Here is a 72,089-nt window from a genome sequence, read left to right on the forward strand (position 1 = left end):
GGATGTGAAATTGATGAAGAAGGAGTTGCTTGCTAGTTACCCCAGGCCAGTAGTGCCTGTTATTGGGAGGGGGAGAGGAAGAGGGAATCCAGAGGAGTCAGAGTCCTTCTCGCACATCAGCAGTTCTCTCCTCTGCATCCCCCATGATGTTTGAATAACTTGCATCCTGCCAGTGCCACTACAGCACTCTGGGTGACAGTCTCTTCCATTCCCCCACAGAAATAACTGTCTGCAATACAATCTCCGAGGTCCCAGCTTCCTGGGCCGCCACCCATTCCCTACCGAATTGCTGCGGCATCACCAGGCTTGTGATCATCTTCATCCCTCCTGCCTACCACCTGCTCTGCCCTTTCATTGTTTATTCAGCATCTTGGCTAGCAGCAGCAGCATTCTGTCAATGTGTTAGCTAAACAAAAGCCCTTCTCAAGACTTTGGTGCCAATAAATCGGGTGTTGCATTCAGAGGTGCCACAGATTGAAGTTTAGAAGAGAAGAGGCTCCCTCCAAAGCCGAGGGTGTGTGAGTAAGCGTGCCGGGCTTAACAGCTTTTCCTTCTCCCCAGTGGCGATTGCAACAGGATTGCAACAGCCCAGCCTAGCTGAGCCATTGCACGTAGTACGGATGTGTCTGCAGTGCTAACTTTGAGAGAAGACACGAGGCAGGGATTCTCACAATGGTTTCCTGAGCTCTGATAGCAGCCTGGTTTTCACTGCAAGAATTCCTTCCCCTGCTCATTGTACTCTTAAGGCTTTGTGGAGTTTGCTCAAGTTCGAGAAAGAGGACAACCTACCTGAGTGGTTTATCACAAGCAGCCCTGGCTTGAAAGTGTGCTTGTCACTTCCTTATTTAGTTTGCATTTCCTGCCTCTGCTGTGCATGGTAAAATTCAACATAATAATTTTAAAATATTTCTCCCAATATTGGTTCCACAATAATAACACAAGACTGTCGCTGAGTCACAAGAGTGATTCAAAGGCACCTGAATCCCAATGTATGTCCGCTCAGAAATAAATCCCATGCTGTTCAGTGAGGCTTACTCCCAGGTAAGTGTGTATAAGGCATCAAATACACTCAGTTGCCTGAGACATCTTTCCCAGCCCCAGTAGCTAAGGGCCATGACAGAAAGCAATCTCCAACAAAGTATTGTTTACTGGATGGAACTTGGTTATTGGCATCTCTCCCCCCCCCCATTACAGTGGTACCTCAGGTTACATACGCTTCAGGTTAGACTCCTCTAGCCCAGAAATAGTGCTTCAGGTTAAGAACTTTGCTTCAGGATGAGAACAGAAATCGGGCTCCGGCAGCACGGTGGCAGCAGGAGGCCCCATTAGCTAAAGTGGTGCTTCAGGTTAAGAACAGTTTCATGTTAAGTACGGACCTCCGGAACGAATTAAGTACTTAACCTGAGGTACCACTGTAGTTGTTCAACTTCCCTTTTCTGATAGCTACTTGGTAAATTTTATCTCAGTTACAGAGGTTGGAAGCTGCCTTATACTGAATTGCTGGGGCAGCCCTAGACATTTTGCTGCCTGAAGCAAAATGTCCGGCTTAACTTCCTCCTAAAGTCAATAATGACAGAGACAGACACAACTCGCCAGGGAGGGCATGCCACAAATGGGGAACCACCACTGAAAAGGCACTGTCAAGAGTCAATGACAACCAAAAATAGAAACCACTTATTTTTGACAACACAGGAAGTGTTTCAGGCAGCAGTTGTGGGGAAGTGAAATTGAAGATGCTGGGGTGTCAGGGTTTCTAGAAGGATGCTCTGAGTGCAATGAGCTTCCCAATATAATTGCTGCAAATTCATTTTAATGTGACTACATATTCATGAGTAAAACTCTAATGTGATGGCATCATAACTGGCATGTCTACATTCACTCATCTTTTTGGATTGATCTCATTTCCTTGCTGCTTACCGGAAGCAGAAGCACAACTCGGACCTACTGTCTTTTTTCAGCCTAACCCACCTCAAGGACCATGTTTGGTATGAGTGAACACTGTCCTCTGGGTAGACAGCTTGTGGCAATGGCCCAGTTAATATGTCCCAAGTGGAGCAGTCATATACCACCCCGCCCCCTGCCTCTGGCCCTGTGTGGAGCAGTTCCACAGTCACAGAACATATCAGCCAATAGAACCATGCCACAAGTTAATATCCACATCATAAGGAATACCCTAATGTTAGAAGAAGAAAGGAGGAAGGCATTGGTGAAACTCAACATGAGTTCCATCATGATACTCATTTGCATTAAGTCAATAGGTGAGGGACACGTTCTGGGTCACCGCCTCAAAGGGTGTGCACTTAAGATAACACAGTCAGATTCCAAGATATCTACATGGTCTATTGGTTGCGTAGCATGAAGATAAGATGCACATTTGTGCTACATATATGGTAGTGCTTTCCGTTTGAGAAATGGTTTTGTGTATTGACCTTTGACCACCATTACCAGTGTGTCATGCCTTCAGCTCTGTTTGCTTTTGAAAACTTCATTTATACTGCCCTGACCTATTTTAAATAAATGGGCTCTTGGAAAGGCTTAAAAGAAATAGCAAGGCAAAGTTCCATGCATTTTACCAGAATGTAGAGCATGACCTCTCCCCACCACTGTAATCCAGAACAAAACTCCTGAGGTTGCACAAGGTCAACCAAAACCCAGCAAAAGGAAATGCTTATTAGACAAATGCATGGTTTCATCTGTGGAACTGCTCTAGGATGTATTCTGCCCACTTAACATATATGGTTATAATCCATGACTGCCAAAAATGCAGTCTTCATTTCCAGAGATAGGCTATCTTTGACTGTTGCTTCCTAGAATTCCTCCATCTCATCCTCATTGTTGATAGAAAGCTAACATTGAGCAAGAACCGGTCTGACTCAACACAGCAGTCCTTGTCTTCTTGAACAGCTTCCTTCCTCCTATAGGGTCATAATGGTAGTTTGAGGATCCACACTGAAGTTCATTCTTACAATCCAGCCAATTAAATGAGGCGGTTGTCCTAACGAAAGGCATAGTTTGAACTAATGAATTTTTCCACTACATTATTTTATCATCCCAATCTACATACACAGGACACACACACACTCCAAAGCCTTAGTTTTCTCTAAAGCTAGAATCCCAAAAGTTGGCTCAAAAACCTTTCCAAGCGAGTGAGAGGAAGCTGGGGGGCGGGAATGAGGCTGTTTGTGAAATGGCAGATTCTCTGTCACTTCCAGGTATGAAACAGCAGCAGACAAATCTGGCAAGACAGAAATCAGTCACCCACAGATTGGATTTCTCCCAAGAGCTGCCTGTTGCTTCCTGCTGGTTGTATGAGGAGGAAACGAATGAATATTGTGTTGGAGATGTTATTGTAGTGCCAAGAGATGCTTAGGAAATCTTGGTATGAAGCAGAAAATGTCAGTATTATTGGCAGAGGCCAACAAAACATTTCTTTGCATGTTCTTCCTTTTCATGGTACCATCATAGTGGAATGTAACACCTCAAAGGTGCAAGCTTTCCTAGGAGTGAAGTTAGTTAGAAATGTAAGGCGGTCAAGATTATAGTTTTTTATTCTCCTTTCGCACCTTGGAGTGGGGGGGGGGGACTGTTTGGACTCAACATGTAGCATCTGTTCCAAATTAGTTAGTAAAGATTCAGTTTCAACTTACCTTTTTGTCTTTTTTTATTTTTTAATTAAACCTGGTGAGAATTGGAGGTGACAATTTAGTTTTAGCAAATTAAAAATGCTGACCACAATCGGCAACTGCTGATGCCAACTGCTCAAGGGACATGATCAGGTGCACTGCCTCTCTCACGCCTCACAATTATATCCTGAACAGTAGTGAGGGCTACTTGGCAGGCTAGGCAAACACACAAAGCAATATATCCACTGGAATTTTGCACACTGCTTCCAGTGAAAGAGCAGTGATGAGGTGACACTAGAGGTCTCCATTCTGGGAGCACCGCCTGACCCCACCATCACACATGCTAGCATATCTCCATAATCATTGGGACCCCATGTTTCTGAAACATCTTCTCTAGTATTATACTATAAAACACAGACCTCTGGCGGGTGAGGGACTATCCTTTGCAATCTCACAAATTAAGTGCTGCTCGTTGCAATTCGACATTTCACAAATCAAAAGAGATGCAGGCAACATTCTGGAGAAAACAATAAATGACACAAACAATATAATAAGCCATTATATGCTCTGCTCAGACCACAATCCAAACAATATCTGATTATTATTTATAGAACTGTGTTAAAAATCTGGTCTCTTTGGGATAATAGATGAGTTGGGTCACTTCAATGTATAAAATAGTTTGCAATATTCAGCATTTATAATTTGTTTCCTTTCCATTCTTTATTTCTGGAAGTCAAAGGGAAATTGGTCAAATAACTAACTGATATTAAGAACAGTTTGTCTCTTTGCTGCTTCAGATTCTTAAATCTGCAGCCTTTAAGGTTTTTTGTTTGTTTGTTATCACTGTAATCATTGTAATCTAAAATACTAAGAGGTGTTGTTTCATTTCTTCACTTCAGGATTAGTATGCACACAGAGGGACTAACCTGTTGTGCATTTTCTAAACTAGAACCACTTTTGCATTTAGAGAACAATAAATTAACTATACAATAGCCTGGTCCCAGAATCACTGAAGGGCTCTCTCGTCCAATCTAAGCCTGCCCAGTCACACTGATTGTTGCTCCATGTTTTCCTGACCACACAGGAAACAGCCTTCTCAGAATTTGGAATTCTTTCCCCTGGGAAGCCTGTTTGTCTTCTTCCTGCTGTTCTCTTGTAAAGGATGTTTGAAAATCATTCTTCCAAATGACACTTGGAAGCATGGTACTGTACTGGCTGCCACTGTATTTGCAGTGTCTGCTGCTCCTCGTTGCTTTAAATAATTTTACTGCTTTTTATGCTTTTTAGGTTTGTGTTAGCATTTGTTTTGGCTTTGTACCAGGTGGAATAGAAATGCTAATTATTAACAGCAACTACTACAATACAAAACACTGAAAAATATGGATGATTGTGTGGTAATGAACTCTGATCCATAATACCAAGGTAGAGTTGTGGCCTGCTTCTCCAAGGCTTGGTTCCAAATTAAAAAAAAGTAACCTTGATTAGTGCGTTTTGCTTGGTTTCTTGCAGCTGTGATACTGAAGTTAATCTCCGTTACTGGGTAGCATACCCTCCAGCATGTTGGGTCCCAAAACTGGGGTGCATGTCTTCCTGTCTGAGCTCCCACACGGGTCATGTGACCCACACAAGACCTCAGAGCCCAAAAGACATGCTTTTTAGGGCAGTGCTCTCACAGCACCCCAAAACACACATTTTTGGGTCGTGTGTGAGATTGCGCCCCCCCAAAAGTGTTTTTTCTGGGGCGAGATCTTGGCGCAAAATTGCACAAGATCATGGTGCCCAAAATGGCTGCCATGCTCTCACAGGAAATAATGGGATGTGCCATGGTTTTCCAGGACACTTGTGGGGTTTGGGGTAATAGGCAGGCTGTTTATGTATCAGGCCTGTCTTCCCACAGGCAGAATTGGAGTAGAAAGCTAGAAACGATGGTAGCCCATGGTGCTAAGAGCTGGAGTTAGGATCCATTTGGAACTTGAGGAACAGGTGAGGGAGTAGGGGATTCTGGGCTGAGAAAGGTAGTTTAAGCAGCAGAGCCATCCCGAGTTGCTTGCCTACATCACCAAAAGTATATATTTTTAAAATGCGCAGTACTGGAACATAGGAAACTGTCTTATATTGAGTTGGATCATGTTTTCCTGTTTCTAGTTCACTACTGCCTGCACTGATTAGCAGTAGCTCTCCACGGTTTCAAACAGAAGTATTTTCCAGCCCTATCTAGAGATGCCAGAGATTGAATCAGGGACCTTTTGCCTACAAAGCTCGTGCTGAACCGCTACAAAGCTGTGGCCCTTCCCTGACTGGAATTTGATCTATCCTACACAGGGCTATACACGGCTGCCAGCCAATCAGGAGTCAAAAAGGAACTGAGTCATAAGGACAACCCAGATAAATTTGCGTAGAACTTTGAACACTTGAAATGAGCCATACGAATGCTGAGTATGATGATTTTCCTACTTGCCAGGCTTTCTACAGTAGCTGTTAGTAAGGCCTTCAACTCTAGAAAATTCCAGATGAAAGTCCCACAGGGGCTTATAATCTGGACTGAGGCTATCACAGGCCTGAAGTCTCACCAACTCGTTGTTGAGAAGTGGAAGTCCCGCTCCAAGAGAGCAGAAGGGGATGTCCCACAGTGCACAACACACAGCTACAGTTACCTTGCTGAAGCCCTTTCCACTGACCCTACACCGCCAACAACCTGGCGATTTGACCACAAGGCTCCCATGAGCCGGCTGTGAGTCTTGACCCACCATTTGGGGATCGCTGACACATGCAACGTTCAGAAACGAGAGAGTTTCACTGAAAGCTGTACCCTGGAAATGAACTCCACTAATCAACTGTTCATGATTCCAACAGATGTTTCTGTTTATCAGACAATTGGATCCTCATGTTCAACCCCTGTGTTCTCTCCCCCCCCCTTCCTCTTTTAAGACAAGAAGCAAATGCCACTACACATCTGAAGCTTCAGGAACTTGCCATATGATACGAGGAACAAATTGCTAAGCCAGTCAGTAATGCTAAGGTTTGAAGTGGTGGTCCATTGAAGCTGCAGCAGGAAAAAAAAAGGAGGGCTTGGGGTGGAGGGGGTGTGTGTGTGTGTGCTGTACTACATCTCTGCGGTTTTGTTCATAGTGTGTCTGGGATTTTGAAACATCAAATGGACTCTGAGTAAACTTTCTTTTTCCTCTTTGTTTTAGGATGCAGAGATAATGTTCTGTGATTATTATTATTATTCTAAAAAACGGAAATGAGTCTTGGTTTGGTCAAAACCACAACTACAAAAGGAGGTTATTGTTTCTCATGATCCTCTACAATCTCACATCTCATGAGAAAGTACTCACTTGGGTGACCAGAACACCAAGAAATATTGAAGCAAAACTTTTGCTTTGTTTGTTTGCAGAGACCTCGTAAAAATCGGGGCTTGCTTCTATTTAGGAATGACTAATCAGTGTGCAGGATCAACTTCTGTCACATCACTCCGAAGAGGAGCGAAATGTCTGATGGCTCAAAAGGATGTGGTTTAACCACATGCCACCAAAACCAAAGACGAAGAGCGAAGACTAAACACCTGTTGGGCCCAACACAACAAAGTGATTCAGTTCTGCAGGCACTGGAGACAGAATTTCCTTGGAAATATAATCCTTGGAAATAAGTTAGCTCTTGCACAAACAGCTTTCAGTGACTAATGCCAAAGGTACTCCACTCTCTGCCCCCGCTTTCACTTCTGATCCGTCATCAATTGTTTCCTGAGTTTATCTTGGCGGAGTAGCTCGGTTCAGGAACGTATTACTATTCGCAGTGCACAACTGAACAACTTAAAGGTAGGGTTCCCCACCCCTAGCACTGAGTTGCAATAACTGACAGCATCTTCAGACCATCGGGGCCTGTCCTAATAGGTTTTTGATGCCTAAGGCAGAAAATCTGAATAGAGACCTCAGGCTGTGATTTATTTATTTATCCCAATTTATATGCTGCTTGATTAAAAAGCATGCCACAAGCTCCAAGCAGTTTACATAAAATAATATAAAAATAGTCATCAGAAAAGACCGATAAAACCTTACTGAGAAAAGAAGACATAATAAAATTATCAAAATATAGATACGATCAACAAATATATATATAACAAATATATATATTTCATATCTGGGTAGGCTTGCCTAAACAGAAAGGTTTTTAGCAGTCAATAGACATAGTACAAAAAAGGTACCTGCCTGGTTTTAATAGGCAGTGATGCATACCTTCTCTTGTGTGACAAAAGACAGTATTAAAGTCAATTGTTTAATTGCAAGCTCACTTTTTAGAAGACCTAAGTACAGGAACGGAAGTGAGAGCTGGACCATAAAGAAGGCTGATGGCCGAAGAATTGATGCTTTTGAATTATGGTGCTGGAGGAGACTCTTGAGAGTCCCATGGACAGCAAGAAGATCAAACCTAACCATTCTTAAGGAAATCAGCCCTGAGTGCTCACTGGAAGGACAGATCGTGAAGCTGAGGCTCCAATACTTTGGCCACCTCATGAGAAGAGAAGACTCCCTGGAAAAGACCCTGATGTTGGGAAAGATGGAGGGCACAAGGAGAAGGGGATGACAGAGGACAAGATGGTTGGACAGTGTTCTTGAAGCTACTAGCATGAGTTTGACCAAACTGCGGGAGGCAGTGGAATACAGAGGTGCCTGGCGTACTCTGGTCCATGGGGTCACGAAGAGTCGGACACGACTAAACGACTAAACAACAACAAAGTACAAGAACAAAAAAATAATAATACATGTTTTGTCAAGTGAAAAGCAAAAGAAAACACATATAAATTTTTAAGTGTTGCTTGCCTGGGGTGGCACTTGCCCCCTACCCATCCCTGGCACCGCCATGACTACCCAAAGGCATGTCAACTCTCCAGCAGAGAAGCAGAATACCTGAAGGTCAGCCAGTGACATTGGAAATGCATAGCTCCAAGCCAAGGCCTTCTTGCTAGCACTCAGATGAGGGACAGGGCTCAGGCTCTGAACAGGCCTGCTTCCCCCCCCCCCCCTTCTTCAGGCACATCAAAGCTCAGGCCAGAGTCAAAGCAGCACCTGTCTTCCTTGGGAGTTATCCTAGGTCCTGAAGGACCTGCCCTTGGTTTCTGGAGCCTGTACTAGCTAATTGTTGTTGTGTGACTTCCAGCTCAGTCCCCTGTGGGATGGCAGCCTGGTTGAAACAGGATACAGGATACATGGTGCATGTGAATTCTCCCTTGGTATGCCAGTCACACTAATATAATAGCTTTGCTCCTGATATGCTAAGAAGCTCCTGAATCCTTGTGACAAGGCAAGGCTACGCTCTTTTAGCTGATTTCTCTTTTTTGGGATAAGATATACTACAGGATATTCTAAAGAAACAGTCAGATCAAATGGTTCTTTAAAACCAACAACCGTAGCATTTCCCTAAAGGATAAAAGAGAGGGGGCCATCCAGATGAGATAAGGGGCCACTAACCTGTTTTTCCAGAAGCAAGGCTCATTGTGTTCAGTGGGATCTAGTTCCATGGAAGTGTGCATGATTCTAGCTAAGGTCCCGTACCCCATGAAAAACATTTTCATTTACCCAGTCATTTTTTTTTGACTCAATGATATTCCCAACTACCTGAAATTATTAGCTGTGGGGCAGATGTGATTGTTTTTAGATGTTCTTAATTGTTCTTAAATGTTTTAAATAAGTTTTTATTTTATCTTCAGTTGTATTATTTTACTACTCTGATGCCTTGCCTGGGCTCCTAGGGAGGAAAGGCGGGAGAGACACTTAATTGAAGAAATAAAATAAACGAAAGTTGAAACAATTCACTTTCTTTCTTTTTTAATTTTAAATTTTTATTGGAATTTTATTTACAACATAACACAACTCCCCTACCCTCCAATACACATTAAACATGAACATAACATAACATACAGTGAACATAACATACAACACTACAAACAACCAAATAAAAGACTTCCTTTATCCTGTATATGGCCTCCTTATTTACTTCCTATAAACTGTGTCCTTTATGAATAATTATTAAGATTTTTCTAATTATATCTTAAATATCCACAAAGCCTCCTGCAGACATTAATTGAAACAAGTCCAGGTATGTATTTTAGGGCGCTGTTTTGTGAAGTATTCTCTGCATTCCCCCCATGCTTTTTGAAACTCTTGTCTAGTGTGATCTCTAATTGCCTCTGTTAATCTAGCCAGTTCAATATACTCTTAACATTTTATCTTGCCATTCCTTTTTGAAACAATTCGCTTTCTACTGTCTCTCCGACTGCTGTTTGAAATATTTGGGATGGGAAGTGCTGCTCTTGTTCCTCTACTAGAAAAAGCCCCAAGAGCCGGGTGACTTATACTTGGTGCTGTGGAGATCGAAGGCATCTTTTGTGACTCATGCTGAACTGTCAAGATCATCCAGCAGCAGCCTCTGTTTAGTGGGCCAGGCATCCACTCACTGCTGAACGTGTGCCAGCAGTTGGCATGAGGACTGGGAGCCCTGAGAGGCTGTTTCATTGCTCAGGCCACTGGCACTTCCTCTTGGTGGTTGCCTTCCTGCCGGAAGGCTTGGTTCTTCGGCTGTGTTTTACTTTTTCTTTTGCACATTTGGATCCTGCAAGTTTGATTCAGACTTTTCTGTTTCCTGTTCAATTTATGGCTCTGTTTTTGCTGATGATTAGGCCCCAGAACCAGCTGTTCTGCTGATGAAGATGTCCTCAATTAATTCTAGCCTGTCTGGTTTTCCAGGAAGTCCGTTTGTCTCCCCCAGCCCCCTTCTCTTGTCATCCCTGACTGAAATTTATCAGAGCCGCAGCAGGCAGGAAATTTGCTTCTTTTACAAAAACATACTCCTCTGCTTCTTATTTTTATTGTTTTAATATTTTCCAGTGGTGGGGCTGGGAGACAAAACCTGCTTCCTCTTTAGAAAGCTTGGTTAACCTCTGAAGTGCTTGTTTCATTCATCACGGGTTGCTGCAGCTCCTGGCCACTTGCAATGGAATTCGTTTCCAGAGTAATCTGAAATTTGTGTTAGTGTTCAAACACACACAAACACACACGCACAATGTGATCCTTCAAAGGCTTCCGCTGCCTCCAACTTCACGAAGTTCCCTTTGTTTCGTAGTCAGATTGCTGTACACATCCTTCCAGACTGATGGGCCTAAAACCCAATCTTTCAGTGTTCAGGGAATAAAGTTAGGTTTATCAGTTCCAGATACGTGTCCTGGGAGATAGACAGGGGCAATTAAAACTGGAATAATACAGTGGTACCTCGGGTTAAGAACTTAATTCATTCTGGAGGTCCGTTCTTAACCTGAAACTGTTCTTAACCTGAGGTACCACTTTAGCTAATGGGGCCTCCTGCTGTCGCCACGCCACTGCTGTGCAATTTCTGTTCTCATCCTGAAGTACTATTTCTGGGTTAGTGGAGTCTGTAACCTGAAGCGTCTGTAACCCGAGGTACCACTGTACTTCTGTGACAGACAGAAAATTGAAATTTGCTACAGATGTGCTCTAAGTGGGGAAAAGGCTGTCACTCAGCATGTAGAGTATCTGCTTTGCATGCAGAAGGTCCTGGTTTCACTCCCTGGCATTTCTAGGGAGGGCTGGGAGAGAACTCTGCCGGAAACCCTGGATACCTCCTCTGTATCATTCTCATTTCAGTATACGTGCTGTCAACGCGAGTATGATACCTTCTGCCTGTCAGTATAATACAACTCCCCTCCCATGTTCCTAAGGTACACTGAATGTCAGAAAGTCAGATATTATTTTTGTTGGCATCTTTCTGTCTCGAGAGACAATGGAGTGCACTTCTAGGGGTGAAGTCAAACCACTGTGTTAGCAGTACGGAAGTGACCTGCCTGGGGCACAAGCCTCCTCATGGTCTCACTGATGTGGTCTAAAGGAGAGCAGAACAATACATTTGGCATTTGCTTGGCTGCAGGAATTGCTGGAAGGAGGCATACAAGGCATCATCGAGCCATATTAGGGAGTCCATATTTGTGTAAGGTTTACTCCTTGGCCTTTTCTTCTCCCAAAGATATCCCGCAAGGCAGCAGAGGTTTAGGATCAGAGTTTTCCTTCTCCTAGATAGGCTACCTTCCCAGGTTGATGAGCCCCATCTGCCCCTCACTTCCCTCTAAAGCACATGCAGAAACCACCTTCTTGACCATTAGACCCAGTATTGGAAGCTGGATGCAGGGGAAGTCCCAAACTTACTGAGGACTTGAGATCCATCAGCTACCCTCACCTGGTTAAGCCAGCCAATCGAAGCTGTTCCTGGGGTGTGGCTGCTGTGTGGACAGCTTCTAGGAGCCACAGATTAGAGCTGAGTGTAGGGTGGGGACCAGTTGGGGGAGGGGACCTCATCCATTTGTCCTCTGGCACACTGCCAGTTCCTTCGTTACCCTAATGACCCATACTTAGGAGGCCATTACCAAGAAGCTGTCTTGGCTATTCCAGCAATTGAATCCTTGCTGAATGCAGGAATTACAAAGGACTCAAACCACACACAAACCCGCAAACTCACAACAATATAGAGGGCAAGGTTGGCATCAACATTAGAGGAATGGACATTTAAGGATCACTTATATGCAAATAGATTTTGTTATGTGACTGGCCATGACAATGGTGTACAGGAGCCACTTTTGCTGAGATTCAATCCCATATGACTGGAGCTTATCTGTGTATGACATAGCCAGATGTAGGGGCTGACTTTGGTAATATAGTGCCCTGAGTGAGGACAAAACTGCCCCCCCAATCTTATTTTCACAATAATTCCTTTTGGTACAGTTGCTTTTTATGCACTTTCTCAATAGGTACCTCTATAAATACTGGTGTTATTGTTGTTTTGCACGCCTTGGCTTGGTGCCCTGTGCAGGGTAACTGCCCATGCCCCACTAAATCTGGCACTGCCATACAGACAGGGCAGATTGGAAGGTTCTTTCTACTCAAACCATTGGTGCCAAGGAGAAAGAAAACCCTGTAGGAGCGCAAAACAGAAAAGCAGTTCCCATGTGGCTATAACAAAAATGGCACAGTCCTTTCCCACTTGAACACATCCATAACGCCCACATGTGCCCCAAGTCTGCAGATCTGAATCTAGAACATTTCCCCAGGTGGCTATTTCTCCTGCAAGACATAATGCAAAGCAAAGTGGAAAGTAGAAGCAAATTTCAGTCTTTTCTGCTTCTTTTAAACTGCCTGAACTGAAGCCTGTATTATTTATGATATTTTGTGGCCATCCTTGAACCGTATCCCTTAGTAATAGCAATGGGGAGGTTTGGCTTGCACAATGGAGTCCCCCCCCCCCCATATCTGAGGCTGAAGGGAATGGTTTAATGGCTTCCTTCTATTGTCTTATCTCTTGCTATCTTCTCCGCCACTAATGGTCTTTGTTAGAAATTTTATCGACAGTGTGTTTTTTGTTCCCGGAGAACAATAAAGTGAATACTGCTTAGCCAATCAGTTTGGAAAGTACATATGGAAATCTTTAGGATTGCAAAACAGCTCCAAAGGATATTAGTGTGCTGGTTGCTCCCAGCATAGCAAATATTTGGTTTGCGATAGAAACCAAATATACAGGATTAGGCCAAATAAGATTCCATCTGGGTGGAAATTCACATAGATTTATGCTGGCCTCATCGGATATCAGCCAGATAAGGGAATACTTCTCAAACATAGTCCTGTCCTGATCTGTCCTTTAAAGGAGGAAAAAGTTGCTATTTTCAGCACATAATACAAGGCCTATGTCCACATTATAGATTTAAAGAGTCATGGCTTTCCCCCCAAATAAATCCGGGGAATCGTCGTTTGTTTAGGATGCTGAGAGTTATTAGGAGCCGCCTATTCTTCTCACAGTTACAATTTCCAAGGTTCCCTGGAGACAGGGATTGATGGCTAAACCACACTGGGAACTATAGCTCTGTGAGTGGAACTGGGATCTCCGAACAGCTCTCAGCAGCCTTAGCAAGCTATGGCTATCCCATGATTCTTGGGAGGAAGCTGTGATTGTTTAAAGTGGTGTGATGCAGCTTTCAATGTATGATGGCCTAAGGTTCAAGCTATACTTTATGTTGACAGCCATATATAAAAGTGGATGGGGCGATTTTAGAGCATAAGAAGTGAATTGGTGGGGGTTGCTAAACCTTCCTCTCCTACCTTCCACAACTTAAGGCCTAGGACCCTTGTACCTACGGGACCGTCTCTCCTGGTATGTCCCACAGAGGACCTTACAGTCTGCAAATAACACCCTGAAGATTCCAGGCCCTAGGGAGATTAGACTGGCCTTTACCAGAGCCAGGGCCTTTTCGGCCATGGCCCCGGCCTGGTGGAATGCTCTCTCAAAAGAGACCAAGGCCCTGCGAGATTTGACATCCTTCCGCAGGGCCTGCAAGACGGAACTGTTCTGCCAGGCCTTTGGTCAGGGTTCAGTCTGACTCATTTTCTCTTTGTATAAAAACAAGCATGAAGGAGGTTTCCCAGCTCGCTCACAGGACCTTATAATATCAGTGGAAACAGTTGGTCCTGGCGAGTATTAACCGCTTTCAATTTTAACCTGAGGATTCTCATTTGTCCAGTTTTAACTTTAATTTTAATTCATTTGAATTAATTTTGGGATGCATTTTAATCGATTGATTGCTTATTTTTATGCATATTATATTATTTATATGATGTTAGCCGCTCTTCTGGCCAGGGAGGGTAAGGTACAAATAAATTATATCCTCCTCCTCCTCATCATCACTCAATTTCATGAAATTTCCCTTCTAGTGGATTCTGAGCGTAGAAAAGGTCCAGACATGGAGAAAAGACCTCCCAACACTTAGTCACTGCTGCTTACTGAGGAGGATAGGGAGGGGCAAGGTGGTGGTGGGAGGTCAGTGCAGTGCAAATGCATGCATCAGCAGCACTGGACTGGGACTGCTGGCGCATTTGCACCGCATTGACTTCCCTGACACCTTGCCCCCCTCCCAGTAAACAGCAGCGACTCAGCTGTGAGGAGGTCAGCTGAGTGCTGTCGCCACACCACTCCATCCACTACTGGGTTAACCTCCTTCATCCCCTAGTGCTGTGATTCTGATATGAATTCCCTCCTCCCCATCCCCAAGTCTGCTATTAAAACTAGTTTGGCTCTCATTGCATCATAAGCTCACTTCCACTTAATGTAAGCAATTAGATTTCAAGTGGCATTATTAATGAGGTGCAGACATTGATTTGCACCTACCCCCTATGTGAGTGAGATAAACCACAGGCATTAACAGAAACCAGCTGGTAGCCACATTACTTTGCTATGACTTAATGTGCTTCTGTAATGATATTTTCCTTCTCCATCAACATTTTCCTGGGCCTTCATCTGTATATGTTTATGGGAAAGCAAGAAAAGTGTTGACATAGGATGAAAAGGCAGTTTGGGATCTGCTGTACGTGGAAACATAATAAATATTGTTTCTTAACACTCTCTTTTAAAAATGGTGACAGTTTAGTTTTTTTAATACAACTTACGGCATTAATCCAAGATTGTTGGGGGGGGGGGGAATACCAGAAATCAGAAAATTATCACATTCATTTAATTCACATTCTGACCAGTATAAGCAACCTGTGGCTTAGTAGAAGCTTATACATTTTCATTACGATTTGGAGCAGGAGGGGAAATTTTATCTAGGGGTGATTTTAACATGCAAGTCCCAAGTCATGTTAGTCACCAGTGAACTTCAGGGGTCTTGGCAGGAAGATAAGGACCCCTTATATTTTTTCATTGGTATTCTCCCCCCCCCCCCCAAGCAAATTCACATATGAAAAGAGGCTTTGTAGGTTTCCAAGGTCCTGGCTTCACATTGTTTTCAGGTGGGGAGTGCTCCCCCAACCTTTGAATGACACAGTCCTTTTTTCAATTGGTGTTTCCAACTCTCATAGGGATACAGATATGTAAACCTACCCCCTCAGATGAAAAAGAAAACCAACAAGTTAAAGAGAAGGGGGTTTGGAATTCCTTAATTACATTATGCCACAACTGTTAACAACTACAGTGGTACCTCTGGTTACACACTTAATTCATTCTGGAGGTCCGTTCTTAACCTGAAACTGTTCTTAACCTGAAGTACCACTTTAGCTAATGGGGCCTCCTGCTGCCGCTGCGCCACCGGAGCATGATTTCTGTTCTCATCCTGAAGCAAAGTTCTTAACCTGAGGTAATATTTCTGGGTTAGCAGAGTCTGTAACCTGAAGTGTATGTAACCCGAGGTACCACTGTATTTTGTTGCTGTGCTTTGCTCAAGCATCATGAACACGCTTTGGAATGTTCTCTCACCTTAAGGTCTTCTGGGAGGAAAAACACAGTGTAGGAATGTAAAAGTGGCTTGTTTTCAACCACTCATAGCTGTCTGCTTCTCCTCTTCACTGTGCTTCAGGGCAGACATTGGCTTTGTAGTACAAAGTGTGCCAGCCAGGACTACTGAAAGGACACGTGGTTCCCAGAAACACACATGAATGTCATCTGTCCCCTCAGTTTAGCTGCTGACTACCAGAGTTGCTAGCATCTTGTCTGACACAGACCTGCACCTAGCACCTGCCCCTTCAGTTTGCCAGCCACTGACTTGCACACTTCATTTCTGGTCATCTTCTAGGGGTGGAGGAGAAATGCAATTCAGTACACGTTTAAAGTCGAATCTATAAAATTCGCACTTTCCAAAACAATATACTCACTCAAAACACAGCTAATCTTTGATAGTCGCACTTAATTTTGCACTGTGGCTCTCCAACCGACATTTACAAAAATGCATATATTTTGGGAAGTGTGCAAATAATAATAATAATAATAGAGACAATAGTGAATATGACATACAAACGTGCATTAGGGTAAGGAAAATTGCTTGCCAAAATTTATTTACCCTCTCAGATGAAAAAGAAAAAGACTACCGTATTTTTCGCCCCATAGGACGCACTTTTTCCCCTCCAAAAATGAAGGGGAAATGTGTGTGCGTCCTATGGGGCGAATGCAGGCTTTCGCTGAAGCGTGGAGAGCAAGAGGCATCGGTGCGCACCGACCCCTCTCGCTCTCCAGGCTTCAGGAAGCTGTCCGCAAGCCTTGCGCGCCCGGCAGGAGCTCCCGCTGAGCGCGCAAGGCCTGGGGCGGCAGCCTGTTGCCCGAAGCATAGGGAGCCCTCCGGAGGGCTCCCCGTGCTTCGGGCGAGTGTCTGCAAGCCTTGCACGCCCGGCAGGAGCTCCCACCAGGCGCGCAAGGCTTGGGGCGGCAGCCTGTTGCCCGAAGCACGCGGAGCCCTCCGGAGGGTGCCCCGTGCTTCGGGCAGACGTGTGCAAGACTTGGGGCGGCAGCCGCGGCTGGAGGGGGGAAATAATTTTTTTTTATTCATTCCCCACCCCAAAAAACGAGGTGCGTCCTATGGGCCGGTGCGTCCTATAGGACGAAAAATACGGTAATAGTCAAAACTGCATCTAAAATTGTGTTTATTAGAACTTCACACTAAAATTCTGATTAATTTCCACAAGGATTTGTTAAAAATTAAGAGCAAAGAAGGTGTTTTATTTTCTTATTCAAGATAAGCAAATGTTATGAATTGCTCAATATATTGTTCCATAGTTCTGTGCCCAGGTTGCATTTTATATCCATATGCACTAGAGCCCCAATGCATCCACCACCCCCCAGTCTGAGATTAGGGATATAAAAGGGGGAAAAATAGCAACCATTTCTGGTAAATAGGAGGCATGAAATTGCACGTGGGATTGATACATAGGGGAATGTCCCTGTCTTTCACTCATTTTTTAAAAGAAAAGCCAAGTCCAGGGTGTCTTCAGTTGGCCAGCTGCTTGCAGGCTGGAGAACGGCCTGTTGTTGTCAGGCACGTTTCCATAGATCTTCAGTTTTATTGCTCTGCTGGGGCTACCTGGATGTGGGAAATTGGAATAAATACTAAAAGAGGATGTCTTTAGCTGGTATTTTCAGCCAAATTGATATGAGTCCAAGATTTAATACTTCCTCGCTTTCCACTAACCACATGTTATTACGAATAACATGTTTTCAGGAAATTGGAAACCACTACAAATGCCGTACACTTTGAACTGGAACATCACCTCTTAATGTGGGAATCAAAAGGCACCTAAAGCCTCATTGTGTCCCGTTTTCATCACAAGAGTGAGCTCCGTTTATCAAACAGGAAAACTGAAGTGCGGAAAGGATACATTGTTCTGTGTTAATACTGTTGGTTGTGGAGTGCTGTCACAGGACTCCCACCCAGTGCCTTGGCTACAGCCTAGCTGCAAGGGCGCCTTTATTCCTTTAGAATTTACTACTTGATCATTATATATATATATATATATATATTCTTAATTTGAAAGCACATTCTTATTGGAAAGCCACATCCTTAACTTCAAACATGTAATAATTGTTAGAGAATGACTTAATAGGAAGTACAAGCACTGATGTGATATGAGAAGAAATCTTGAATAGTTGGAGCCCTGGGGTGCAGTTGGTGGGAGCTGCAGGGCATCTATGCTTAAAGGCTGTGGTTTTTAGTGGGCTTTGTAGAAGGTGAAAGACTCTGAGGTTCATTATCAAGGCTTGAAAAAGGCTCGCATATTTACAAATGAGAGCAAAATCCTATGCATGTCTAATCTTATTAATAATAATTAACATTCACAAATAAGTCCCATTATGTTCACAACACTTCCTTTCAGGTAAGTGAGTCTAGGGTGGAAGTTTTAGTGCTCTAAGCAAATGGCTTTCACCCAGTAAATCAGATCATCTACCACCATCCACCCTGAATAGATCAGAGGATCATCAGTGTACACTGTACAAAACAACTCCCAAGTATTTATTCAACAGACCATGGGTATTTATTGACATTATTCATCTTACATAATTATTCCCTGCTTTTTCAGGCAAGCCTTCACAAAGCAGCATACAATAGCATAACAAAAACCAACCAACCCAAACCAACCAACCAATAATAGCAGCATTCTAATATGTCACAAATAAATACATACATATTATTTAAGAACATAAGAAGAGCCTGCAGGATCAAGGCAACGGACCAGCACTTTAGTCACACAGTGGCCTTTTGGAAGGCCAGAGGCAGGATCTGAGAACAACAGTTGTACTCTCCCCACCTGTGAATTCAGCCGCTGGTACTGAGAGTCATTCTGCCTCTGATTGTGGGTGTATCATGTGGCACAGCAAGAAAGCCTCGGAGCACATGAGAATCTATTGTCATCTTCTGAGTATTTATGGTGCCCTATAACAAGGCCGAAACATGCCTGCCATGTTTTGAAATTTATTTTACATGCCAATCCCCAGTAGCTTTGCTTGCAACCTCTGTTGTGAACCAAGCACCTATTTATGTAACACCTGCAGGCATTTTAAACAGCTTTACTGTACATATAGTGAGCTGTTCATTCTCTCCCCCCCCTTAAACAAATTTTGTTTTTGAAGAAGGACCTATAACGTCCCTGAACATAAAAGTATGCTCATAACCTAAGAGTAAGCTTCGATTAGGTTGTTCCAGATGTGGGGAGAGGGAAAAACCTGTTAGAAATCTCCAGATCTTAATATTTAATAAGTATGCTCAGTGGCTAAAGAAAGGAGAATAGAGAGTCATGGCAAGAGTAACTGAAATTAAAGTTGCAACCATATGCACACTTATGCATACCATATGCAAAAGCCTTGGACGAGGCAAGAATGTGAGACAGATTACCTCACTTTGGAGGTATTTGGACTGCTTCTGAAGCAACTTGGGTCTGAAGTAGTCTGAGGTGATTGGATCTCTCTGGAAGCAGCAGCAGCAGCGATGCTCAAGGCTCCCAAAGAAATGGCTTTGAAGCCACCACTACTTGGGACATGGTGTTCCACTGTTCAGTGGGTGGCTAACAGGATTCATCCATCCGCAAGGGCCTGCAAATTTCAGCCAGTTCTGCCAAACAATTAAAAAGATGCAGGTGTTTGTTGATGTCTCATCTTAGTGGGAATAACAAATGAGAATTCAGAAAACAAGATGAGACTCCATTTCATTTCTAAGGTGAAGCATGAAGTCAGCCCTACTGTTCTAGCCTCCCAGGCAACCCACTAATCGAGCCAATGAGACAAGTTCTGAAGTGAACAGACAGATGTTCCACAGCACTGGGTAGTTCTGATGAACTAATTAAATAGAGCTTTATTTCTGCCATGGCTCTGTTCCAGCACCTCTTTTCTGTGCTCAGCCTTAACCTTGTAACCTATGAAACAGATACAGCTATATGTGTTCGACATTTCCTTTACTACAAGTCTCCACACAACACAAAGGTCTAGCAGATGATGAGTCTTGAGCCCTGGCATATATTTCTTCTAGAAATTAAAAACTACTTCTAAGTTAGAATGCATAGGATGCAAAGCTTCAAGCGCCCTTCTTTAGAATTCACTGCAATCTCAGAACCAGCAGGAGACATTTGTTATGTTCTACTTTTACACTATGTTCTTAAGCCTTCCAGGAGCGAATCCTGATGATGGATTAAACCTTTTGCAAAGCAAATACATCTGAGGCCAAACAAGCTGAGCTATCGCTCTCTTGCCAATACTCTCAGATCTCATAGGTAAGGTCTAATTACAGTTTACCTGTCTGGAAGCTGTACAGCAGCAGCAACGCAATCCAAGACATATTTATTACGATTAAGTCCCATGGTCTCCAATAGGGCTTACTCCCTTGTAAGTGACACTACTTCTATAGTGTTCAACAAGAGGGGGGCTGGAAAGCCAACCCAATGCATTAAGAGACCTGGATATAATCTCTAAACAGAAAACATGCTCTATAGTGAAATCTACCATACCACTGGGGAGGTCGGGAAAGATGGAGATATTTATACTGTGATCATATTGGAACATAAGATTAAGTCCATCTGGATAAACCATGTCAAAGGCGCTGTCATATGCCAGAGATGAATTTCAAAGCCTGCCACTCTTGGGGCTGTATGCAGTTTAAGAACTTGGAGGTGGTATTTAGAACCAGATGTTTGGGTCGCTTTAAGTCTGACCTTGAAAAATTCTTTTCTAAATCCCCTGTTCAAAAATATACTTCCCAAGAGTCCCTCATGTCCCAAACTTTCCCCTTCACCTTGTCCATTGTCATTTGATACCATAATGGCAGTACCTCCTTTGACATACATTCTTGACCAAGATCTTGGTGATGGCAATAACCATAATTAGGCTGGGGCTTGTCTTATGCACACCTGCACTTCTCATAGTCCCTATCTCTTGTAACTTATGGATGCAATCAAATTCATGGTAACTTTTGCATATGGTGTGCATAAATGTTACCTGGTGAAGAGTTACAGTGGCACTTTCAATCATCTTATTCATTCATGTGGGAGCGAGGAGAATAAAGACGGGCTGCCGATAGTATATTTCTAAAATTGTAACCTAGGCAGTGTGACTCATGATCCACACCTTGTGTCATTCAATAAACAGTGTCTTTTGAAAATCTTCCCACCATGAATGGGCTGTGAGTGCTCAAAGGAACAAGAAAAAATGTGGTTCTGCCTACAGAGTGAGTGGAAATAGATGGAAAAACCCTCCCCTTTCAGCTTCTTGCCCTTGCAGAGAATTGGATCAAATAATCTGAGGACTGTGAGATTGCTACATCCCTTCTTCAACGATTCAAGGGCCTGATGCAAGGAAAGGTGTATACTTTGAGAGGGTATCTCTTGTTTTCTTGCTGCTTACAGCTGCTATTCACAAGTAGTGTTTCATAGGTTGATTTGTTGTCCTCAGATTAAGTTCTTAAAGGAAGCCTACCTACCAAAGGCCTTGAGCATTCACTGAAGTCAAATTACATTCTGCTTTTGTTCCTTGAAACTTCACTCCCTATTGTGTGGAGGGGTGGGTAGGAAGTGCAAACACACATATACATGCATGCATTTTGTAGTTGCAAAGGAGTAAAACAAAAATGGAACAAACAACCTGTCTCCTAGCAAAGAGTTCTGCATAGATTAGAAGAGAATAATAACCTTTTGTTTTATCGTTTTTTTTAAAAAAATCCAACAATGCGCTTTTGTTTTGCTTAAGAAACGAATATTTTTAATAGTGTTGGAGTGGAGAAGTAATCATTTAAGTAAAGGGATGGACTAAGTAGAAACAGAAGAATATTTTGGAATTTAGCCATCAGACCAAATACCATGCCTGGTAATGACTGGTTGATGAGCTACATTTAGGGAAGGGTGGGGGGGACCCACATGAACTACAAGTAAACAGGGCTTCTAGTTGTCAAGACCTGCAAATTGTGTTTATGCAAGAATAATTGTGCCAAGCCAGCTTGTGATTGCGGGAGGGGGCACGGCAGTCTACACAAATCATGAAATCTACCGTATTTTTTACTCTATAGGATGCACCCGACCATAGGATGCACCTTGTTTTAGAGGGGGAAAACAAGAAAAAAAAATCTCCCCCTCTCTGCGCAGCACCCCTTCAGTGAAGTGGCAGGAGAAACGGAACCCCTTCCATTTCTACTCCCGCTTAGCTGAAGGGGCGCGGCGCAGCTCTCCCTCTCCCACATTGCCTTCACCTTCAGCGAAGGCAACCCGAAGCCTCCGGAGCCCAGCGGGAGTTCCTGCTGCGCTCTGGAGGCTTCAGGCGGCTATCCCTGAAGCCAGGAGAGTCTTGCTCTCCAGGCTTCAGTGAAAGCAACGCGAAGCCTCCGGAGCGCATTGGGAGCGCTCCCACTGCGCTTCAGAGGCTTCACATTGCTATTGCTGAAGCCAAGGAGCCTGCATTCGCTCCATAAGACGCACACGCATTTCCCCTTAATTTTTGGAGGGGAAAATGTGTGTCTTATAGAGCGAAAAATATGGTATGTAGACGCGGGGAGTCAAATTACATTGATCTGACTCAGGCCTACGATATCTGCTTCCTAATAAACAAAAGGTATGATGCTCAAAGGTCCAAAGGAACAGGAGTCAGGATGGATAAGCATAGAATAAGTCCTGTGAGGAAAGGCCCCTCCAGACTGGTGTTTTTTTCTGGGGGTCAATTGTGCAGTAATGCTCAATAGCACATCACCCAACATTTCTATGATGAAAATAGAGTTCAAGCATTGAATTCTAGGCTAACTGGGTGCCATCTTTTCAGTGTTTTTTTCCATTCTGGTTTGTTTGGCAGCAGTTGGAGCAGCTGATTGGAAAACAAGCTGCTTCTCCTGACTTTGCAGCGTCACTTAGCTCTGGAGCTGCTGTATATTTAGAGTGAAACTGAAAGGTGCTGGGCTGGATCCATTTGACAAACAACCTGTCTGCCTGCTCAAGGGTGTGGTGGCTATTTACAGTGTCTGCATAACAATTTGCTAATGCAAGTGGGTCAGGTAACTCAAACCACCCTTGGAGATGACTAGTAAAAGTCTAGCCCTTAAGTAAACACTTCCCTTCCCTGCAGAGCGAGCATCCTTTGTCATGTGGTGTCTCAGTCGCTTCCTGGTATTACTGTTCCAGTCAAACACTTCTCTTTATCTCCCTCCGATTATCGCACTGGCCACTTCATCACCAAGGCTGTTGTTGCTGTAATCTGGAAGGTCAGTAGGTTCTGCTGAACTGGAAACTTACCCTTCTGAAGAAGAAAAAACACTAGTAGTGTTCTTGAAACACTGACCAGTATCACATTTTAACCGGGATTTAGCAAGGCTCGGGATTTATTCTCAATGCCAAAGCCTAGCCCTGGAACAAATAGAGAACCAATAATCCTTCAGTCTGTTCTAACAGCAAACCTATTCTCTTTCGGCAGCCAAAGCAGCGACACCCGCACAAAAGACGGAGGTGTCAGTAGGCTTGGGGAAACTCCAAGGTTTGCAGAAATAGAAAATAGAAAATCTTATGGCAAGCCTCAAAATGACCCAATGAGGACTGAGCATGCTCAGTGCTGGCACTGGAATGCTGAGTGAATATTGAGAGGATATTGATGGAATAATGGTTAGAGTGTTGGACCAGGCCCTGAGAAACCAGGGTTCAAATCCCCACTCACTTGAAGTGAAGCTCACTTGGTGACCTTGGGCCAGTCACCATTTCTCAGCCTTATCTACCCCACAGGGTTGTCATGAGGATGAAATGGCGGGGGGTGGGGGAGAACCAGGGACAGCACTTTGAGCTCTTTGGAAGAAAAGGTGGCATATTAATGTAATAAATAAATATCCTGAAATGGAGCATGGTTTGCTGGCTGGAAGCCTGAACAAGATTGCTTCATACTACAGTGGTACCTCAGGTTAAGTACTTAATTTGTTCCGGAGGTCCGTTCTTAACCTGAAACTGTTCTTAACCTGAAGCACCACTTTAGCTAATGGGGCCTCCAGCTGCTGCCGCGCCACCAGAGCCCGATTTCTGTTCTCATCCTGAAGCAAAGTTCTTAACCTGAAGCACTATTTCTGGGTTAGCGGAGTCTGTAACCTGAAGCGTATGTAACCTGAGGTACCACTGTACAACTTTTTGTGGAAGGTCCCAGTTGTTATTCTGTGTAATACGCAAAGCTCACCCAACAACTCTAGAATTGATGAACAGAGCTGTGCTCTGGTATACAAGAACATTTCACAGCAACATAGGAAGTTGCCTCATATTGAGTCACATCCTTGGTCCATCAAGCTCAGTAGTGTTGACAGTGACTACCAGCAGGGTTTCAGGCAGGAGATATTCCCAGTTCTACATGGAGAAGTCAGGGATTGAACCAGGGACCTTTTTCACACAGAACATGCCCACTACCACTGAGCTTTCCCAAGTCTCCGTTCTTTGAAAGGGAAAATGCTCCACATGTACAATGAAGAAACCAGTTGAGGAGACAATGGCTGTGTACACACCATACATTTAAAGCACACACCCCAAGAATCCTGGGAAGTGTGGCTTGTTGAAGGTGTACTCTGTGAGGGGTAAACTACAGTTCCCAGCATTCTTTGTGAAGGAGGGATGTGCTTTAAGTGTATGATTTGTGCACAGCCAGTGAGGCAGCTCTGACAGACACTTTGCATGGTACATTTTCCTGGACTGAATCTCACATCTGCAAAAAAAAAAAAGGAAAACATTTGAACGGATCCCATGTGAATGTGAGTTGATGACAGGCATGGCACAGAATGTACTCTTTGACCATGGACAGACATCAATTAGCTAGCACTGGCCCTCCAGGAACTGGAAGATTAGAACTACTAGATTAGAGATAACTAGATTCCTGGAGAACTGCTATCCTGAGGTGACCATAAACCAAACCCTCACAGAACAATGGGCATCGGCTGCAGGCAACAGCTTTTGACTGCCTGGCTTCCTTAGCAGAAATTCAGACCACTGAGATGACTTAGCTGAAAGATTCTGCTTGCTTCTACTTGGATAAGTGATTCCTCCTGAACTCAGTTCTCTGAGGAAGGTTGTATAGCTGACTCAAAGCAGGTTGGGAGTGTAGATGCACTGAGATTTCACCACACAAAGCATGTGCAGACCAAGAGTGATGTTTCTCTGCCTTGAAAGCAGATCTTTTGGAATACAGCAAAACTTTGTCCAGACCACTTCCAATTCACTTCAGCACATTAGTTTTCACCCTGCAAATTCTCTCTCTTTTCCACCAGAGATCTCTCAAGTGCACAGAGGGGACTAATCTGTTATCTTTGGGGAATGTTTCCAGCTGCTCCGTTCTGCCCACACCGGCTCTGTTTTGTGTTACCTCAGAAACTGAAACTAACGTGACACCAGTATTGAGAAACCAAAACAGGAAGTTAACACAGATTGCCATATATGGGCCACACAGGGTGTGGAGTAACATGTTCAGACTAAAAATACAGCGATATGTAGCTGCCTTCTATTTTCAGTTTGGCTCAATTCCTACTTTCTACACTTCGATGGCATTAAATATTATCTCTCATTCTTGGCATTCAGCAAGGAAGCATTTTGTTTCCTCTCATTGAAAACTTGCATAACTGTGGCTACGAAGTTAGCAAAATAATGCATTTTACTTCAGTTTAGATTGGTGCAAGCTTTAGACAGACACAGTGGAAAGGCAACACAAGAAATAAAAGCCTGTCTCATTCCTCGTCCCCTTGTTCCTGAAATTTTGCTATCTCTGGCTTGATGCAGGGTTTTGTGAAACCTGAAAGCTTGCATGCAAGTAATCCAGGACTGTGGAACCTGTGGGCCTTGCTGATGGGAGTCCAGCAACATCTTTCATGCTTAATAGAATATAGTATTTTGATACATTTCTTTTTTTCAAAACCAAAACCAAAAAACCAAATCCAGTTATAAAAACCCTGCCAGGGTTAACTGGGAGTTAACTGGCTATCTCATATTAGCTCAAGCTCTGAAAGTCTGTGGATTGTAAACTAAGGCTGGTGCCTTAATAGACATGCACCATGCTGAGCAATGATGCTGTGCAATGTCACAGATTGTGCTTGCTTACAACTTACTCTACAAGCACCCCCACTTTCCCTTGGCCTTTCAGGCCCAAATCCAGATGGGGATTGTCAGGTTGTGGGTGAACATATCAGATGACACAGTGATTCTTCAAACAGCTCTTGTTTATTCACAGGCCAGAACAGAACTGAACTGAAGGGTTTAGCCAGCCTGCTTACATAGAGCTCCACTACAAGGCAACAGTAACAATCTTTCTGTAACTATCCAATCACTGAACGTCACTTTCAATTCTTTATTTGCATATGTGGACCTGAGTGAAAACTATCTACAGTATCCCCCTGCTGGCCCAGGGTGAGAACTTCAGTACATAACAGGGATGATGGAGTGCCTGAGACCAGCAAAATGCCCCATTTTGCCCTGGTCCTGTATTGTCTCACAAACCCTTAAGGATCATCTGCTTCTCCTGGAACTGTAGTTTGTTATGGGAATTGTGGGTCTGTGAGAAGGGAAACAACAATTCCCAGAAATCTTTGCGGGAGGAAACAATATGCTTTAAACATGCATTGAATGTGCTTTAAATACATGGTGTTGATTGTGGGTCAACAGAGCTGGGGGAAACCAGTCCACTGTTGTCCCTGATTATACTTTTTCTTCTTCTCATCAACAGAGAGGCTCCTATATTATAGACTGAGGGGCTACACCCAACCTGACAACAAAGGCAGAATGCCATTAAATCACCTTGTGCTAACAGCCACTGCTGGCTTGTTTTTCCTTTTCTAACTCCAGCATTGGTGTCATTAAAAAAATAAAAATAAAAGGCTGGCCTCTCAGCTTTCACACAAAGGTATGCCATTTTTGCAGAGAGAGTTGCACTATTATGACCTTGCTTCATGTAGGCAGCTGCACACGCCCACAAATTTTATGTCGCCTTAGTGCATGCCCTAGAAGCTTTGCCCAATGCCTGTGGTCCTTGCAGAACTACAGTCGCTGCCAGGCAGCAGCTGAGCTTCTAGGTGAGGGGCAATGATAGAACTTGCTCATACAAGTGCTGCTGGCACTTTCCTCCCATTTAGTGAGCGGTGTTGCATTTCAGAAAGGAGATAGGTGGGGCTGAGCAGGCTCATTTGTCCAAAAAGCACTTGGCAAAACTGGAGTAGCATATCAACAAACTCTGGGTTTTCCTTCCGCCCCTGTCTTGGGAGGTTTTCTGTGTTTGCAGGACCTGGAGTTGTGCGTCTGTGGTCATTAACTAGAATTGCATGAAGAGAATGGAAGGAGAGGGGGATTAGCAGTTGCCTATTCTAGTATTTTTGGAGGTGAGAGGAAGGGTACTGGTAGCTTTCAATGCACTGCCTCCTTCTGCTGTTAATCTTCTCCCCATCTCTTCTCTCTGATCCCTCAAGGCTGTTAACCTGGTTGTGAAAGAGATACGCCACTCATGCTTAGAGCAACTATATTTCTGCAACAGATAGGTAGCCGTGTTGGTCTGCCATAGTCAAAACAAAAAAAATTCCTTCCAGTAGCACCTTAAAGACCAACTAAGTCAGTTCTTGGTATGAGCTTTCGTGTGCATGCACACTTCTTCAGATATCAGGTATCTGAAGAAGTGTGCATGCTCACGAAAGCTCATACCAAGAACTGACTTAGTTGGTCTTTAAGGTGCTACTGGAAGGAATTTTTTTTATATTTCTGCAACTGAGCCATAGGATTCCAAACAAGTTTTAAGCCCAATTGAGCCTTGGCATAAATTTAACCCTGTTTAGTGAAGTGAAATCATTGATGCTAGAGAAAAGACCTGGTAACTTTAACAGAAAAATCAGATGGGATTCTAAGCACTAAGTTACATGGGATGCTCAATGTGTCAGTCAAGCTGCAGGAATCTTTATAAAAAGCTCTAAATAGGAGTCATATGGGGGAGTAATTGGGATGGTGACACACCGAAAATAGCGATAAATCTGCTATCAGGATTTACCCATTTTGGTGTTCAGTGTAGCTATTTACCACACAACTATCCTTTTCTACTCTGTGTTCAAGAACTCTGAAGCAGGATACTTCCATTCAGAGGGTGATCATAGATGGATTGCACCTCCCTCCCACCTCAAATCCTGGTAAAATGCAAGCTCTTTCTTTTGTCCCATTCCACCCATTATAATGACAAGCATTGTTAAAATTTCATTTTGTTGTTACTGAAGGGCATAAAGAGCTAGGATAATGTGGCATTTTTTCACACATTAAATGAAAAGCATTTGTGTTGTTGTGAATGATGTTAATAGAAGATAGAAAGCTGCATTTATTTATTTATGTTCAGCTGGATTAAAATTGTATGAGAACACGTGTCTTTGGTTTGTAAATATAATTTTAATTTCTCAGTACCTAATACACGCGGGTGGCGCTGTGGGTAAAAGCCTCAGCGCCTAGGGCTTGCCGATCGAAAGGTCGGCGGTTCGAATCCCCGCAGCGGGGTGCGCTCCCGTTGCTCGGTCCCAGCGCCTGCCAACCTAGCAGTTCGAAAGCACCCTCGGGTGCAAGTAGATAAATAGGGACCGCTTTCTAGCGGGAAGGTAAACGGCGTTTCCGTGTGCAGCTCTGGCTCGCCAGAGCAGCGATGTCATGCTGGCCACGTGACCCGGAAGTGTCTTCGGACAGCGCTGGCCCCTGGCCTCTTGAGTGAGATGGGCGCACAACCCCAGAGTCTGGCAAGACTGGCCCGTACGGGCAGGGGTACCTTTACCTTTACCTTTAATACACACACACACTTTCCTAGGGTGTAACATATGAATTAGATGGGATTGTATCCAATACAGCATTTGTGCAAGAAGAAAAGAGACGTTTTAAGTCAAATGTACATTCTTAGCCATTTTAAGACTTGTGCTGCAAACCAATTCAAGCAAAAACCCACAATTGAGCATTATGTGTCAAACCATTCTAAAAGGTCACCAAGGGCGAAATGAGGAGTGTGTGTTTGTGTAGAAATAAAACAAACTGAAAGGGGAGGGGGTGATATGTTTGGGGAACCCTTGAAGATACTAATTGGTCTTCTGAGAACGATCTGTGTTGCTGTTTAAGCTAGGTAGGCTAAGAGAACCATCAGGCAGGAATCAATCACAGAATTGTAAGTCAGAAGGGATCTCGAGGGTCATCTAGTCCAACAGGAGGCATGTGAAAACATGTGAAAACAGATTCCATCCAAGCTGCTAAGTGTGGGGAAAAAAGGAAAATTGTTGACAAAGGGCGTGGGGCATGCTGGCCAGCTAAGCTGTTTTTCTGAATTTCAGAGGAAGACAGCAATGCATGTTGATGTTGATGTTAACATCAGGCTCTCCCTTTTGCTTGGGGAAAAAGAGAGAGAGGGAGAGGGAGCTGCGGTGGATGTCCAAGAAAGATACTGCTATCATTATGCCTTTCCAGTTCTATTTAAAGTCCGCGTAGGAGCCAAGAGGAGAAGCTCAGCATAAACACCACCAGATCAGGGTAGTACCAGGTGTCAGCTAGCCCTGCAAAGTCACTGAAATGTCAAGGATTGTTTTTCCTCTCCTCCCTTGCTTTGGTCTGACTGGGAACTGCCAGTGTTTATTTAAAAGATATCCTTCGTATTTGGCAAGGATGCCAGTGGGGCAGACGTTAATGGATTATTATTTGGAGCTGGCAGGCTGCCAAGGAGACAAGGATAGCTTGGGCTTGCTACCCAAAGCCCCTGCCATTAAGCATGAGAAAAAGAGTCCAAGTATTGGAACTGCCGGGCCTTGCGGTTTTCAGAGTTAGGTTGAACACGGCTTTCCAATAAATGCTCTTTGCTCTTATATTAGATCTGACCTACTAAAATTCCATAGGGGAGAATGGAAAGAGGTTGGGGGGGGGGCATTCAGCTACAGCTTCAATGTCCCAAAGCAATAATGCCCTAGTTTGGCTGGTTAGTCCGTTGGGTTTTCGTCAGCTGCAGCGTCATGCCGGTTAACAGTGCAAGGAATGTCTTTTTCCACAGACAGAGAGGACCCGATCAGATAGCAGCTAAATGAAGTGGAGGTTTCCATGCTCGTTTCCGATGGGTCTTTGATGCAACAAGTCTGTAATGCTGAAACCATCTGCTCTGGCTTGTGGAACTTGTCATTCACATGGCATGTCATTCACATGGACATTTTGCATCAGGCAAAGCTAGCAGTTTCACTCGTCTTGTGAAAGCCTTGACATACAGATCCACAGGCCAGGAAAAATCCTTAGGAAAAGAGTTTCCATGGGCAATTGTTGAAATGTTTTTGAGATGCTTTCTGGGCACATCTAAAGCCGTCTGCCAGAACAGGACGACATGTGCAAACCACACAAAGTCAGCTGGTGTTTTGACCTCAGCAGTTAAATATCTGTACTTGAATTAAGCCTGGGACTACTGGATCCGGCCACTTGACTCAAATCAAAACATTGGGAAAACTAGAAATTGAGGCATATATATATCATACGTTTACATGAAACTACAAACAGTTCTGTTAATTGTATGAGTTAAACCATCACAAGGCTGCCTCTGCCAACATATTTTTGAACTACAGCTCCCTGTGGCTGATGGAAGTTGTACTCCAAAATATCTGCTGTCCTCAAAGGCCATAATTCCAAGCCATAATGTCCTGGAGGAGAAAGAACAAGTTTCTGTTCTGGCAGAATGAGTCACTGGGGTCCTCCAAACAGGTTTGGGTTATATAATACCCTATGTCCCATGATTGCTGCTATTTCAACAATGCCTGGTTAGGAAGTGCAGGTCCGTGGCACTCCATTCTTCACAGACAAGTAGCAATGGCCTCAAGGCTTCTTGTTGAGAGGCAGGTGGATCATTCAGCTTCGCAGCATGTTTAGGATTTGCTGGAGCTTCCCTGCCTAAGCTGGTGCAAGGTGAGGAGTTGTCATCAGCTCACAGTGGTCATAGATTGCCCTGTATATAGAATCATAGAATCATAGAATCATAGAGTTGGAAGAGACCACAAGGGCCATCGAGTCCAATCCCCTGCCAAGCAAGAAACACCACCAGAGCACTCCTGACATATGGTTGTCAAGCCTCTGCTTAAAGACCTCCAGAGAAGGAGACTCCACCACACTCCTTGGCAGCAAATTCCACTGTCGAACAGCTCTTACTGTCAGGAAGTTCTTCCTAATGTTTAGGTGGAATCTTCTTTCTTGTAGTTTGAATCCATTGCTCCGTGTCTGCTTCTCTGGAGCAGCAGAAAACAACCTTTCTCCTTCCTCTATGTGACATCCTTTTATATATTTGAACATGGCTATCATATCACCCCTTAACCTCCTCTTCTCTAGGCTAAACATGCCCAGCTCCCTTAGCCGTTCCTCATAAGGCATCGTTTCCAGGCCTTTGACCATTTTGGTTGCCCTCCTCTGGACACGTTCCAGTTTGTCAGTGTCCTTCTTGAACTGTGGTGCCCAGAACTAGACACAGTACTCCAGGTGAAGTCTGACCAGAGCAGAATACAGTGGCACTATTACTTCCCTTGATCTAGATGCTATACTCCTATTGATGCAGCCCAGAATTGCATTGGCTTTTTTAGCTGCCGCGTCACACTGTTGGCTCATGTCAAGTTTGTGGTCAACCAAGACTCCTAGATCCTTTTCACATGTACTGCTCTCAAGCCAGGTGTCACCCATCTTGTATTTGTGCCTCTCATTTTTTTTGCCCAAGTGCAATACTTTACATTTCTCCCTGTTAAAATTCATCTTGTTTGTTTTGGCCCAGTTCTCTAATCTGTCAAGGTCATTTTGAAGTGTGATCCTGTCCTCTGGGGTGTTAGCCACCCCTCCCAGTTTGGTGTCATCTGCAAATTTGATCAGGATGCCCTTGAGTCCATCATCCAAGTCGTTGATAAAGGTAATATGATTTGGTATAAGTCGTTTGGAAACTAAGTTATTCCATAAAAATCATTCCAGGAACAGCCTGTGATTTTGTAGGCCAAATAGACACACTGAGGCATATTTTGATTACCAAACAACAACAACAACTTTAAAAAAAAAACAATTTTGAGGGGCCTTTTAAAAAAATAAATAAGTCTGGGTCTCTCAAGCTTGCTTTTAAATAAAAAACAAAACCCTCTTTCTGTTCTTTATATTGGGACTGCTTATTATTTCTTCCGTGGAGCAGGGGGAGCCATCTGTACATGTCCTGAAGCTATATATTTACACAGACCTCCGTTCTGATGACCCTGAAAACAGGTTGCACATTAGCACACGAAACCCATTGCAGCTTCAAAGAAATTCTGTCACATTCCACCAATGCTCTTAGGCAAAGGAATCCTACTAGCAACTCCAGGAGTTAATTTGCTAATGTCAAAAATGATGGGGCAAATATAAAGTAGTGTCTTGTGTCCTGGATATTTTTAGACCAATATTGTTTACTATTTTGCTTCTGTTCTACAAAGTTCTCTCTTTCATACACACACACACACAGAGCGCAAAAGAAAAAAAACAAAACCCTGCATTCCACAGTTGCAACATCTATGTTCTTTGAGAGTCAACCTTCCTTCTAGTCCATCAGGATGTGTACGCTATAATTAAGGTGCTGAGAAAGACCATTTAGCAAAAGCCAGTAGCTGCAACACAGTAACATTTACTGCTGTGATTGAAAGCCTCGGAAGGTTGGGTGGAATTTTACTATGTAGTAGTTTTATCGGCTCAGCACTGGCAAAGGAGAAGAAGAGAAACGAAACCTTAGACAGAGATTTGTCACTAATGAAACAGATAAAGCAAACAGTTTTACATTTGTTTTCAAGCTGCAGACAAATAACTATTAGCCCTGGCAGATGAGATATTTTGTGCTGGAAGGATTCATTTATTTTACCTGAAGTTCAATTATTTCGTTTTCATTCTTCAGTATTATTGGACCTATAGAATACTACCGTGCCTGGCTGTGGTTTAGTGGGCTCTTCCTCTCTAAGAGATGTGTTTATTTGTTGATTTATTATACTTACATTCCACCTTGTAGCATTGAGAGGCTCTTGAAGTGGCTTACGCAACATTACGAAAAGTAAGAAACACTGTGACTCACTTCTAGTAAAGGGACAGCAATTGCACAGCATGCATATGGAACCAGGATCATTCAGGCAGCATTTTCAGCAAAAGGTTGTGACGGAGCAGTTGGCACTTGGCTTTGCTCATGATGGAATCAAGTCTTCCTTGCTAGTAGCTGCCAGACAACAGCTCCCTCTGAGGCAAGGGACTGGGACTGAGCAGCTGGGTCTTGATGGAAGCAGTCTCCTCTTGCAAATGCCAAACATCAGCTCCCACTGAAGTCAAATTTAACCATGGTCGCCAAATGGCAGCCCATCTGGGGCTCAGTCCAAAAGCCTATTTTGCCAGAGGTCTCGGAAGGTGTGAAATAAAATGGTCATGTGCAGAGTGCCTATTCCGTTCCACTGAGTTATTAGCCAGCTCCCATACACCCCAAATTAGGGGTTCCTTCAAAAGTCACTTGTCAATGGGCTCAGTCAGGCAGTACTGAGCTTACTTCCAGTTTCCAACCCCATGACTTAAGTTTCTTCGGCTAGCTGCCCTTGAGAACTGCAACATTTCTTTAAAAATCAGCCACTCCCCTTGGCCATTCAGAATGTAACTGACGGCCACGTCCCTCAGCAACACGTCTGTTGTTGCAAGACACGTTGTAACCTTGCAGGACATGTTGCTCTCCATAACTTACTCTCATGCTTTTAGTGGGTGTACCAAGCTTGCTCCCTATAGCCCCAATGGAACCAGTGCTTACTTTTTCATTGCCCTTAACAGCCACTCTTCATTAAGCCTTCTCCCAGGCTATTCCCTTCCTCCATTCCCCAAAGGTTTGTTGTTGCCCAACTGGATAGCCTCCCACTCTCAACAGCTGTGCCCTTGCCACAAATGCCAGATTGCTGGGGTTGCTGTCCTTTTGATATAATGAGAGAGAGAGAGAGAGAGAGAGAGAGAGAGAGAGATACGCCCACAATAATGAAGGGCATGTGTTTCTTTTTATGCTGTTGGTGCAGGAGCCAAGAAGCAATTGCTGCTCACCAGATCTTTGGAATAGTCCTCTTTAAGCTGTCATGGAGTTTTGTTCTTGATTTGGCGTTTTGCTCCTTTCCAAGATTTCATAGGCACATGGAGGGGGAAGGGACTTTGTAGGCCATCAAGCCCAACCGCCTGTTGTGGGTAGGCATTTCAGAGCAAGGGCATCCCCAAGAAATGGCTGCCCAACTTCTGCTTGAAGATCACCAGTGAGTTTCATCATCAAATTGATATTATTATTATTATTATTATTATTATTATTATTATTATTATCATTATTATTATCATTATTATTATTATTATTATTATGCCCTATACCCATTGATCTCAGGACAGTTCACAACATAAAATCACAATATAAACACCACAAAATACATAATTAAAACAAAAACAAAGACAACCCAATAATCCTTCCCACTTCCACAACACATTTTAAAAGGGCATTGGATGTCAATCAGCCAAAGGCCTGGTTAGCAACCAATGTTTTCGCACCTAAAGGTATATAATGAAGGTGTCAGCTGAACCTCCCTGGGTTGAGTATTCCATAAATGGGGAACCACCACAGAAAAGGCCCATTCTCATGTTGCCACCCTCCAGACCTCTCGTTGAGGAGGCACACAAAGAAGGGCCTCAGATGATACCCAAAGGGTCAGGGTAGGTTCATATGGAGAGAGGCGATCCTTACCATTAGAAAGTTTCTTCTGATGCTCAGCTGAAATTTATCCCCTTCTAACTTAAGCCCATTAGAGCTGTTTTTTTCACCCTATAGCAGCAGAGAACAAGGTCACATCTACACCACACATCTAAAACGCACAGCTTCCCTCAAAGAATTCTGGGAACTGTAGTTTGTTAAGGGTGCTGGGAATTGTAGCTCTGTAAAGGGTGAACTACAGGTTCCAGACTTCTTTGTGGGAAGCTTTAAAAGTGCTTTAAATGTATGGTGTGGGTATCAGTTTTAGGAAATAAATAAAAATAAATAAAATGTTGCCTTTTGTTCACCTGATGATTTTCTTCTTCAATGAAAAGTCTGATTACCAAATCCAAGAAATGAGGCGGGAGGAGCTAGTTAATGAATTATGAAGATGACTGGCAAGTCTTGGCTACATAGCAAGCTGCCTTCAGCTCCATCCCAAGTCCCCCACCCCCTGCAGCTGCAGAAATAGCAGAGCACATGAAAGGTAATATTTTTTGCTATTAGCGAAGAAAGGGAAAAATGTGATCTTTGCTACAGCCTTGGGAATAATTTTCCAAAGCTACATAGAAAAAGCCAAAGTGAATAGTGCTTTTCTTGGCACTGGTCTGACTGCTTAGCTCACATCAATAATTTTAATGCTTTATTTGTGGTTTGGGTTGTAGCAATTGGTGAAAACCTATGGAGAAAAAAAAGTGACAAAATCTACTAAATACCTCCAAAGTTCATGAGTAGCATTTTTTTTGTGAGGGGGGGGTGATATTCCATGTTTTTGAGAAGCCTTAGAAACTATACAGGCTCATAAAGTGAGGCCATAAAAGCAGTTTTACTTTACATTTTCAAACATTGCTGAAAAACATTTTATGAGGTTTTAATTAGAGCTTTATGGTTTGAGGAGTTACAATGACAGATTGTCCAATGCTTTTGGAGATGTCTAAATATTGCACAATAGCTCCGCCACCGGCTAAGCACAAAATACAGCAATTTTATTTCTGGAGCGCACATGTGCTGTATTATTTCCTCTCCATTACTAAAGATTGCCCTGGTACAATATGTGCAGCTGATTTTTGTGGTCAGCAGATAAGATTATCTCTCCCCAAAAAACCTTGGAGCACCATTAAACTAATGCTTCAGCTGGCACTTGCAAGTACAAACGGTTATCAAAATATAGTGCAAATGCAGCATTTTAATCTAGATGTTGGCAGAGGTTTGGGCACTGATGCAGAAACTGTGGACGGGAGACAGTGAATGTGAATAGCTACAGTGTAGATTTATGAAAGGAACTTCCTAGCAGTAAGAACACCTGGCCAACGGAACAATTTGCCTATGGAAGTTGTGGAATCTCTTTCACTGGCACTTTTAAAGGGGAGTCTGGAGAAACAACTGCCAGGAGTGGATTAGTTTAGCAGAGTGGTTTTCAACCATGGGGCCCTGCATCAGTCACTGGAATTCCTCCTGCCACTCCAAGGCCAGAGACCTGGCTCAGTTTCCTCCTAGTTCTCAAGAAATGGCTCTCTCCCTCTGCAGTGTATGTATCATAACACCCGGCAAAGACAAGTCTCTCTTCACTTGCTATAAGGGACTCTGCAAGGAGTTACAGCTCAAAAAATGCATGCTTCCTCTGAAATGATTCAATGGGGCTTACTCCCAAGGAATAGGACAGTGAACTTAATAATGGCTGTCAGGGTTGTCTTTTTCTGCTGTTGAAGCAATAATTTTGAGAAGGTTACACACTCCTTAACAGAACATCATCATCGTCGTCATTATCATTATCATTATCATTTAATAGCCTTTCACACACCTGTCTCAAAACAATGTACAAAATACAATAAAAACAGCAGTTTAAACAGTTTAAAACAACACAGAAAATAACATCAGATAAATTTAAAAGCAGAAGTAGAGACCCATTCACCCAACTGGGAGAGCTTGTTGGAACAGAAATGTCTTCAGTTGTTTCCAGAAAATGCAGGTAGTGGGTGCCTGTCATATTTTTAGCAGGAATGCTGTGCCACAAAAAAAGTCCAGCTCCTATTATTATTGGTACTAATACTACTAGTAGTTTTAGTAGTATTCTGCTCTTCCTTCACAGGGCATAGGGCAGTGCCTCTGCAACAGCGAGAAGCTAGCTGGTAGGTAGGATATTAAAAGCAGACAGCCAGGTTTTTCTTATGTATCTGAGATTAATTGTTGCAACTGAGATGGAAGAACTATGTGCAAATCTATCCATCTCTGCTAAGAGCATAAGCAGCTGGGAGAGACACTATGTTGGTGATTCATGCATAGCCAATATGATGTCCTCCAGATATTATTGGACTCACATTCCCATCAGACCCAGCCAGCATGGCCAAAAGTCAGGGATGAAAGTAGCTGCAAGTCAACAACATTTGGTGTGTACCACACTGTCTACCCCTGGTTTATTTCATAATTTCTTCATACTGACTACTGCTAATTGCACTTGACTGCAGAGGATATTAGAGGGAGATCCAACACATGAAAGTAAACATACAGCCCCAAATATAACCCAGTTCAAAAGAAAACATAAAAACCATTTATATTAAAGAACTTGATGAACCACCAAAAGCACAAGCTAACTGAAAAGACTTCACCCGATGGCTGAAAGATAGCAAAGATGATGTCCGAACAACATTATTTGTGGTGATAAGGTTCCACAATAGGGTACAACCTCAGAAAATGCTATTTTCTCCAGTAGCCACTCGTTTAACTTTAAAAACAAGACCATTCAGGTAAAGGCCTCTAAATCAGTGTTTCTCAAACTTGGGTCTCCAGCTGTTTTTGGACTACAATTTCCATCATCCATGAGCGCTGGCTTTTCTAGCTAGGGATCATGGGAGTTGTAGTCCAACAGAAGAAGATCCAATTTTGGGAAACACTGCTCTAAATGAAGGTCTCAGCTCAGTGGCAAGTTCCTCTGTACGGTCCTTAAAATTCTTTGGTGCCAGAGGATGTAGGGTTTTATTGGGGGAAACCAACCCTTCAGACTGTCTGGAAATAAAGTGGATGTCAAGGAAGTTATTTACAGTCAGGTGAAACATGCTCATTAAAGCAGGACCAAGTGCACTATCTGGCTGCAAAGTGCTAGAAAGAGTTGGGGTTTCTGAAGACTTTTTGGAGGCAGACCCTTTTATAACACATTACAGTGACCAAGCTGACCTGTTACTAAGGCATGGCTAACTGTAGTGATATCATAATGGCTAGGATCATGTGAGTAATAAAACATAGTTTTATTGGGGCCCTGGATCCAGTTCAGCATCAAAATGAAGAGAAATGCTTCGGCATCATTTTCCCATTTAAGGAGAGTGCAGCTAAGGTGGCCTGGAGGAGAAGGGACAGATCAGAGGATGCAATTTCAATTTTGACAAAAGCAGCACCTGTTATAGGTTCCAGCCTCCCACCCAGGACTATAAATTTAGACAGATGGGGAGCCTCAGGTAAAAAATACCTGGCAGCGTACAGCAACCCCTCCCTGATGGTATAATAAAGAGACTGATCAGGTTATCGCAGTAAGATTAAAAATAACCTTTGGCCATGACTTTTGAGATGAAAAGAAAACATTGGAAGGCAGCCAGATTGATCACATGGCACCTGAAGTGAAATGGTTTGAGAAACTGCCAGTGCGGAGCAAATCAGCTATGGGGGAAATATGAACTATACAAACATGTTTTATTCTTTACTTTGGGCATTCCAAGAGGTTCGTTCACATTGCCTTGTCAGTTTGGGAAACAGCCGCAGAACAAATAGATTCCCTAGCAATAACAAAGAGTTCTGTAGGGAGGGAGCTCTCCATTTTTAAGCCATGGCATGAGCAGACAACAGCCCCACAAAGCTTCCATTCAATGAACAGGAGTGATCTGATTGACAGCAGTGCTTTCCAAAATATTCTTGTCTGGAATTTTGGTGGAAGGTGTTACATAGTTCCAAATATTTGTTGCTCTGTTTCTGTGGTAACAAGCCACAGTGGGGCGGCTTAATGCTGAGGCTACGTGAATACGCAGGGTTTGGAACATTTTGGTGAGGTTTTGAGCTTTTTTAACTTCTCCATTGGGCTCCTCTTCTACCTATCTTTTTAGTCCTCCTTTCCAATCAAGCTGTAGGTATCTTTTAATATTAAAAGGAAAATGCACCACCCATTACAAATGAAAGTTAGTAAGTAGTAGAATGTCTACAGGTGCATTCCAATGCCTGACTCTTTGACTAGGACTTCATTCATGAGAATAAACTGTAGTCTTCTCCTGCTCCTCATCATTGTGAAGGTAGCTTCACCACAAATGATAGATTTTGTATGCTTTTCAAACAAGTTATCCCCTGCGTCATACAAAGGAACCATAAGAACATACATGTTCGGAATTACTTCCAAGATGGCACCATTCCTATCTCCTGCACACAAGTTTGCTAGAGTGATTATTCTTCAGTGGCACCATCTTGCACAAGGTAAGACCACTCTAAAGCAACCGAACCAAATACACAGATACAGCACTGTCTCAGAATTACATTCTTGCACCAGCTAGAAGAACAAGTGCAGAGAAAATAGTTGGCCAGGTGCTTTTTGGTTGAGTTGCCTAGACTAGATTTGGAAACCCTGTAAAGCTGTTCTGCATGAGGAGCTGCAGGTTGGAAGTGACCACCCCTCCAAGGTGCTGGAGTGACTCCATCCATCCAAGCTGGCCAGTGGCTATAAAGGCTTTCTGCTTAGGCTGGAGTTTTACCTGCAATAATAGTATTTCCTTGCTTTCTAGATGTTTCCTGGTTCTGACTGCCTGTCTCTGGCACTGAGGAGAAGCAGTGAGCTGAGCATTTAATCATTGATAACACAAAGGTTAGACCACAGAGCCTAGGACTTGCCGATCAGAAGGTCGGTGGTTCAAATCCCCACGATGGTGTGAGCTCCCATTCCTCGGTCCCTGCTCCTGCCAACCTAGCAGTTCGAAAGCACATCAAAGTGCAAGTAGATAAATAGGCACCACTCCAGTGGGAAGATAAACGGCGTTTCGTGTGCTGCTCTGGTTCGCCAGAAGCGGCTTAGTCATGCTGGCCACATGACCCGGAAGCTGTACGCCGGCTCCCTCGGCCAAAAAAGCGAGATGAGCGCCGCAACCCCAGAGTCGGTCACGACTGGACCTAATGGTCAGGGGTCCCTTTACCTTTTTTAACACAAAATTCAGCATCAGTTTTAATATACACTAGTATTTTCATTTCTTTCTCTTTTGGCTATGCTCTAATGGTGTGCATATGGTGACATACGGTTTTCCTCACTGTACTGTAGGCTCTCTCGTGTGCACCCACACACATAGGTAGCTGCTTCTACCAAATATCTGTGTCGTGAACCATTGCTGTGAGCAGCTCCCCATGGTGATTTTAACCATATCAGCACAACCACTGAATACTCAAGTATCTGGAGATATGCCCTCCCATTTTCAACTCCTCTGTGACTCTCAATAATGCTAATATACTGAAGTGAACTTCTTCTGCCTATTCCATCATTATTTCACAAGTGATCTCACACTTATTCCTGAGTTTCATCTCTCTCCTTGCCCTTCCAGCTTGAGACTGGCCTTTATTTATCATCATCCTGTTGTTCCCAAGCTACTCCCATGTTGCTCACAAACAGGCTCAAAATGTCTTGCAAACTACAAAATCCAATAACAAGAATATATGGAAGGGCTTATTTATTTATGCATTTATTGTTCCGTTTTTACCCCATGCTTCATTTTTAAAAATACAGAGCAGTTCACAAACAAAAGCATTAAAATACACCACACACACACACAGCTGAAATAACAGCATCCAACAGACGACACCGCCTATTAAATCAGCTGTCTCGAAGGCCTCCTGCCACACCATCACAAAGCTCTCAAGACTTTGAAAGGTTTGTCTTAAGCAGGATGTAAGACTGAAAGGAAGGAGGTTCCTGATGCACCAGCATAGGCAAGGAATTCCATACGGAGGGCGCCCAAGGGTGGGACCACAAGGTGGACCCCCTCCACAGATCTCAAAAGCTGGTGCATGTCAGGAGAGGCATTTCATAAAGTACTTGGGCCCTGAGCTATTTATATCAATAAACCTGGGCCCAAAGCCAATATCAATATCTTTAAGTAGGCTTGGAACTGAGCAGGCAGCCAGTGCAGGTCACAGGGAATTGGTGCCGCATGATTTTGACTTAATACACCACAGAGTTGCTGAGGTGCCCGCAGCCTCTGAACCATCTTCAGATGCAGGCTTCCGCAGAGTACTTTGCAGTAAGAATGCCAGCAGATGGATCACTGTGGCAGATCTATCCTAGTTCAGAATGTCTGCAGCTGGCAACCCAGCCATGGTGGGAGCAAGTCCCCTTGAGCTTCGTGGGCAGGACTCTGAGAAGACACTGCCCTGCTTGTCAGGTGGTGTGGAGCCTGTTTATTTCGAGCAAAGGAGGTGTTAAGGCAAAGGGAGCCAGACGACTCAACTTTGAATTCCCAGACAAAAGGTGTATTTAGTAGACCTCTCATTTAATTATGAAGGGTCAAACAACTTTCTAATTTACGACTTGGTTCATGCTTAAACAAACACCAAAAATGGAACACTGAAACTAAACAAATTGAGCGATTTGGTGAAACATGTGAAGAGTTTTGAGCATGTGCCAGGAGTAACGAAGTGGAAAATGTTCACACCACAGGCTACATTACAATACACCTGTACAAATAAAATGAAAGCCAGGTCCCTCTGATAATCACCTACTGCCTCTATAATGGCTTCTATAGCATCATATACTGCGGCTGATTAGGCTGAAGAAAATGGCAACCCTTGAAATTTAGAAGGTGCACTCACCTCTTCCAGTTGAAGTACACACTCAGTACACTATTTTCAGCACCTAATATATTACCCACAGATTTCTCTCTCTGTGTGTGTGTGTGGGGGGGGGGGGGATGTTTCTGCTAGAAATAATTGCAAAGCTCAAACTCACCTGGCATCACTTACAAACAAGTTTATAACATGCAAGTGGGACTTCTGTGCATGGTGGCAAATGGTGGTCATTGCTGTGCATAATGCTATACGATTTAACTACAAGACTGATATATTATTATTATTATTATTATTATTATTTGCAGCCAGTTAGCTATTTTTATGTCACGTGTTTCCTGCAACTTTTGATTCTGAGTGCAGATTCACCACAGCTAAGTCACATAACTTTAATTTCCAGCATTCAGATTTGAAGGATTGGAGAGAATTGTAAAGGAACCTACCTTTGAACGGAGTAACGTTCCTGCATCAATGAGTAGCTACAGTCTGCCTTCACAAACCAGGAATGCAAAAGCAAGGCGGAGAATGTGGCTTTCAAGGAAATCTAATTGCCCACACATCTCATTTTATGAATTTATTACTACCGATGTTGCAGATTTGTGTCTTGACCCAAGTTGCTTAATTTGATTTGTTTCTCAAAAAACAAACTTGTTCTTTATTCTTTTATTTTTTAAGATTTCAAATAAGAAAGCAAAACAAGAATGCATCACAATAAGGATAGAAAATATTACGGGTAAAAAAGGGGGGAGGATGAAAATGAAATAACAAGAGAAGATAGATCCTTAAATTAACAGATCAAAATGTTCTTTGTTAATCTTTTTTAAAAATAAATAAATAAATAAATCAACTATTTCAAATCAACCCTCTTTAAATGAAATATGTTGTTTTAAGCAGTTAGCTGCTTTGTTTATGTACATAAATCTATCGTTCAGGCAACTGCTTCTTTTTTCCTTGGCTTGGTTTTCTACATGCGGAGTAACCACCAGGGTTAAAGAAATGGTTGTCCAGGTCAGGGGTAGAAATTCTAGTGTCAAGTCTTAGGGTGATATGACTTGACCCTCATTTTTGGCCTTTGAATTAATTTACAATCCTTTTCTTCCTACTATTCAGCGGCCCTCATTCATCTATGTACCTTTATCGTAGAAGGAGTAATGGCAATGTGTTTCTTGTTGTCCTGGATTCCACTGGCAGGCCAAAGATCAATTGTGGGTCTTCTACTCATCGAGCCTCTCAAGGACTGAGAAGTCTGAAAACCTGTGAAACTCAACAGGAACCCATTAAAAGCAACCCCAGCCTGCATTTTCACAATGATCACTGCCTATGAGGAGGGAAAGCACAGTTAGAAATATCTGACTGAAACATTTTGTGTTGCTGGTAGACCTGTGAATGCTTGCAGACTCGATCATGACATCAGAGTCTAGCCATCAAGGTTCAGAGTCAGAAGCTGCAAAGTCTCCTGCTAAATCATCAGACCGGCTTGGAGTCTGCCTATGGAGATTTAGGGGTCACTAGATCTGGAGCAGATAGATGGGGGCCCACTGAGCAACTTCCCAGATCACCAAGGTCTGCAGGACCATAGCCAGGACCCTCATGGAAATCTTCTGTTGAGGAACCTAATGCTTCTTACAGCTCCTCACCAGTCCAGCGACACAGGGAGTGCACCTAGAGGCAGACAATGGAACAGAGGGGGAGAAGTGTCCTCAAGCCAGAAGTTTGGCCCTTTAAGATCCTAGATCCTAAAGTTGTCTGCAATAGGGCTGACCCTGGAAGAGTCAGTTGGAGGGCAAGGGCTTTAAAAAGCTCCTCTGTTCTCAACCTTTGTCTGAGGAAGTTGTTCATTTGGAGCTATCCATGGTCCTGCAACTTCTCTCTCTCTCTCTCTCTCTCTCTCTCTCTCTCTCTCTCTCTCTCTCGCACACACACACACACACACAAACACACAAACAAACACACAATACGACATCACACCTAAACATGACATGTTTGGAGGTAACTAGAGCAGGCATATCCAAGGCCCATTCCTGTCATTTCACATAGTTTCTGGCCACTGCCACTACCAGTCCATCTCCAGGCAGCAAGAAGTCCAAGAATAATCCTAGGAGTGGTCATTCTGAGGGAGTATAGAACCATTTTAATTTATCTTTCCATGGATTTTTGTAATACTAAAGTATTGTTTAAATCAGGTTTTTCCTTTGACGCTGAGTCACTAATTTGGGCTAAAAAAGAATAAATTAAAATGACTGCAGTTATAGCATTTCTAGCAATGCTTTGAACGTTTTTGAAATCTTCAATGGCAAGGTCACAGGTTTAGTTTGTGCAAACATAAATGGGCATGACAAATACCATGACTGGTGTTTTATGCATAACTCCCCCACATATATTTTTGTGTGTGTGCCTTTATCACTGTGACAGCAGTGCTTAGCAATTCTTGTTTTGTGCTGCTCATATCTGAATCACATGTATCAGCTTGGGTAAGAAAGAACATTCAAGAACAGATGGCGCATAGCTCTTTCAAGCCGTATCCTTGTATGAAGAGCTACCAACCACTTCAGATGTGGCTTGCAGCTCAGTTTTTGGCAAGTTCACTCAGAAGCAAGTACCTGCTGTCAGGTAAACATGCATGAGATCTGTCATTGTTAAAGCATTCGGACATGGTAGTACAAAACAGGGAATGATGTGTTGTCCATAACTATTTCACTGAACAAGCGGAAGCTACGGTAACTTGTAAATGATAACTGGGCTGCCGAAAGGAATGCGTAAAGGCTTGAGCAGTCAAAATGGGAAATGTCTGGCAATGTCGGGCCTCAGCCCCTCTCACTGAATCTGTTACAGTTAAGCATAATACAATGGGAAGCTACAAATGACTGACCCCTTTTATGTACTCAAAGTAGATGCCAGGGGGCACAGACTAGTCCCCACACTGTGGGCATGCTAAGCCCTCTTCCCACCCACTTCTTAGGCATAGAATGTGCTCTATTCACTTACTGAAGTACACAAAGAGAGGATCCTCTTTGCACTGAGGAGCTCTGCATGCATACACAGGTACTTGTGGGCAAGGCCAGGAGCTAGCACACACAGACCTCCTCAAGTGTTTTCTGACTGCCTTGGGGGCAGGGTCACCTGAACCTCCCCTACATTGCATGTTCCTCAGTACTGTTTCTTTGCAATATTAACTTCATTTGCAAATATACAAGCAGAGCATAACAGAGGTAAGAATACTCTCCTTCAGGAGATACCTTAGCACCAGAGGTAACTTGTACAGCAACCCCAATTCCAGCTGGAAATTCTCTGCTCCCTCTTTCTTCCTTTCCAACGCCAAACTTTACTCTCCATCATACTAGTCTGATACCATCCCAGCAGGTTTCTGCTCAGCAGAACAGCCATATTCATGAAGAAATATTCACATTATTTTCTGAATGCCCTCACTACTGAGACACAGCGATGAAACCTGTCAAACCCACAATAGCATGCCCTGACCCCACCAGAAAAGGCTTGGGTTCCATTCTGAGAGAGTTAAACGCCTCACGTCAGGAAGATTCCTGAGGGAAAAGACTAATAGACCAGGCCATAGCAGTTCAACTTGGACTCTCACACACACCTCACCCTCTGTGTCTGCAACTTGATAGGCAGTCAGAGGCCAGGAAACATGGGTAACCTCACATTTCTAGAAGTAAGGATTCAGGCAGTTTGATTCCTCACTTACTTTCCCCCTTAATCCTGCAAAGTAACATCTTACCTGAGATTTTCAACAGTGCTGAGCTGAATCCTGTCCTCCAATTTTCAAAAGTCTTTTTCCTCTGAAGGAAGCTTCTATTTTTCTGCTTTTTAGAATTTCATTGGGTGTGGGCTTTTGAGGTTTCCTTACCATTGCAATGTGGCTGAGGGTAGCGGTGTGTTTTTCCTTCCAGTAAACATTTATCCAGCTCTCTGCAACCTCCCCAGCTACCCACACTTCCTGATCTGAAAAATCTCCCAGGGAGGAGTTACCTCCTGAGACCTTCAACTAGGCTTTAATTGAAATGTGGGCATCCAGGAAGGCTGCACAGTGCTGACCATGAGAGATGATTTGTAGGATTGAAAGAGGAAATACAAACACCCCATGACCACCTCAAAAGTAAGGTAAGCACAACAGTAACACTGCACCCTGACCTTAAGAATTCCACCAACATTTTCTCAGGCCTTTGCAAATCCTCAAATGCAGATTCTTTTCTCATTAATTGATAGAGATTGGTCAAAAAATGGGAAGGGAGGGGGGAAGATTTCAGGCACCTGATGATCAATTCCCTCTTCAGTTCAAAGATGACTTACGAGTTTTTGTGTGAAAGACGAAATGTTAAAATAATTCCATGAAGCGTACTTCCGAACAATGAGGATTTTCTGAAATGGAGTATACCGAATCTGCCATGGTATCTCTTTCTCAGAACTAATAAAACTGCTTTTTGTTCGGGGTCGGATGGGGGTTTAAAGTGAATGAGCAACTAATTCTCCTCATTTAAAAAGTAATGAGTGCTACAAGAATGAGTGCTATGAAAATAAGCACGTGGGAGTTCTGCACAAAAGCAACAATGTGCCATTTGTTGTGTGATTGATGTGCTGCAAAGAGAGTAATAGCATGACTTTGCCGTTCGGTTTATGCAGGTGCTTAAACCTTACCAAAAAACTTTCAAGCTGCGAGGGTTTCTTGGGTAGGATCAAAGTGTGACTCATGTAGAACTGGTGTCAGTAAGAATAGGGTGCAGTGAGAATAAATGACAGCAGTCCAGGTAAAAAAATGAACACCAGCTATCAGAGCTGAATAGGCTTGACCAAGGGCATAATTTACTCATGTGGATAATACTCTGCACTCCTAAACGACAGCTGATGATGGATGAGCCAGAACAAGGATCTGCAGAGCAAATTAATGAAACTAAATGTTACGTGTTCTCTCTCTCACTCTCTGTTTCTTTGGTTCCCAAACTATTGTTGAAGAGGACCCATCAAAGGAATTCTCTCTGAAGCATAGCTATTGAAACATCCTCCCTTTGAAACATCATGCCACCTAATCGAGACATTGTTCACCCTCGGATCCTTTCATGTTGTTATGCCTACAGCACAAAACTGGCATCCTGTGGACTCATCTCAATGGGACCCACAGATCCCTCTGAACTCAGCACTATGATATTGCTTGTTTTAGCTTATAATGTACAAAGAGCAGACATATTCTATAATATAGTGGTATTTCACACAATGGCACTTTTGACACAACATTCTGAGTTTGTCCGTGGGATGGCCTTAGGGGTGATTCTTCTTCTTCTTCTTTTATAATTTTCCCCTCAGGATTCCAACTGGCTTATGAAATTAAAGTGCTAACATAAAAAATAGAGGGCAGAAAAGAAAAACCATTCCACTACATCTACTTATGATCAACTACATACTAGCCACATTCTTATTATCCAAACCATCACTTGTTTAAAATTAAAGTAAAAAAAAATGGCATTGAAAAAGGAATGTCATGCCGTGTTTTCCAAAAGCAGGCAGAGACAAGTTCAGCCAGGCCACTGACAGAACGTAAGGAATGTTTTATATCTTAGACTGCTGCAGCTGAATACAATCTCTCTTATTTCAATACACGCGTTCCAGAGAAGTCTTCATTATTAAAATGGTGGTCTGGTAAATCTCACCACTGGAAAATTTATGTAATGCTTTAATTGTCGGTTTAGAAACTTGGATTATTGGGTAGCAACACTGAGGACTGTATCCAATGTAAGGCATACTCAGTATAGACCCACTGAAATTAATTGATGTAACTGAGGCCTATTAATTGCAATGGATCCTCTCTGAGTAGAACTTAGTTAAAATATTAGAATCATATAATTGTAGGGTCATCTAGTCCAACCCCCTGCAATGCAGCAATCCATGACAGATGGCCATCCAACCTCTGCTTAAAAACCTCCAATGAGGGGAACTCCACATCCTCCCAAGGGAGTCTGTTCCACTGTCGAACAGGTAAGTAGGTATATAAATACAACTGAACATTAATAATAATAATAATAATAATAATAATAATAATAATAATAATTAATAATAATTTATTTATACCCCGCTCATCTGGCTGGGTCCTCCCAGCCACTCTGGGTGGCTTCCAACAAAACACTAAAATACAATAAACTATTAAACATTAAAAGCTTCCCTAAACAGGGCTGCCTTTAGATGTCTTCTAAAAGTTTGGTAGTTATTTTTCTCTTTGACATCTGGTGGGAGGGCATTCCACAGGGCGGGCACCACTACGGATAAATACTGATAATAAAGCCCTATAATAAAATAGTAAAGAAACACTATGAAAGTTCAATCTTTCCCCCTCGGGGCAAGATGGTCCTTAAGTGGCCCTGTGGTGGCAGCTGGGAGAAAGCAGGGTCACCTCAGCTGGAACACTAGAAGCTGGAGCAAAGGTGGGGTAACCTCCAGGCTGTGGGCCTCCCCGATAGGCTCATGAGGCCATTTTGGCCAAGCCACGTCCACGTGCCCTGCATCTAATGTCATATCTCTAAATGGAAGGGAGGGCAGCTAAGCAGGCTCTTTTGCCTCCTCTCTCTCTTCCCCTCAAGGCAAGATGGCATTTGACTGGTCCTGTGGGAGCCATCAAGGAAGGAAATTTTTGTTGTGGCTCTGTCTATATCCCAATGTCACAAAGACAATCAGTAGAAGAAATCCCACCTGCCCCATCCTATGCGATAAAGGCTACTGTGCAGAATAACATTAAATACTTTTTGATTGGATGCTGTGAGGCATACATGGCAGAGGTCAGTGTAACAAGACCTAAATCAATTTAGAGTAGTTCAAAGGTAAGGGAAACTGTGAATCCGTGTACGTCGTAAAATTAAATACAATAGCAGAGATGGTTATTTCGCATGGGGAGGCTCTGTGTCCTGAAACACAGGACATCCTTTTGCAAGAAGGGGCCACCTTAAAGGGGAAAGGGCACCCATCAAATCATAATTCAACTTCTGATGGGTAAACATTCCTGAATTAATGTGTGATATTTTAAGTAAACAGAGAGGATGGAAGCCTTTAAGAAAGGAGCATAGCTGCTTTTTTTGAACATATATGCAACAAAACTGGAAGGTAGCCAATTTTGTAACAAGATTTTATTAAAAGGCCTCTGAAACTGGAGGCTGCTTGCTTGTTGCTGCAGTTGGGCTCCAGCTGAGGCTCTAAGAGGGAGTTGCAAGCTTATGTTAAGAGCTGACAAACCTAACATGTCTGAGCATTTTTACTCCCAGCTGTTGAGTTTTTAATTGTCCTGCCTGAGAACTTAAGTAGGTATTTATGGGCTTTGTTTCCAAGCTCTTGGTAGTCTTTCTGTTAATTTTTGGGAAAGTCTCCTGTGTCTTCAGATAAACACTAGAGTTTGTAAAAGGGACACCAGCAATCAAATAACAACTCCTTGGAGAAAAAACCACACACACCAAAACAAGCAAGACATATGGAGTGTGGAGGAGGAAGGACTCCTACATTCCTAATCTCAATGCTAATATGCAGCATCTGTGCAGGATCAGAAATGACAGTGATAAAAATGTGTGAAACTATTAGCAAAACTGAGATCTGGCACTTAGATAATGGGGTGAGAGAGAGAGATTTCAGAAGACTGCAGCTTTTAATGGGATTTGAGGGCTGAAGTGTGTGGGGGGGGAGGGGGAACAGTTGGGCTAATTCAGAGACCTTGTATTAGGATCCAAAGCCCTGTCTTAGCCTGGCGCCTGAACAGAAGAAGAAAATGTTCTTCATAAGACTCTGGGGGCAAAGTCCTGGGGCAAGCATAATCAGGAGCATTGGGGAGGGCTGAAGTTTGATGGGAAACACCTGGGGGGCTGCTGTCGCCCATTTGCAGATACTTACCTGGGATCTGCTTGCACAAAGGCATGAGCCAAAGGCCTCTCCTGTAGATAATCACTGAGCTAGGCAATTTCTTCTGCCAACCATGCCATAACACCTACACCTGCAGACAAAATGATCCTCCTTATCACTCAACTCAGAATTTGGCAAGGGGTGGTGTTCATGCATCCAGTTCAGCCCATGGACAGCATTGGTGAAAGTCAGCAAAAGTAAAAAAATAATAAAGTTTCTATTGCAACTGATATCTAATAAGGTGTTTAGCCAAAGGGTGTGTAATATTAGTCCTACTAGGATTTGTCCTGTTTTCAGTTTGTTGTTCTTGGAGCATTATGTCAGGAGAACCATATGTCAGGAGTGCTCTGATGGTGTTTCCTGCTTGGCAGGGAGCTGGACTCGATGGCCCTTGTGGTCTCTTCCAACTCTATGATTCTATGATTCCTTATTGCTCTTATAAGAGAGAAGTGTTTTGTTTGGATTTGATTGACTGAAATACTCCCTGAGAAATTTTGAGGGTCACATTTGTTGGCGGCTGTGCTTGACCTCCTGTGCTTCATCTCCCTAGGTGAGAGTTGGGAAGAGGGTGAGAGATGAGAAGGGACTGGTTGATTTTTTGGCTTTCCACCTGTTGGATTTATACATGGTTATAGGTTGTTAAATTTTTGAGTACTTTGCTGAAGTAAGAATTGAGTGGATGGAGTGATGTGATGGGTTCAATGAGTTGAATGAGTGGGCATGACTATATGGTTTTTTAATTATTCCATGTGATGATGCTTTTTCTGTAATAGTCACGTGATTTTCTATAGATATATAGCATAATTCTGCTGCTATATTTTTGTTTTGTGTATATTTCACTTTTTGTTTAGATACAGTGGTACCTCGGGTTACAGATGCTTCAGGTTACAGACGCTTCAAGTTACAGAGTCCGCTAACCCAGAATAGTACCTCATGTTAAGAACTTTGCTTCAGGATGAGAACAGAAATTGCGCGGTGGCGGCGGCGGGAGGCCCCATTAGCTAAAGTGGTCCCTCAGGTTAAGAACAGTTTCAGGTTAAGAACGGACCTCCGGAACAAATTAAGTTCTTAACCTCAGGTACCACTGTATTTACTGCTTAATCATGTTGCTTTAAAGCCGCCACCAATGTACTAATATTCCATCAGTGACACGTTGCAGAATTCACCTGCAAAGACCCCCACCAGTCTGGAGGGGTCCTAATGATCTGATACACAGTATCCAACAAGAACTTGTGATGTGCTTCCTCAACCCAGTATCACAATAGCAATGAACAAACCATTTGGAAAAGGACTGCATTTTGTTAGAAACAATGGGTTGCAGCATTCGGGGGCCGGGGCGGGTGCGGGTGCAGGGAATGAAACATTTCTCTGTTCTCTGCTACACTTTGAAGGAAGTGGTGTGAATTGTGACCAACAAATGGAAAAGAAAATGTACAAAATATGTGGTAAGGGTGCATTATCTGCATGCTGAAGGGTCCCAGATTCCAGCTCTGGTGTTTCCAGTTAAAGGGTGATCTGATGGCTGGTGATTGCGAAAGACCTCTGCCTGAAACCCTGCTACCAGGCAAATACTGGGCCAAGTGGACATACAGTCTGCTAATATAAGGCAGCATACAGTGCTGAAAGGCTCTCTTGTGGCTCTGTTCTAACATATAAAAGATTGTGGACTTGCTTATGATTTTCCCAATTCATATGTTTCCTTTTACAACATGAGTTGCTCATTAGCATTTAGATATTTATTATTACTGACCTTTGTACATCTGAAAGGCCCCACATAAATACAAACTGCAGATGTTATTTATTACCAATAAACAGAAATGGATCTCATTATCTCCAAAAGTGTTTGAATTTAGAGATTAATTTGGGCTGACAGCCTAGAGTGCTTTGAGTTTCATGTGTATGTGAAATCTATGGATTTATTAGCATCAGCTCTGGCTCTGTCCTTATCGATGCACAGATAAGCAGTTGAAGATAGCAATGGGGATATAAGAAGAGAAGCAGAAGAGTGACAAAACTTAGCACCAAAGCACATCCTTCGTATGGATGGGCTTCAGGGTTCAGTCTGTGGCCTATCAAGTTTGAAAAGGACCTCAGCCAGCTGCACATGGAATGACATCTGTCTAAAATCCTAGAGGACTTCTGCCAATCACTGTTAATGGAATGAAGCTATATATCCTCAATTAGTACTACACAGCTCTGTATACTGATTGGCTGATTTTCATTATTGCGGTCTGCAGACCAGACTTAACAATGTTCCCAAGGCAGGTTGGAGGCAACAATGCTTCTGGAAACCTGTTGCTGGAAACCACAGGAAGGGAGAACGCTCTTGGGCTCGGGTCCTGATTGTAGGTTTCCCCACCAGCATCTGGTTGGCCTCTGTGAGAACATGAAGCTGGACTAGATGTGCCACTGTCCTGACCCAGCAAGCTCTTCTTATGTCCAGATACAACAGCTCTTAAAAAAGCAGGATGCAAATGCAGTACAACTTAATCACCTTGGACAACACATAGTAACTCCCTGTATCTCAGAAATGTAGGAAGCAGGGACAAGGCAATATTCCGTGCTTTCAGAATATACTTAATGGGCTCACATTCTCAGGGAATGCTCAACCCATAGCATAGAAAAATACCACATGTTTGGGAAGTTAATCATTGTTTACTTACAAACTCTCCAAAGGTCAGATTCATGTGCTTTTCCATACAGCATTCAGAAATAATAATAATGATTATCATCATCATCCCTCTGACTGCATTGCCCCAGCTACTCTGGGTGGCTTCCACAAAGTATTTAAGCACAATAAAACATAGACCATTAAATACTTCCATGAACAGGGCTGCAAGCAGTAAAACTTGGCTTAGTTACAGTGGTGAAAGTTCCTAAATTATTGTTATAGGCACACAATAATGGCTTGTAAGAGCCATGCGGTCTGAGCTTCAGCAACTAACTCAAGCCCTCTTCACCCATTGAGCTACTCTGGGAGACTTCCAGCCAAGATGAGAGGGAATGACCTAGCTAAACCTGGCAGGGCAGCTCAATCTCTGGCATTAACCCCTTCATGCATCAATTGGACTTAAGTATGTTGTTTATCCCATACCCTGTCCCTCCTCAAATGCAAGGGCCAGGGCTATCTACTCAACTGCTCTCCATTTGGTTACTGAATTAGCAGCTTTGCAGCAGGGAAACACTCTCAGCCAGAGAAAGATGTCAGTTTGATGGAAGCCAGCATCTGATCTTCCATGCTGTTGGTGCAAGTTAAGGATTTACGTCTGTTCAGTGCTATTCAAGCCCCGTCTGAAACACAATAAGAGGGTAAGGAGGAAGCTGTGATTTCCGAATTCTGCTTTTTTCTTTCTTTCCATCTCTGTTTTCTCTGAGCGATTGAATTACAGCTCCTTGGGGCAGCACATATGGCAGACTGGTGCCTGCTGACCCACTTGCTGGAACAGGGAGTCTTTCTCATGCCCTTGGCTGTTGTGTTTTTCCATGTGTAGCCCGAAGCTTTCATAAACCTTGCATACAGTCCATGCTAATATGCATTCTGGTCCAGCAGTGGATCATCTGGTCTTTTGTTTCGAGAACACAGCATGCACCCAGACTTGCTCATAAAATATCCATAGCAAAATCATGCGATGCCTGTCCCACTTATGCATTTTTAAGGGCTGTGCCCTAAATCCATTAAAAGATTGTGAGGCATGAATAGAGAAGAATAATCCCAGCTAACATATGGGTAGATAACAAAGGAGTCCAGCTCAAATGGCAGCACGTGCAAAAAAAGAGACCAGAGTGAACTATTTTATTCCCCGCTCTTTCCAGCATCTGTTGGAGAAATATAGAGCCTTTGTGGGTGATATGTCTTAGGATATATTATCTATATTTTCAGCAAAATCACTGTAATGGTGGTAGAATTTTAGATTGGAGGGGGAGCGAGAAACAAAGCAATCAAGCATAACTCCAACTGGAAGGTATAAATGGCATAAGAGGTCTTTTCCTGAAATTTTTGCTTGTTGGTTTTCAGCGTAACTAATATTGGGAGGTCTTGTGCAACAAACCTGCTTCCCCCGAAAGATCAGACTTTTTGAGATACAGGAAATGGTGGGGGAGAAGTGTGGGATAGCACTTGCTTTGACCCTACATTGTCTGACCTCCCTGCAAACAGATCAGAATGATTTAAATAGCCAGTGTTCCCTAACCTCTCTGCTAACAGTTCAAGATGAATGCTCAATAAACAGGTCATCTGGAAGCCTCTACTGAAAGAAACAGAATGGGACTTAGTCATAATGACTAACTTAAATGGCCCATGAATTGCAATGGAAGGTAGTTATGGTTAACATTTGCTGGATTGTGTCCAGAATAGAATATAAAAACCCAGGGTGCTTCCAGATAGGGACTTAATTTGCAAACAGGTCATCGAACTACCACAAATAGATCATCTGCAACATGGTTTGTTTGTTTTTTCAACTTATCTGATTTCCCCTCAGGCAGGGTATATCAAGATAAAATTGGAGGGGTGAGGAGGGGTGAGAGATAAATTGACATCTTGATGCCAACAACATTGTGTAGATGCTACAAAAAACCTGCATGCATGAGAAGCACAATAAACTCCTTCCCAGCACTTCTGAAGAGTTCCACCAGCATGTCTTTCATACCTCAATTCCCACTGATACAGCTAGTCTTCCTCTGAACCTGAGTAGAGACTGTGCCTCAAACTTATGCTGCAATTTAAAAAATAATAATCAAAGCCAACTGTTTCTTTTTCACTTTCAGTTTTAAGTTTCTCTTATGGGTTAGATAGCGCCTCTTCAGTAGATAGGGTTATGTTTATGTTACAAAGATAATTGGACTTGACATGATGGACTGAGCAGATGCCAAATTATATATAAACATACTTGGGCCATATAAAACAATCTATACCTTATTGCTCACACATAGGTCTTTTACAAGGATGCCTCTGTAATTAGTTTCAAACATAAAAGGAAACAAAACTCGGGGAAGAAGCAGCAGAGTCCACACAATAGGATTGTGCTTTTGTTTTCATAAGCTGTTGTCCTGATCCAGCAATCAGATTCTGATGGTACTAAATTCCTTACATTTAGTCTAGGGTTCAGTCTGCAGATTTAGCAATGAAATTTAGTACTTAAGGAATGCAGACCTGTCAACTCCAGTTACAGTACAGCCATGCGATTTCACCTGTGTCTTGCCCAGTTTGATTATTACAGTTTCACCTTTTGGCTTTAATTCTAAAAAGGATTGCTCACCCCATTTGTAAAAGCGATTCCTGGAGTCTAAAAGGTATAACAAGACTGAATTCCAAAAACAATTGGCTGAGTAGACCTATTTGCCCTTGGATTCATGCTCTTGCAGTGTCCTGTTTTAGCCTGTCAACAATTTGTGCTGTATCCGTTGGGTCTTTTTTGAGAACCCGTGGCTCTGTGGGGCTATGTGTGAAGGTATACTTAGCTTTACTGAGGTGGAAAAAGCAGAGATGCAACAGACTTATTTTATAGAACCAGTGTGGCTCCTGATGATGCTGTACTGACAATGGGTACAGAATTCTTACTAATATGCCTCAAAGCGGCATGTTAAATGCTCCCAAGACAGAGCATATTCTTTATTTGCACATGCCTGCATTTCAATATCAGGCGATCATTTGTTTGTGCATAAGCCATCCCACATTAAATGCTCCAGACAGAAATAGAACAGATGACTTTCCCTCAGAACCTGATAGTGGCCACCTTTCATTTAGTGCCTATTATAGAAGGGTGTCTCAAAACAGTACATTTCCAAAACCTGTGATTTGTTGTTTTAATAGATTGCCCTTGGGCACAATCAGGCAAGCCCTCCTACCCCATAATCCTCATTAAATATGAGCAGGAAGCCCTTGGTGGCTTGCACCCTCTGTGAATAATTGTGGACCAACATGGACTTAACTTCATTGTGCCTTCTTCATTGGAGTTTTGTCCCCATTACAGTACAAAGCTTCTGTCTCAGTGGGGCTGCCAATCAAAAGGTAAGCTTTCACTTGGATCAGGTTCGTTTGCAACAATCATGAACTTGTTGACCTGTATCCCTATTAACAATTGATTTAATGATGCATTATTTAGCCTTCATTCAGCAGACAGGGACATTATTACCAGACAGGCATTTGGCAGATGGGTTGACTGATAACATCCTTAAAAATGTCTCGTGTTCCACTTGGGCAGTACATAGGAGGAAAGCTCGAAGGAAATGGAAAAGGCTAGCCTTGAGAACAGACGATCAAGTGCAGACAAGTTAACATTCTCACATACTTTACAGCCTTCTATTAACAATTAAAAAGTTTCCCCTTTCCATTGTTACAGAGGAATAGGAAAGAGGCCAAGAAAACCAACTTGAATAAAGTATACTTACCTTAAATATTAGGGAAACTCTGTACAACTGAGAAATGGTCACAGTTTCCTACTGCACAAGTGAAAAATGTACTGAATTCTCTAGCTTCCCATTCAGTTTCTGGATTCTGAGTGGTGGATTGCATAGGCCTAGTCTGTAATACTCACCACTGTTCTAAATTTTTAATTAATGCAAAACTGAAGAAGGCTTGGTGTGCAAAGGTTGAAATAATGCAGGAATAGCCTCCAGAATATGTAGTGCTTGTTTGCGCATATTTCTTAAGTGGGTTATGCCAAAGCAGAGCATATTTTGAATGGTTGCTGGAATTTTTTTAAATCCAGAGATGGCAAGATACCATTGCTTGAACCGAATTCTGGCGGTTTTATTTTTCCACGTATTCTAATAGCAAGGCTAATTCCTGAAAGAAAAATTCATCCATGGGAAGTGTCTAATTTCCAGATACCATGCTACAGGAAGAATTGTGTGTGCTGCTAAACCACATCTGAACTGCCCACACCTATATACCCACGCCTCCCTGGCAATGTTTATTATATAAAAAGTGATGTGGCATAATTGTGTTAGCATTTCCACATCCTCCCCTCCTCCTGTGCTTGCGTACACACACACACACACACACACACACACACACGTGACTTATAATGTAGTGGAGAAGGGGCAATAAAATGTAAGCATAGTGACATCCTATCACACATTTTTTTTCAGCTGTGTGTTAACAGGGAGATGCTTATGGAATCATAAGCATGTCAACAGTGTCTGCTTTGATCTGAGCAGAAACTGCATAGATGTGGACAGGGACTTTGGGCAGTCCCTCTCTCCCAAGGATTTATATTATTCATGGATAATCCCTTAAAAAAAATACCAAATAATTACATTTTGGTTTGGTTTTGGTTTTGCAACTCTATGCTATTTAGCAACAACTGATTTCTATCTCCATGCCTAGTAAATGGTGTGTCCTGTGTTTCAAGGCTTAGAAGAATGCAGATGTGTGATAGCCATCTCACAGAAAACCATGCCTCTGACGTAAAGCCCCCAGTGCAGTCGTTTTGTCTAAAGTTCCACAGCAAGACAAATTAAAGTGAAGTGGCTATAATTGAAGCCATGCACACAAAAGCATATATAATACTTCATAATTGGAAAATGGCTATTTAGCCAATAGCCCAAGACAAAGAAAAGGATGCCATAAGCTACGCACACAGTGTAGAATAATATATATAGGCTATTATATATAGGCTTATTAATAAATCCAGGATAATAACTCTGTGACATTTTATAACTGCTCTCAACATACCTTTTCACAAGGGTGGACAGCATTCATTAGGCTGCATGACTTGGGTGGAAGAATCTATATGGCTCCATCCCACTGTTAAGATAGTTTTGATGGGGCTCTTTGACTGTGGGAAGAGTGTGTCTTTTGCATTTAGAAGACTTAAATTGATAGCAACCTGCAGTCTGAGGCGCTACTGCCTTCTGTGCATTAGTTCGGTCAGAGGGATGGAGTGTGTGCATGTTTAAGACTTTGCTCATTCGCTAGTCCTCCTCTAGGCTAGCTCAAGCCTGTGGTATTTCTGACAGAGCCTTGAGATGTTTAGAGATCATGAGCAGGGCCTTCAACACAAAGCTAGGATCCAAAACACAGAGATCACGGTTGTTAACACACTGCAAAAGTCTGTGCAACGTGTGTAAGAAGTTAGTAGCAAGCAAAGCAAGAGGTATAGGGAGAGAGAGAGGAACGCCAAAGAGACTTCACTGCCACGCTACAGATTCTGTATTCCCTCTTCCCATCAAGGCAAAAAAGATGCAGTAGAATAAAGTCAGCTTTGACTGGAAGGAACTGAGTGAGATCCAAGGACAAACACAGGGTTTCCCTAGCAGCTAGAGATGTCAATTCATAACCAAAGCTGGCAGTGTGGACTTTCCCATTGCTTTGCCAAGTTAAAAAAACATGACTTTGACTCACCTAGCAGATGAGGCCAGGAAGCACCTTTAATGGCACCGAGATGCACAAACCAATCAGCACATGCCAGGCCACTTAACACCCTTGAGGCCAAGCCAGTTCAGTCTCAGCAACTTATTTCTTTGCTCTCAGCCTGACTTTGTCCATGTTGCCTGTCCCTGGCGCTTGTTTTTCCCATCTGCCTCCTCTGGAATTGACCCTCAGCCTGACTTTGATCAGGCCTTCAGCGTCTGGCTGTTCCATCCTTGCTGCTTTCCCTCCCCAATTGTAGCCTGCCCCAGAGCAGAGTCAGACCTAGAATACGGCAGGATTCTTCAGAAGTATATAATATTACAGATTCCTTGGCAATACGGTTAGAAGGAACTGACGTATAGCTGGATCTGACAAAGAATGCCAGTCACTTGCACTCTCTGCTGTACATCAACTTAAAATTAATTTTGGCAAGTAATATTAGGTTAGGAGAAGTTCAAGTAAAAAACAACGACCCCACAGTGTCCTGCAGAAACTTCAGATGGCCCAAAGGGTTGTAATTCCCTTTGGTTGGCAAAGAATCACTGTGCTGGTATTTTCCACAACTGCAATTACTGTGCATGGGGCACACCGTAATTCTTATGCAAATCTGTGATATGCCTCATTCTATCTAGTTGTAATTGCATGAGAAGTGGGTGGTGTTTGAAAGGTCTAATGTTTCCTGGGTTTTTTTTTACTCCGTTCAGCCTAAGATTTTGTAGCTGGAGGCAGTCAGGGCCTCACCCTACCAGGACAGGTGGGAAATGGCAGGGAGCAGGTCTTCCAGGATTCACAACCAAGATGGTCTTAAGACTGCCTCTATGCTGCTAGTAAGCCAATGGGTGAGGAGAAAGCAGTTCCTGGATGGTCACAAATTTCCACTAGCACAATGAATTATGGTGAAAGGTGACACACAAAAGTCAGGCACTGGTTTCTGACGCCATAAATGTGATTTCTTCATTCAACTAAGATTGCCATATCTACAGTTGGATACTAAAATACAAACCAGTACAAACAATGCATGATTTATTTATTTTTTAAGGTGGGGAGATGAAGGAATATATAGATACTGCTGAGCTGACAAAAACAGCTGATCTCACGGCTCAAATCCACTTTTACTGGGTATTACTTACCAATAAAAATATAATCCAATTCACTCTCCTTCATACCGGGGGAAGAATCCAGCATGGATGTGATGCCAATAGAATCTTTTCTGCACCTGGCTTCTGAAGTGTAAGCAACAATCTCACCATGTCAGCCCTGCAGCTCCAAGTGCAGGAAGGCTTGCCAAAAGATTTCAGGCGCAGATTCATTTATCACACCCACAAGGTCCAAGACGTTCTCTCAGGATTATCAAAAGCCAGCTTCTTGGTGAAAGTCTCTTCAGAACGCGTGAAAACCATTAGAAAGCCTGAAGATTAAAGATGCTCTAAAGTGCCCTCCCTCCCTCTCTCATTTCTAATGCTTCAGTAGATTTCCAGTGCCGACTCTGGGTGTGCTTTCCAGCAAAGGAGTCCTTGGCTTGAAATGGGACGTATCTTTTGAGTTACAACCAGTTGCTTTAATAGTGGGAGATGCATGCCCACTGTTGGCCAAATTTTTTGACATGGGCTCTTGTTTTCTAAAGTTGAAAACAAGTACCTTTTTTAGGTACAAGAAGTACCAGCTTCTTGTACCTAAAAAAGAAGCTGCCTTCTACCGTTAGCCCATCTAGCTTACTACTGTCTACACTGATTGGAAGCAGCTCTCCAGGAAATCATACCGACCCCTTTTCTCTGAAGATGTCAGGGACTGAACCTGAGACCCTCGGCAAGCATGTGCTCTACCACTGAGCTATAGCCCTACACTGATCATGTTGAGAATGGCAAATGGAATGTCAAGCCTAACTACGCTCTTTTTCTCAACTTCTTATTTCAAAGTTGTCTCTTAGGATCCGGGGGGGGGGGGATCTACTGCTCTGTTTTCAGCCCATCAGCAATACTCATGTATATATATATGAAGTGGATCTACAGGAGTGCTTCTGGACTGGGATTCTGGGTTTGCTCCCACTGGTGAAATCATCCTCAAGGTGGAGTTCTACTCACCTGATGCTCCAGCCACCAGAACAGGGGAAGGCCATTGTTGCTGATTCTCCTCCGTCCCCGCCCCGCAACCCATTGTGGCCCCTGAAAATCTGCCTTGAGGGGTTTGGGGGGGACCTTCCAGAGCATCATGAGATGTGACTCTGAAGACTGCAAGGGGAAGTGCATCTGGCTGTTAACCGGAAGGTTGGTGGTCCAAGCCCACCCAGGGATTCCTGCATTGCAAAGGGCCCTCGGAGTCCTTTCCAACTCTTCAATTCTATGATTGCCCACTAATCTACCTGGGTGCTGATGGAAAAACCATGAGCCTAGCTAATTTGTTACCTTTTTGACATGGGATCCTGCCAGCCTGCCTCAGATATGTCTGGATGCTGCTTACTCCTCCTGATGCATTTTTAGCTCGCAATGATTCAGGTTTGTCGTTGAATGTAACTGTAAGAAAAATATTTGTGATAAGATTAATGACCTGATAATGGTGAGGCATTTGCTTCATTCATAACAAAACCAGCTGATGTGCAGAAATTAAAAGGGCTCATTTAGTCCTTTATATTTCAGTCAAACAATTTAATGGCCTGATGATGATAGCCAAGGGTGTTGTTGATGAGGAATGGGTTATCTCCTAATCCATTGGGAATAAGGAGGTTTATTGAACTGGAGAGGAGTGGAAAGCAGTGATTATTATTTTTAAAAAAGTAAATGTTACTTTCCAAGGTTTTCCTCTCTCTATTGACATGGCTCCATTTGGTTGTCTCCAGGAGAAGAGGAATGTTATCCTCTATATCACTCTGGCTATGGCTGAGGGCAAAGTCTGCCTTTCATCTTGCTGTTGTCCTCCTTAGAGCAAAATTTTCAAGCATTGTCTTGTGGAGTGGTTGGCCTTGATTTATTGCTTTCTAGAGAATATTACTTAAATCAAGCAATGGTTATTCAAGAGAGTTCCTGAAGGTTTCATTCCAAAGCACACTGGGCCTGAGAAACCCTTGTCAGTGTACAGTATCTCCAGAGCTGTGTATCTTCTTAAGCAAGAGTGTTTTGTGCTTAAGGCTTACCAACAAGACTAGAGGTCAGGGGGTTCATTTACTTTCTAGTCTGGCTTCAGATTTCCTGTATGACTGAGCAAGGCCATCCACTTCCATCTGTCTTTTCATTTCTGAATCTGTAAGATAATGATGACAACAGATCCCTGAGCATGAGGAAATATGCAAATATCTGTATTTCAATATTTCACAAGTATTCATGCACTAGATGATTATTACATAATAGAAGTAGGCAGATTGACGTCATAGGTTACGCTGCACTGTTCCTAAGTATTGAAAGTATGTCATGCAATCATGTCATTAATTAGGATCAGCCTGTTAAAGTACTATCTCCATTTTGCAGGTGAGGGGGCGGGTTTTGAACCTTAGATAACAGTGACCTGCCCAAAGGTCAATGGCTAGGAAAGTTGCTCATTAACTGAACGTGGGGTTTTCCTGCTCGTAGTCTTGCAGCCCTATCCTGTGTAGGTGATCATGGTTCAGTGGGGCTCACTTCCTAGTAAGTGTGCTTGTGGTTTCCACCCTAATAATTGAGTTTCTGTTTCCAAGGCTTTTACCACAAGAAGGACCCAGTTCCTCTTGCATACCAAATGCCTCAATGTGTACCTTGAATAATATAGTAAATACCAGGACCTCCTTCTTTACAGAAGGGGTAGCTAACATGGTGCCTCCAGGAGTTTGTTGGACTACAACTCCCATCAGTCCCAACCAGTGTGGCTAATGATCAGAGACGTAGTAGTTGTAGTGCAGCAAGATCTGCACCATGTTGGCTAACCCTGAAGCATGTAATAACTGTAATCAGCTAGCAATAGGAAGCACAGTTTTTAGCCTAAGTCTTTATTTGTCACCTACTAGATAATGGGATGGACTAAGACTGAAATCTCATTTACCTTGAAGCAAGTCCCACTGAATTCAATAGGCCATGTGAGCAAAATCTATTTGTGTCAGAAGGAAAACAAATTGATATTGATTCATAAAGGTAAAGGGTAAAGGGACCCCTGACTGTTAGGTCCAGTCGTGACAGACTCTGGGGTTGCAGCGCTCATCTCGCTTTCTTGGCCGAGGGAGCTGGCGTACAGCTTCTGGGTCATGTGGCCAGCGTGACTAAGCCGCTTCTGGCGAACCAGAGCAGTGCACGGAAACGCCGTTTACCTTCCCGCCGGAGCGGTACCTATTTATCTACTTGCACTTTGACGTGCTTTCGAACTGCTAGGTTGGCAGGAGCAAAGACCAAGCAACAGGAGCTCACCCCATCGCGAGGATTTGAACCGCTGACCTTCTGATCGGCAAGCCCTAGACTCTGTGGTTTAACCCACAGCGCCACCCGGGTCCTTGATATTGATTCAAACAAAATATTACAAAAATTCATAGCTACATATAAAAATGTAACATTAATGCATATCTATGATATTGATTCATATATATGCATTAATGTTACATTTTTATATGTAACTATGAATTTTTGTAATATTTTGTTTTTGTCTGTTGTTGCCTCAGTTTTTTGTATACGGCTTAGATATATATTTTTTAATATATTAAGCGGTATAGAAATTAAATAATCAAATAATGGTTACAGTCTCAGGATCAAAATTCAACCTAGATTAGGCCAATAAACCCTCTGACTGGTATCGTTTGCCAAGTGTTCAACAGCCAAGTATGAAGATGCCAATTATGTATCTCTGTATGTTTGCCATTCTATCCTCTTCTCTCTGTTGTCCACCAATTTACTGCCATATGAACATGTAGCTACTGCTTGCAATAAAACCAGCACTCGCTGAGCTCCATTTTGGGAAATACGATGACTGGCTGAAGCTCTGAGAAATTATTATATAAATGGCATACAGTCAAATTGGTACTTTGACATAGAGAAATTTGGTCCCTCCCCAGACAATGATTTCATTAACATGATCCAGAGTACACCATGTACATTTTAATTGTGAAATCACTAGAGAGGGCACAATTTAGCTACAAACCCTGCTTGGTAATATGATGCCAGTGGGGATCATGAGACTTTGGAGCAGGCAGCTATCCATTAATATGCTTTGCTTTCCACCTGCCCATTATGGCAATTAACCTTGTGTTATGCAGGTGAGGGGACACAGCTGAACATTCACACTTCTGCTTAAAAGGTTGGCTGGCATTTGATCAGATTTGGAAATTACTTGAGACAAACATGATGGAAATGCAATTTTTCTCAGCCTAGAATCTGACCTAAATATTAATGTCTTACAAACACTATTGCAAATATGTTCATCCCAAAATGCAACTGAAAGCTGAAATGCAGGTTTTTATGTTTAGATAATACTAGTCCATTCATCAGAAGAAGCTATGTCACTACTAAGAAATAATGAATATTAAAATAGACCAAGGGTGATACAGGTGATAAACTTGGTTTTGATACATGTTGGCCTATCTGTTCAAGTTGCCCAGTTCAAATATATTGCAGCATATATGGATGTACAGTATTGAAGGATTATGCCTTCTTCAGATAAGAAAGCACTGGAGACTTGTGTTGTCCTTATAATACAAGCAGGCTCCTAAAAACAGAGGACAGAACTACTGATTCTGCATGAACCTTGGTTTTTAAAGGATTTTAAAAAAGATCATTTACAAATCATGAAACATTAATAGCTTGATACAAAGACTTTCATTGCATGTTTCACTGCATTGTACATTTGGGGGGGGGGGGAAGTATTGTAGTCTCTTATAGTATTGCCTACTTATTCTTGTTCCAAAATGTCTGTCCATAGCTTGCCATGAGTGCCTGGTGACTACAATTGTCTGTTGTTTTTATTTCTGTATACTATAAAGCATTGCAGTTGTCAGTGCTAGTTTGTCCATTTGCCAGTCTTACCTGATTGGCTAGTTTTCATGCAAGAGCTATACTCCATACAATACTACTGATTCCAGTGTCTGTCAGAGTCTTCCAGTTTGGTCTATGACTTATTGCACTACCTGCCACCATAAAAAATAATAATATAAAATTTCTGTATGGGGCAGTGTTTTGTACCACTCCAGTTTTGGCTAGCTTTAGCCAAGCTTTCAGTTCTCCGCCTGCCTCTCCCTAAATTCCGATTGCAAAACTAGCTCCACTCTTCTCTCTGCCCTCCTTATAGCTGGCGAGTGTCACTTTCCAAAAGCCAAAGGGTGATTTGAGGCACTCTGGAAGGGAACACTGGGGAACACTAAGGTTCTTTTTTCAAACCGCTGCCCACTCAAGTTGCCCATTCAAAGCAATCAAGACAACCGACTTCACAGCAATGTTTTTAGCTTTATTTACAGATCTGTGCATCTGTCATGCAGGTTTATTAATTATGAGTTTAACATAATAACCACTTAATAGGCATCTGGCTACCTTCTTGATCAGCACTACAATGTCTTCAGACTACCAAAGTGATCATCTGAGCAGAACGATAGTGGTGATTAGGAATCTGGTGGCCTCGTACCAAAGCCTTGAGGCTTGTTGGTTCATCAGCGAGCTGGCAGAAGACAGCAAACATCAGGTCTGAGCTAGTGCAACAAAAACAAACTAACAGGGTGGGACTCTCAGGAGTAGGTCCCGAGTTGCTGGCATATATACAATATCAAGGCCCTCCCAATAGTCTAGTGGTGCCAGTCTGTGCTGAAAAATGGCCTTACCCAAGGTTTATCTTGAATGAAGAGCTAGGGTGAAAGCCCAGGGTTGTGGGTGAAGCCAGGGGTGTTATTCAGAGTTGCCAAGTTGGCTTGCTTTTTTCTGAGTTTTTGGCTGGTCACCATATGCTTTTAATCCCCCCTTCACTCTTTCTATGCTATGTTTCTTTAATTGGTTTGTTGATTTTTGTTTTCCACTTGCATGCTTCCATGCGCTGGTCATACAAGTTTGCTATGCGCGCATCTAGAGGTGGGACTCACATGCTTGCGTTCTTTCACTTCTTGCCTTGTGCACACGACACAGCTAGAGTATGAGTTGTCTAAGAATGATATGTACTACAGTCTACTGTCATGTATGGGCACATTGCTTGGTTTCACAGAACTTTCAACCATGTGGGATAGCTATAGACTTCAGGGCTGTGGTGGCAGGGGGAGGAGAGGAAGGGGAAACCCCATTTGTGGGAATGGAAATCCATTGTGCAAGCATGCAAACACAATTTGATACCAACCAATGGCTGAATGTGCCTCCAAGCACTTGATGTGGATAAAAGGTTCACTGGTGGAATAAAAAAATAAGGTTAGCGCTTGAGTTTCAGTTATAGAAGAAGGAGACCTGACCCAACCACTTAAAAAAACAGGTTCAGAAACTGCACACACATTTTTTTTGCCATGTTCTCAGCCTTTCATAATGATAAGGCCAAATGTGGAGAGAAGAGACATAACAGAAGTTGCATCAGCTGAAGGGAAGATGACTGTGGTAAGGGGTATATGGCCACAAGAGGTTCCTAAAGAAGGCTCCTGAAATAGAAGTGAAATGGCCAAGGTGAAGGCATTAAGCAATGGCACGTGTTTTCAATGCCAGTGGAGTTTACATTTGCCAAAGTGCGTGCCAATCTGTGGGTATTGCAGAAGTGAATTTTGCCACTACCGCCCCAGCAGAAAATAGCATGATTGAGAAGGAGTGGGAGGGAGAGCAGAGAGAGAGATTGTCATGCTACTTGAGGAGCCAAATGATATATTATTTGTCCTTAATTTCTAGAAATAAAAAAAAAAAATGCTGCAGGGTACAGACAGTCTAAAAGCATTTGATAATAAATCTATGCAAGTTCACGGGTGTTTAATACAAATTCTGCTTCAAGTGCTTTTTTAAAATGCATTATCACCTTTAAGTAAATACTGTGGAAGGCTGCCAAATTCTTGGTTGTCGTTTGCTGTAAATTGATGCATTTATATCATTAACGCAATAAAATGTTTAAGCTTTCATTGGATTTTGCTAACTGATTTTGCAGTTTGAATGATAATAATTTTTATGCATTTATCAATTATCTTTTAAGTGGTTGCTATAATATTTCTGTTTAGGCAGGCAAAGTACATTCCCCATAACAGTTTTCATCTAAATTACATTTGGCTTGAGGCACACTAGTGATTACCAAAAGAGATATTTTCAGTGCAATCCAATACATGTCAACTCAGCATCAAGTCCCACTGAATTCAATGGGGCTTAATCCAGAGTAAATGGGTATAGGACTGCTGCTATAGTCACTTAGATTCCCATGTGGTTTTCTGACCTTTTGGCTATAATCAAGAGCAACAGCAAATGTACATATAGAGGAGAGAGAGAGAGAAACACACTGATAACTCAGAGGAAGAGCTGCGCTTTGTAATATCATCCCCAGTCCTTCTTTGTATGTCAGTATAAGCCATTATATGGGATGCGGGTGGCGCTGTGGGTTAAACCACAGAGCCTAGGACTTGCCGATCAGAAGGTCGGCAGTTTGAATCTCCGCGACTGGGTGAGCTCCCGTTGCTCGGTCCCTGCTCCTGCCAACCTAGCAGTTTGAAAGCATGTCAAGTGCAAGTAGATAAATAGGTACCACTCTGGCGGGAAGGTAAACGGCATTTCTATCTGCTGCTCTGGTTCACCAGAAGCGGCTTAGTCATGCTGGTCATAGGACCCAAAAGCTGTACGCTGGATCCCTCGGCCAACAAAGTGAGATGAGCGCCGCAACCACAGAGTTGGCCACCACTGGACCTAATGGTCAGAGGTCCCTTTACCTTTATTATGAGGGAAAGTCCAAATTTGTGATGGAAGAAAGCTGAAAAAATGTATCATAATTTATGTTTTCCTTGTGGCCCCAATCATTTCAGGGACCCGTTTTCAGATGACATATTTTCATCTACTCTCTCTTTGCTCATTTGACTTTAGAAGCAAAGGAAAGCAAAGGCATATATAAGAGTACACCTCTCTTAATAACAATACTGCTCTTTGAACTTGGGTTGCTTTCCTACCACTCAAAATAAATCCAAGTTAGCAACACATTTCAGTGCCAAATTTTGATTAAGTCCATCAGTCCTGCCACTGGCTGAGATCTAACTTATGCCATGAAAAACTGGTTTTTGGAATAGATCTATGCCAAAATTTGCTTACTTAATTTTTTTTTCACGTTTCCCAACTTAGACCAAAAGTGTGTCATTAAGAACCCCATTGTGTTGAATTCTATTACATGTATCTAGAGTGGCAAAATTTCCCAATCTTAGAAGCCATACACCAAACGAAGATGAATCCAGTTAAGACACAAAAGTTGATGCCTAGTGGGTCTTGAGACTTGGGAACACAGGCTAAGTCAATGACTGGTTTCCATTTTCTCTGAAGAGCTATGTTTGCACTGAGCCTACTCCTGGATCTCACTGACCTGGCTGAATCACTGGTGGTGATAATTGTCATAGGTACTGTGGAGAAATCACTTTTTAAAATGAGTCTACTTGGGCAGCTCATTTTATATACAGAGTACAAGAGTTTACTATGTATGGTGGGTTATGTGAAGGGTTACGTTTGAAATACTACATAGCCATAAAAAAGACTGTACAAAAAGGAAGGTATTCAGCTGTAGCTGAAGACACTTGCAGTATAAAGTGTTTTTTGTTAATCAGCTGTGTTAACGAAGTGCCAATCATTAACGCTTGGTGCACGTTGACTTCAAAATAATGGGCAATCGTTAATTTTTCACTACACAATCTATGGAAATGTTTCTTTCTGCATTGCGAAAGCGTACTAATTGAAGAACAGGCCAACTTCTCAGCCTGAAGGCTATATCTGATATGCAAATTGTATGGCAAAGGGCCCAAACTCTGCCCTGGGAAAAAACCATATACCAGCTGGCTGGGGTGGTTTCCAGCCTGGATTGACTTCCAGAGCAGACCAAGGGGCAGTCACCTGGCTGTGATTGATTCTGTATTGGCAGCATCTACTTCTGTTGCAGAGACAACAATGATAGTGTCAGCTTGGTGCAAAAACTAGGTGTCTTAGAAGACTTCCTGGGCTAGCTTTAAAAGGTGATGGGAATGAAGCTGAAGAGGAAACAACATGGGTCCTTTATCCACTGAAAAGATGGCCAGGAGCGAACTAGGTGAATTAGGAGCCAGGTGGTGTAAAAGCTCCCACAAGCTGGAATATAGCTTGGTGGGCTGTCATTTTCCCACCTTTGGATGATTAAGAAAATCAAGATCTTGACTTTGTAGGTTTGCTGGGTGTAGAGATGATGCTGTGAAGAAAAACTATAAGACTGCTAATGTCAAATAGAAGAACTCCAAAGGGAGATGAGGCATGAGTCAAGAGAAAACAAAAAGTCATGATTGTTGAAAGAACAGTTTGTAATAATTACATCTATCCTTGATTGATAGTGAATAAATATGCTGCGGGCGACAAGTCTGTATCTTGGAAATGGTTGGAACAGATGGTCAATGCCATCAGGATGTGGAAAGCAAGAACTGGGATGGCAAGTGGGACTTCATCAAAACTAGCAAAAGGGGCACAGGAAGTAAGGAAGATCTTTCAGAAACCAGTATGAAGCCATTGTGGTTTTTTGTGCTATACGTGTTTGTTAGTGGACTCCCTCCCCCCACTCCCTCCAAATGTCAGGCATACTATCTGCAATATTTGCAAAGAAAAATTCACACCCAGTGTGCAGGAATTCTGTCGGGTTATGAGAGTAGTGGCCAAGGTAAAAATGGAAGTAAATGGACATCACCTTAAAATGTTTTTATTTTACAGTTCTGTACAATTTAACTTCTAATTTTGAGTTGAAAGCAGAAGTGGCTGTCTGCTGTGCACATCTTCAAAAGCAATGGATGAAGAAAAATCCACCACAACTTTTAAGAATTCCTCCATCTCACTGTCTGCTACAAATTGTGGTGGTCTATTGGATGAAAGAAACTGGTTCCTGGCTGCTTAGAAGCTATTTTTCTTTTATGCTTAAGAAGTGGGTGTTGGTTTCATTTTCAGGATTATTTAACCACTCCCCAGTCTGAAGCAGGAATTTTCTCTCGGGCCAAACTGGATATATTTGTCCCCACCTTTTTTCTCCTTTATTATTGCTCTGTCAAATGCCACACACTTTGCCTGAGAGTTACCTGAATTTGTTTTACCCCACAGTATCTCTGGGATGGCAGGTGCTCCTTGCTGCCCTGTAAAATGTTGTAAGGCAGAGGTGCACCTTGCATGCTTCTCAAGTTGCAGGAGAACACTAAGGTCTGGGGCTGAGATTCAACAATATTTCATGCTTGTCAGTGAAACCATAACAGACACATGTGTATCACTCCCTAACATGCATCTACTGTGGAACTTTCCATGGCTGCAGTCCTGTAAGCACTTACTTGGGAGTAAGTCTTGTGGAGTTAGTTGGGTTTTCATATTTGAAAGCATGCATAGAATCTGGCTATTGTGTAAAAATATTCACTCTTTTGTATACATTGCTAAACTTTCCCCCAAATTTTGGGCCAAATATTTTTATATTGAAATGCCTATTGGCATTTCTCTTCCTCCCTTTCAACCAGAACAGGTCAAGCAGATGCCAAATCAGTGTGTACGCACCGCGGCATCAGTTCCTGATGGTTAGGAGAATGTTACATATCACTGCTTTTCATGCACATATAATCAATTCCAGTGGCTAGAGATGTGTTTTGGTTTATACCGCCAAGCTTGGCAATTGACTTTTCTTTCCTTTTCAGGCCACTTGGATTTTGGAATGAACAGCAGAGCCCTCCCTTGGACTCCAATTTGATTCATTTGGCCTGGAGCTTGTGTTTCCTTTGTGCGCATAGGAATAACTAATATGGAGCAAGGACGGAATAGGAAACTGGTATGAAAGTCAGCAGTGCAAATACGTTGTGCACCTTGAAACATAAAAACCTGGCCCCAGTGATCTTTTCCTTCATTAAATGTTGACTGGGCTAATATTCCAATGTTCAAAACCTCTGTTTGGTTGACTATGATTAGTTGGATCATTGTGAGCAAGTGTCTGCTTGGCATGAATCAAGTTCTCTGAGACAACTTGGAACTGTCCACCATAATTTCTCTGCGGAACAACTGTCCTCATATGGCTTGTCCCTCCATTAAGACCAGAGGACCTTCTCTAGTGCCATTTCCATAAGTGAAGAAGGTAGTGTACTGTTTAGTGGTGATGCCCTGGAAGAAAGCTCTCCCAAAGAATAATTACCGGTATCTGGCACTGACACTACTATTATTTTGGTGCCAGGTAAAAGCATTATTTTCTTCTGAGCTTTTAATTTCATTTCTTTCGTTTCTTTTTTTGCTGCTGTTAGTTTTGTTGTTTTTGAATTGTGCTCTTCTGCCTCTGTTTTGTGAGTCACCTAGTAAGTCTCTGGCTAAAAGGTGGACTAAATGAACATTGAAATCAAGGATGGAGAACTTATTTGGCCCAAGGTCTGGATTCACTGTTGGCCAACCCTCTAAGGACCGCATGTCAGTGTTGGGCAAACACACCCACACACCCACACACCCCCCCCCCCACAGCAACACACACAGAGATACTTGACAACTCCTCCCTCCCCACTGCTGTACCTGGACAGGAAGGGGGACAAGTCACCTTTTTGTCTCCTCCCTTTTGATAGATTCTCACTGCCCTACTCCCTCACCCTCTTTACAGAGTCTTCTGTTCCCCCTTGGGTGCTGATTGTGAATAAGTCAGAGGGCTCCAGAGGAAGGCAGGAGTGTTCCAATCAGCTCCAAAGTTGATGGTCCAGGAAACAACAGGACAGATCAGAGTGCTCCTTCCCATTTTGACTACTCTGACCTGCATGCAGGGACACAGTGCACAAGGGGGAACAGATGCCAATTTTTCCACTGCCACTGATTTCAACACCACTGTTGATTAATTGTGACTGTAGGTTGGCAGGCCATCAAGAACAGTTTGGCAGGCACCATGGACCCTTGGTTCAGCATCCTTGCTTTAAATAAATAAATAGTCTCATTGTAACTTTTTTTGGAGATTCATCTTTGTCTCCCACAGTTATTATTATTATTGGACTGATGGCTGTTACATAGTTCATCTGTAATTTTAAATTGCTTTCATTTACTGGAATGAATTGCTAGTCATAACTGAAATCGCTTCTATTTAATTTTGATTGCTATTTTGTTTTTTGTGAACCACCTGAGAAATGGCAACTGAGGGTTCTGAAGGACAATTTGAATTCAGATCTCAGTTCAGCAGTGACCACACCAGTTCTGCTTTACCAGTCACTCTTTACTTTGTTGCCTATTACATTTTGTATATTACAGTGGTACCTCAGGTTACAGACACTTCAGGTTACAGACGCTTCAGGTTAAAGACTCTGCTAACCCAGAAATAGTACCTTGGGTTAAGAACTTTGCTTCAGGATGAGAACAGAAATCGTGTGGCAGCGGTGCAGTGGCAGAGGAAGGCCCCATTAGCTAAAGTGGTACCTCAGGTTAAGAAGAGTTTCAGGTTAAGAACGGACCTCCAGAACGAGGTCCTACTATAATAGGTTAAATTGGTTAACCTCCTTGGGCTATGTTGGTATACAAAGGCTAGGACTAGAGGACCATTTAAGTACATCCCTGATTTTTATGCATTTCTGCAACACTGTGCTTTCAGGAGATTGAAGCCGTGTTGCGTTGATATTCTGCTTAGGAAAAATCTGGGACCTGGGGAAACCAGGCAGAGTCTAATCCCATTAGTTACACAAAACCTATATTTATTGCCTTGTAGTTTTCTGCTTGAATCAAACACCATCCAAGGTCTTATTATGATCCTGGCTGGAAAGACTGCTTGATCCAGAAATATTATGCATACATGTGCATTCCCCAGACACGTGCAGCCCAAATTGGCATCCCACATGCCACAGTTCCAGCTCAGATCGTTGGCTCCGGTTCCTGTTGTGGTCACACTGAATAGAGTACAGTGTGTTCTGAAAAGCAGAGTTTGCTGCTGAAGCTTTGGGTGTAGGCATGTTTTTTATTTCCTGAAAAGTGTTGCCATTGTTGTGTCAGCCCAGGAAAATGGGAGGCTCAGAGTGGGCAACATGGTGCCGTTTGTTGGGCTCATGTGTCATTCAAGAGGTTTGTAAGTTGCCTTGGGCAGAAGTGTGTGTTTTCCTCCTCACATCTTTGAAAGTAGATTCTCAGATCCGGAGTTGAGGCTGTGTCCTGGGCAGCCTTTGGTTTCGTGTACATGTGTGTGCTTGCTAGAGTACATTATGATGTTTATACGGTGGTTTTTATGACCTTTTTTCGTTTTTCTTGATTTGTTAGCTGCCTTGGATTCCTGCTGGAAATGAGTCTTAGTATACATTTCTAAACCCACTGGGACTACTAGGACAAAAA

The 72,089-nt window shown here is 42.8% G+C and overlaps 1 long non-coding RNA gene across 2 annotated transcripts; it reads left to right on the top strand.

Annotated features, from left to right (window-relative positions):
- The first annotated feature begins 373 nt into the window (after window positions 1-373).
- LOC310846397 lies at window positions 374-27,423 on the top strand. 2 transcript variants are annotated; one of them, XR_014565275.1, is made up of 3 exons: window positions 374-518; window positions 21,198-21,277; window positions 26,628-27,423. It is a non-coding gene; the product is annotated as an uncharacterized lncRNA (long non-coding RNA). The 2 variants fall into 2 exon arrangements; XR_014565276.1 differs by lacking the exons at window positions 21,198-21,277; window positions 26,628-27,423 and adding an exon at window positions 5,946-6,624.
- The last annotated feature ends 44,666 nt before the right edge of the window (window positions 27,424-72,089 follow it).

The sequence above is a fragment of the Podarcis gaigeae genome, assembly GCF_964106915.1.
Source record: "Podarcis gaigeae genome assembly, chromosome: 6".
Taxonomy (NCBI): domain Eukaryota; kingdom Metazoa; phylum Chordata; class Lepidosauria; order Squamata; family Lacertidae; genus Podarcis; species Podarcis gaigeae.